At 41.2% G+C, this 72,089-nt stretch overlaps 2 protein-coding genes across 2 annotated transcripts; one reads left to right on the forward strand and one right to left on the reverse strand.

Moving 5' to 3' along the window:
* Positions 1–21,996: 21,996 nt before the first annotated feature.
* LOC120433998 lies at positions 21,997–29,102 on the reverse strand. Its single transcript, XM_039601342.1, has 5 exons — positions 28,868–29,102; positions 28,459–28,546; positions 27,918–28,374; positions 22,451–22,610; positions 21,997–22,253 (listed from the first exon to the last, which is right to left on the reverse strand). The coding sequence occupies exons 1-5, from the start codon at positions 29,100–29,102 to the stop codon at positions 22,114–22,116; spliced, it is 1,080 nt and encodes a 359-aa protein (XP_039457276.1). The 3' UTR covers positions 21,997–22,113.
* Positions 29,103–39,130: 10,028 nt separating this feature from the next.
* LOC120433999 (pyrin-like) lies at positions 39,131–40,015 on the forward strand. The gene has a single exon (XM_039601343.1). The coding sequence runs from the start codon at positions 39,131–39,133 to the stop codon at positions 40,013–40,015; it is 885 nt and encodes a 294-aa protein (XP_039457277.1).
* Positions 40,016–72,089: the final 32,074 nt, after the last annotated feature.

Below are 72,089 nucleotides of genomic sequence, written 5' to 3' on the forward strand. Positions count from 1 at the left end.
GCACCCAGACACTGAATCAGAGCAGCATCTGCCACAATGTGATGTATAACACTAATAGTCATGCATTTGCTTAATTAATGAGTTTTCAGTCTTCATTGTGACCAATTACAGTCAGTCTGTTTCCCTGTTCCTGCAAAGTTTTAGAAGCTATTTAATTTAAATTACTGTGCAGTGTAGCACAAATGGCAACCTCGCTCTGTGCAGCCGTATAATAGATCCTCTGTCACGGTTGCCGGCAGGTCAGTTCCCTCCAACCTCCCATTCTTCTTCTCTTCCTCCCCACAGGAGGTGTATTGTTGGGTTCAGTCAGCACAAACCGCAGCTTCCCTTTGATCCGACTCTGACTTGCACAGATTGAGTGATTCTTTTTTTCTGTATGTTATCACAATCTCAGCCTGATTCTGTCCCGCTGGGGGCAGTGATGAACACACTGCAGCGGGCCACACAGTGATGCAACACCCTCTGCTTGATCGCTGATGAGCCACACACAGCTGACACCGCAGGAAGCCGACCAATCAGTGTGACCTTGGCAGCAGCCATCCTGCTGACTGATTGTGATTCTTATGAAAAAGTCAAGATGTCAAAGCATACTGAAACCTTTTTTTTTTTTTCTTGGAGACAGTTACTGTTTCTCTGCGCCTACTCTGCTATCTATGGAAGTTTTCACACCTCTAAGTTCATTGACTCAGGCCTGAATCATTTGATGAGTTTGTCAACTGAGTTTTTTTTCTCTTTGCTTGTGTCTTTTTACGCAGAGAAATCTCCAAGTGAGCCAAAATGCTTCAAGACAAACCACAGGACATCCACATTCACTCGGCTTATTGGTCACATGTGTGGGGCAGGAGCAACAACAGCAAATATCAGGATTTAAATACAGAGATACAAAACGGAATAAATCAGCAGTCACGGCGTAGTCACAGAAACACAATTTTAATCAATGAGAATAAACCAGTTTTAAAAAAAATAAACTCTGAAATTTAACCTAACCTAAATTAAACCTAAAATAAAATCATGATTAAACCCACAAAGTAAACTAGGACTACCGCAGACTGCTAAAAGTGTCTAAATGTTTCATTTAAACACACACATTTTTTATCACTGTTACACAGTATTTAAATCCACTGTATCCACCGTCAGATATGAATGAAGCTCTCTGCTGCCCCTCTGGGAGTTGGCTCTGGAGTTGTTGCGTTATGATTTCACTGGAGCTCTTTTCTTTAATGTGTTTGTGGGCTCAGATGGTTGTAGTGGTGCTGTGGGATTTCACTCAGTTTTAATGTGTTCCCTGGCCCCTGTGGTTGTAATATTGCTGTGGGGATTTGAAGCAGGCCTGTGATATTTTAAAGGATTATTGAGTTTTTCTGTGAGTAAATGGACTCAGCTTAAACTGATGTTCATTTAGCAGACCTTCAGAGAATTCAGTTGCTTTTATTTAGATCTGCACAGACAGATGGCTGATTAATAATTATCTAAACAAATCGATCCCTCCGATCAATATAGGAGGATCAGAGGCAGGTGGTTTCTTAAGGTGGTTTAATAAGTGGCCTCCAGGGGCATTCTAAATTGCATGCTTCATATGCAAAAAAACAAAACAAAACATGGATTCAGATCATGCAGAAGTAAAAATCCATTCATATTTCAATACAAAAAACCTGAGGTAAATCTACTTAAAATGACTGACCAACACCATTGTGAATGTTTTCAAGGAAGTCGGGATCTTTATGCCTTTAAAACGGTTCCTTAAAAGAAAAAAAAAAAAACAGCTCTATGACCACTTCCATTCAGCCGCCATCTTCAACACAACTTTGGTGTGTAAAGATGGTGCCCAATAAGACAGAGTCAGTCTGCAATTAGTTTGTGTATGAATGAGGTCAAGCTGGCAGTCTGTGATAATACGGTGATTAACTCTTATGAACTTCTGTTTCAGTCTACATACACAGAACACAGAACAGACAACATACACCTGTCTGTCTGAGAGTGACTGCAGTCAGACCGCAATTGTTTGGAGACAGGTTGCCTCTCACCATGAGACCTGGTATCAGGGAGCCGCAAGCTCATCGTTTTGAAGGCCAGGTACTTGCTGTCAGTCACTGAATGGCGTCCTATTTTTAAGAAGCTTTGTGTTACATCCAGTCATGGTGGTTGGTGCTTGTTCCTCTTAGAACTGGAGTGTGCAGCTGTTACTGAAATGTATTGGTTTGCTCTGAGATGATTGGAAGGTCAAGAACAAGAACAAACCGATTCTCTGTGGGTCAAAGCACTCCATTCATGCATTTGCTTTAGCACTCCAATCTTTTCTTTTCTGTTCTTCCCACCAGCCTCATTAACTTTGTAGAATCAGATCTGGGTCTCTGCCTTCATCTCTGCTGTTGTTTGCCTGCCTGGGCCTTACCCTACCTGAACCCTGAGATTTAATACTGTACAAAATTTCATCATCTCCAGATAATATGATATGTTCTGTCATGTAGTCAGTATTCCTTACTATAATAAAACTTGTGAACATTTCTGGAGTGTCCTCCAGAAAAAATCAGTGTTTAAAAAAATAAAAAAAAAAAATTTCTGTACATATGTTTATGTATTTTAAGTGCAAATTAAAATCTGAATTAAATATGGCATGATGTCATTTTAATGTATGTAGAAAAGCGAAACTATATTTGATGTGAATGTGAATGTAAATGTACGTATCTATTATGATGCTCCTTGATGTAGGAGGGTATTTTTCAGCACTGCATCAGGTGTTTTTTTTCCCTTTAGACTGAGCAGCAGAAACATGATATGAAAATGTCAGCTTGGAGGGTCAAACATCACTTATTGATGGCAGTCCAATCAACACCTTGGCTGCAGCAAACATATAATCCCCCCCCACACACACACACACTTCTGGGTTGCATACCTGCATATGTGAGGTGAAGGCATGATGAAACCCCAACAGAAATGAAATCTCCTCCCAACAGTGAGCATGCTCTCTGCTCCATTTTAATGTGGTGAATCTGATTATAAAAGCCATATAAATCATGACTAGCAGGCTCCTTACTGTATGTTAACATGGAGGTCACATGTACAGTGCACTCACTGATCACACAGATTATCCACAACAGTAAAACTACCTGCCTAATATTATGTAGGTACCTCTCACTTGTATTGCCAAATCATCTCTGGCTTGTAGATTCAAGGCCTCTAAAGTTATCCTAAAGACAGCAAGTCATTGATTGGGTTGGAACCATTTTTTCAGTAATTATCAAGTAATTGAGGTTTCTCACATGATGTCACTTGCACTTTAACCATTTGCATGGCTAAAGAGTTGTCTCGTCTATTCAGTGCAATCACTGGTTGATAGGAAAAACGCATATTCTCCGATTGGTTGGCAGCAATTCCTTAAGGTTTATGGGTTTTGCGGGATGGTAGTGCAGCACCAAAATCTTCCAAGTGGTTGTATTTTTCCATGCAGACATGCTAACCTGCCCAGCGGTCATCCTATCAGAGTTGTGCCTCATTGCTGCAGCCAGCATGTTTCGAGGTGTGCCATTTTTAATTTGAAGGTGAATCTTCTCAATTTCAGGAAGCATCACACTTTTCACAGTTTTAGTGTGGTCTACTGGGGGTCAGTGACTGATCTGTAGGCCTCTGTGACTGAAGCCATAGCGATCATTTCCCCTGTGATTTCCAGTAACCTTCAACAACACATTTCTCCCTCATGACTCAGTAGGCCTAGTGATTACTGGTCACATGTCTGCAAATACACAATATGGCTGCCATTAAGCGCTTTATGATGTCTTCAGCAAAGTTTAGGTAGATGCTATGAGTTAAAGTAGCATCCACAGAAATCTCAGGAACCAAGAATCCCAGCTCAATTTCTTCTTTCTGTATTTTATCCTGATGTTCTGTAAATGAAGCACTCAGCTAGCCACATGATGGAAAAGCAAACGTGATCCTTCCGATCAGGGCATCTTCTTTAAATTCTTTACTAATTGCACCATGGTCATTCGGATCACTGACATACTGAGAACTCTCCACAAACCTACTCTGACCCAAATGTGTAACCATCGTGATTTAGCTGGTATTGCTCAGATCTTTAGCCTTTGGCCTTTTTTCTTCCTCAGCACATCAACATAAGAAGTGACTGTTCACTTCCTTGCTAATGTTTCCCAACCCCCTGACAGGTATCACTGGAATGAGTCAATCAATCTTATTGACTTTACCTGCCAGTGGTTTTAAGCTGTGGCTGATAGCTGTGTACTGACCACAAGGGAAAAAATCAGTAGCCATAGAAAAACAGAAGTCAAAGTGCTGTCATCAGCCTCACAAGAAGCATATTTTTGGTTATTTCTTTACTACATTGGTTAAAATATAGCTGGCCCACACTGAAACAGGCTGCACTGACCAGTCAAGTCTCTCCTGTGACTTATTAAATAAAGTTACTATTCAGCTTTCAAACTTCACTATGAAAAATGATGCCTGTGTTGTCTGGGTACAAAAATGAAGCTTTCTTTCATCTAGTCAGGTTAGAATAAACCTGGAGTAAACCTTCAACACACAGTTTTGAAAAACAGAGTGTAGTAGAAACTAATGTGGACTATCCTTTAGTCATGTTTATGTAACGGTCATGAATCACTTATGTGGACAGTGTGGGTGGCCGTTGTGTTAACTGGACCTCTGCATGACTGACAGCTCAGCGGCACACGCTTGATCAGTCAAGAGTCACTGTGTGTGTCTGTGTGTGTGTGTGTGTGTGTGTGTGTGTGTGTGTGTGTGTGTGTGTGTGTGTGTGTGTGTGTGTGTGTGTGTGTGTGTGCGTGTGTGTGTGTGTGCGTGTGTGTGTGTGTTGGCTTTCACAGTTTTTTGACAGACTGCTGAGTCTATTCCTGGATGATTAATACACCTGGAGAGAGAAATACACACACACACGCACGAGCATTAAAAAAATGGCCATATGGGCGTGTGTGTCAGGTATTGAGAAAAAAAGACTGGTGTGTGTGCACATGTGTCAGTGTGTGTAGTTGTTGCTGAACTCTCTCATGTTGAACCTGATGTGAATTGACACATGAAAATACCCACAATCCCCTAGGACAGGTCTCTGAGCTCTGTACTGAGCCGATTACCCGCTGCTGACACACACACAAACACACACACACACAGATTTTAGCACCTCCTTTCTGAAGAAATAAGAATGTTTTCTTGTTGGTCTGTCTGGTGAAAACAACAAACTGACAGTGCGGTCAGTGGAGGCCATGCCAGCAGGAGTGCGCACCCTAACACAAATACTTGTCTTTGAGAACACAATCACACAATGAAGCACACAAAAGAAAAAAAACATTATAAAAGTCAGAATGAATTGATCTGTTCTCATGCAAGTCTCTAAGATGCAAGTGGCGACTGGTGACCTGCAGGGCTGAAACAGAAATGCCACATTTCACAGTTCCTCTAACGGCCACTTGAGGGTTGGCTGTAATCTCACTTTCTGTTCAATTCCTAATTAATTTGACCATTTCCAAATTAAATATTCCTCAAATGTCACTGAAATGTCACAAATGTCAAAAGTCATTGAAGTCACGACAAATGAATAACACTGATTGACATATGAGGGTGTGGTCAATATGTTATGGGTTTTCCTAGCCCAGAATGTCCACTGGTGACCAACCGTCTGCTTGATGCACAAGAACCAAACTGTGCAGTCTTGTTTGAGAAGAGCATTTTGTTTAGACCAAATGTGTTAACCATTAGACCCTCCAAAGGAGCCTCTAAGTCTGGGTGATTTTTAAAAGAAAAGTTCCACACCAGGACTGAAACAGCTAGTGCCACGCTGCAAGTTGTTAAGCCTGAACAACATCATCAGAGAGGACGTCCAAATTTTGTTCAATTCAAGTCAGACGTTGTTATAGAATCATTTTCATTAAAACTCTGTCTACATACATAATCATATATATAACCACATATTGCTTTACATCTGATGATTGGTTATGAACAATGTGAGTAACCCTGAAATGTATTAATCACCCCTTCATATGTCATGATATCTGTCACTCCCATTGGTAATCACTTAAGTCACTTGCTTTCCAAATTCCTGTGACCTGCAATAAACTTTACCACACCAAAGACTGTGAAGCAGAGACGGCAGCTTTCTCAGTAATGACAGCAGACTGCCTGAATCTGGAAAAACATTACAGATTAATGAACGATTCATTGGTTGCAACATATTGAGAATGTAGTGTTTAATAAATTTTGCTGCATGTGGCCAGTAAACTAAAATAAGTTTGACACCCCATGAAATTAGAGGTGCACCTTGCTGACCAGGCTACACTAGTTAGCTACCATCAAAGTTTTACTGCAGTTATGGGACAAGGCTTACTATGTGAATTATCATGGTAACAGATCATCCAAGACATCTGTTTAGATTTGTTGCTTTTGTGTCTTTTTAAGTTGTTAAAAAAGTAAAAGCCTAAAGCAGGATTATCAAACTCCAGTCCTCTAGGGCCGGTTTCCTGAAACTTTTCAATGTGTCCCTGCTGCAACACACCTGAGTTAAATTAGTAGGTCATTAGCAAGACTCTATAGAACTTGACTGCATGCTGAGGAGGCAACCCCTAACCCTACCGAAGTAAATTTAAATGAATATAAGTTTTGGAAAACATAAAGGTACTCTTATTGCACCATGTTCATTCACTCATGAGCTGCTGCAACACAAATCAAAAGGCTGAAATACCACCTCAGCATGCATTTAAGTTCTTTAGAATCTTGTTAATGACATAATTTTCTTCATGTGTTTTGCACCAGGGACACGTGTTAAAGTTTCAAGACACTGGCCCTCAAGGACTGGAGTTTGACACCTGTGGTCTAAAGAAATGTAGAGTTCAGATATCAGCGGGTGACTTTGCACTGACCATGTTCTCTGTCCTAAAGATCAGGGCCCGTATCCCTAAAGAATCTTTGTGCAAAAAGTGGCTCCTAGCGGCCAAATTCTAAGAAAATTCTCAGAGTCATGACGTTTTCTTAGAATTTCCCTAAAAAAGTGACACGATAATCCCAGTTAATATAAAAGCTATTCCTCAAGATTCCTAGCGCTTAAAAGGGCTCCTAAGGCGAGATCTGCTAAGAGCAGGAAGAGGACTTTAGTGGCTTAGGAGTTCCCTAAGCAGCTGCACAAAATGGCCAACAGAAGAGGCAGGAGAGATACCTTTATGTTCGTTCACCAACTGGGCCAGCAACAAACCTTGCTCCTCAGTCCAGTTCGGCTTATAGTCCTTTTTTCTCCATTTTCTGTGTTTGTAGGATATTTGTTAACAAGCCTTTATAAATAGACCAGCCAGCAATCACAGACATTGATAAAAGCTGAGCCGTGTTACCCTCGTTAAGACCACACTGGACTTGTAATGTTGTGATTTCTACTTCATTAGGGACAGCCCCTTGAGATAGGCCATCTTGTTTTCAATGGGGTCCATATGGGAGTGAAAGTACAAAATATGCCAGCTAGGATATTGATATGAGCAAATAAGACACGAATCATTATTTGAACAGGGTGTAATGAGTTTAAGTTTTCACATATTTTAGATTCTAATGTTAGGCTATAACCCCTACAGCTTACTATTCATTTTCCAGATATTTTCTTGAATGTGAAATATTATTTGCAATTACAGTCAGCATAAGATTAGAGTGTATAATTATGTTTATTGATTTGAGGGTACATCCTTTGCTCATTCTCACCAAAAGCTCATTTCCATCAAACTTGTAGGATCAACCAATCACGGCTTTTGAAATGATGACTCATACCTAGCAACGGGGTCAACCACACCTCCTCACTAAGATAGGATTTTCCATCCATTCCTTGCTCAGAGTTCACTGAAAATGTTCTGGGATCACTTCTAAGCTAAAACTCCTGGCAAGGAATTTTTAGGTTAAGTTAGGAGCTCTCTGAGAGGATTCTCAGAATCTTTAGGGATACGGGCCCAGGTTTTCATACACTGGAGCAGCACTCAGATGACTCTCAGGTAGATTTGATCGACTCATCTCAGACTTGTTTAACTTATTCAACCTTCAGCCATTCTTCACCTGATAGAAACATGGCTCTTCCTGCAGTTTCCAGCAGATCATGCCTTCCTAAGCATCACTGTGATAGTGGGAAACATGGTATCAGAACTAAATGAAAGTGTCAGAAGTCAGATTGTTATTCTGAGTAAAGAGGACCTTTCTCAGCATGGCTAGACAGAAGGGTCCTGGGGGGGGCACTGTGTGGCAGTCTGAAACACTTTGTGAAAACTGGCTTAGTTGCATCCAAAGCACGATCAGGCAGGCCAAAAGTGAACAAACTATTGGAAGATCAATACATCAAGCACTGCTCACAAAGAGGCAGAAAAGCAACATAATCACAGATAAAGAATTTGGTAAATAAAAGAGGAAATCAGCAAAGGTCTGACTAGTAGTGTTCTCAGAGCATAAGAAGAGTCGTTAAACTACTTCTCAGGATAGGAAACAAGGAGAAACGCCTGCGTTGCGCTGAGACACACGAGCATTTTACAGTTTATCATGAACAAAAGTCCTACTTACCAATGTAAGGACACAAAAAGATATCACAGAGGTTGGACAGCACTCCATTATTCAGACATGCACCACCTCCTAGAGAAAGACTCATACTGCAGCAGGACCATGTGCTGAACACCTCAAAGCTTCGAAAGCCAAGGAGTTCTGACCTTTATGACTTTTAAAGTACCAACAACATGCTGGTGAGTTTTATTTACAAGGTTCACTCAAAGCAACATGCATGTGAGGGTGACCAATCACTGAGGTTAGAGAATTTAGTTCAGAAGGCTGATCTGCTGGAAGAGGACAGGGTGGGGGTTTTGAGCCAGAGCTGTGAGTAAAGTGAGCAGAGTTCATTTGAGCAGAAAAGGATGGACAGACAGGTTAGTATTGCAGATCAGTTTCAACAGGTTTGTTGTTGTTTTTTTCATCAGCGGATGCAGACCAGCTCAGAAATTCAAAGAAACGATTTGAGTGTTTTAACAGGTTAACTTGGCTTTAACAAGACAGAAGGTAAAAGGCAAACAATCAAAACACCAAGACCTTAGGTTGGCCGATTACCATGCTGATCAAAACGATCTGACAGAGAGTTGCGCCTCTAGCTGGTCCTTAAAAACCAATCACCAGATGGAAGACAAGTGCGCCAGGCGAGGAGTGGGAACCGAGACCACCACAGGGAAAAGAAATTCCAAGTCAGCCCAAAACTACAGCTAAGTGTGTCTGCAAGGAAAAAATAATGTTGGCTGATATATCAGATTTCTCAATCATCAAATATCTATAGTAGTCCTAAAAATTCTATATCGGTGGTATTTTAACTATTCAAATTTAAACAGTGTGAAGCCAATTTGCTAATGTGTGTCAGGCACAATGTCCTTTGGTGGTAGCATGCGACACAGTAGGTCGGAGCATTATTTAGATCAGTCCCAACACATGTTTCAAGTGTGACTTGTAAAAATGAAACCCATGGAGGTCTCTGTCATCACTGTCCATTATATTGATAAATAATGGAATTATTAATAAGTCCTCTTTTTATTATTTGATGCTTGAAAATCAGAAATATTCTGGAAGGGAAACTGTTTGGGACGATATCTGCAATAACATCAGAACAAACAACTGCATGTAGTAAGTCTTATTAAGGCCTGTGATATTAAATCAAATCATTCGGTATATCATCCTGTCAAAAAGTTGGGGAGGAGTTGAGAAGGTGAAGAGTGTTTTTGTTTTCCTTGAGTTTCTTGAGCAAACAAGAAAACCTACAGCAGAGTTTCAGAGTATTTATCTCAAGCAGACTGTGTCTTTCTCCTCCTCCTCCTCCTCATTCTGTTTTACAGAGACTGATGGATGGATGATGGATTACTGATAGAGGGATGGACAGATCAATAGAAGGAGGAGAGAGGGTGAAATTAGGCCACCCATCTGTTCAGACCCATCCATTTATCTGCTGGAAGTCCAATTTTTTCACCTGGACAGTGAGAAAGTAGCGACCGAGGAGGTAATCAGAGAAATGACAGAGCAGTAAATTTGCTGCTGGGTCACAGCGAAGAGACGAGTTAAAGAGAAACAAAAGAGGAAAGAAAAAGTTATTGAGGGGGAAAAATTGACTTAAATATTCAGTTTTCAAATTTTAAAACTTCATGACTTTTTATCCTCTCCTTAGCAACTTAAAACAAGAGCAAGAGATGCCATTACTGCCTCACAACTGCGAGGTCATGCACTCACTGTTTACTATCCTCAGCCTTAGCCCACCCCTGTGAAGTGGGAAGTTTCAGATAATCGCTGTTCGTGACTGCAGAAAGTGTGAAGTGTTAAAAACTGGCCTTTGGAACATCCCGGAAATCATGTGGTCATAAAGAAAAATAACAGACAAATAAAAAAAGCGGATAAAGAGACATAAATAGAGAAATAAAAGGTAGAGAAAAAGGTACAGAAGTAAAATGGAAGGAACCACTGACAAACACAAGGAAATGATTAAGTATTTGAAAGATGAAATATATGTAAAAAGAGATCTCTTAAAGAGATCGGGCTTGGCCTTACATTTGGACAAAAATTAATGCTTAAATAAATTAGTTTTATGTAAGTAGAATAGTTAGGAGTTCTGACTTTTTGAAATATGAAAGGAACAATGTAAATATGCACATCGGTGCCCTTTTATGGCCCTCGCAATGATCCACGTAGCTACCTGACATCTAATAATAAATCTCAGGAGTCTCATTTGAATGAATCACACCTGCAGGGACAAACTGGTTTTACTTTACTGATTCTGAGATGTAGAAAGGAGAAAAAGAAAGGAGATAAGGAACACTTTAAGGCATGATAAGGTGGTTAGATAGAAAGAAAAGAAAACAGAAAAACAAAAATAATCCAAGACAGGGGGAAGAAAAGAAGAAGTGCAGTGTGACAGTAAGGAAAAGAGGAATCACAGAGTAACAAAGGAAGAAAAGAGGCAGGTCAGAGAGACTGAAACCTGCACAGAGGATGGTTTATTTTGATGGACAGAGGTGCAGCACCCCCCAGTGGCTGCTGGGAGAGCTGCATGCATGTTAGGAATACACAGACACACACAACATTTTATTTTAAACTTTATATAAAGGCTCCACATCATTACACTGATGGAGTTAATACACAATATAATATTTCTCTCCTGCTTTCCTGATGAGAATAAATGAGTCCCTCACCGCAAATGAGAAGGTAATGAAATATTGAATAAATGATGTTTCCTCTCCACAGCCTCTGCCTCTACCAGTGTACGTGTGTGAGCGTGTGTGTTTAAATTTCTGTTTCTAAAGTGTGTTTAAAAGAGTCCTCTACATTTTCCAAAGGATTTTTGAATTTCAGTTCAGTTAGGAATTCCTTTGAAAAAATGATTTCCTGAGGCATAATGAAGGTCTGTGAGGCAGAAAAACTCTCCACCAATGAAATTTGGTTTTAGGCACAGACAGACACACACACTGATTAGACATTAGAGGGTTCAGTTTTAGGGTTCAGTGTCTAGGGCTCAACAATTAAGCTGAAGCAGACGTTCCAAAAGCTGCAGTTCACCTGATGTCCACTTGGGGCTGGCTGTGAAGGTCCAACTTCATAGCTCACTTTCATCTGGGTACAAAAATATAAAAACATTGGTTCTGGTCTCCAGTCTTTGGTAATAGTTTGGTCTTTATGACAGCCATGCTGTAACTACCAGTTAAAAATATACTGAGACAAAGTTATGACAGTCTTATGTGACAGATTGGTTTCTCTGGTAAGTGTGACTTTCACCCAAAGACACCCTGAAGAGCTCAAGTTCTGGTTTTTGGTGTTTTAGGTAAGTTTCTGTTGCATTAGAAAGTTATATATTGCTTTAGTAGATCAAAGTCCTCTTCGATAACACACCAGATAACAAATGACATCACTGCACAGAGTTGTTTTCACTCTAAAAAATCTGTAATCTTAGCCCTCTGTTACTCACTGCTGTCAGCAGTTAACAAAATAACTGTCATCAGATTTTTATCAGTTACATCCAAAATCCTGGAGACAAGTTTTACGATTCTGTATGTTTATGTTTTATACAAAATGTAATCGTTGCTTTCTCTAAGGTTTTATCTGCTGCATCTCTGTGGATGAATCAGCACTTAAAGCAGAGCAGCTTTCAGTCTGGACCAGAAACTAAAGTCATTAAATACATATTTCACTGTAAACCAAGCTGATGCCAGAGCAGAAAACCACAAAAAGACACATAATCAAAACTGAAATGAAAAACTGTGAAACGCTGAATTATTTTCTGTTTACCTCATTTCTCTTGATATATATATGTGTGTGTGTGTGTGTGTGTGTGTGTGTGTGTGTGTGTGTGTGTGTGTGTGTGTTGTCCTAAAAGTTTTAAGTGTAAAAACAGTATGAACCAAAGTTAGAGGCACACATCCCTGCTCGCACACAGCCAACGGCATTTATTACATTGACTGATCTGCCCGGTGATTGATGCTGACAGTCAGCAGGATGATCTGATTGGCCTAGAGGAAAGGAAATAAATGGCTTGATAGAAGATTTAAAAAAGGGATTGTTTTTCATTTTCATGTTATTTACAGCCCCTGTTTGTTTGCTTTTTACCACTAATGACTGCTTGCTGGACTGATCACATGCCCTGGATAAAATGAGGGGTGGGGCTGGCTGACAACCAATCATCAAACAAAGGAGACACAATCAGCTAATGAGGCAAAAAATGTCATCCAGTCACTTGCAGTAGGTTTGGCAGAGTTTAATTATAGGGAGGCTCTCTCTGTTTTTGTATTTATTTTCATGTCACCTGCCTGTCTCTGTAACGAGCCTCATTACTGGAAAATGTGCTGATTGGTCGAAACCCCAGTGGCCATGTGATTGGTCAGATTCTACTCAAAGATTTCTGCCAAGTGGAGAAATTTTATGAAAAAAAAAAATCTGACAATGTGGTGAATTCCTGAAGGAGCCAATTATATTCAGTCTGTCTCTTGCACACACACACACACTGCACATTTCTTTGCAAGGAAGATGAGGTGACGATTCACTTTAACAGCCTTGCAGCTAAAATTACTGAGTACACTGAATGTTTGCTTGAAGGCAATTAACAACAAACTATGTATTTACATATCACACATACATAAACATACAGTGTTTGCAGAATTAATTCATTAACAGCAGCAACAGAGTTTATACAGCCATATTTAACTGATTATAGTTAAATATGAATCCTGATTTCCACTGATGTTCCAATGTTGGTAATTTGATTTTTATAAATTGGTCACTCTCCAAAAAAATTACAGTCCTTGTTTAACATTTTTTTTTCTTTTGTTCACATTTTAAAATCACAGAACTAACCAACAGGCATCTTAATGTTTTTTTGTGCCGGAGGTATTTGGACTCACACTGCAGGGTTTTGCGGTACAATGGAAGGTAAGGAAGGAAGGTGACTTTGAAGTTCAAGGCCATGATTCTCAGAATAAAGTAGGTGGAGTGTCCACTTCAGGTTGGGGAGAAGTGGTTGCCCCAAGTAGATGAATGCAAATCTCAGGGCCTTGATGACGAATGTGTCTATGTTCTTACCATCACTGACCAAAGACTGAGGCTATCAACCAAAAAACACAAGATCATGCATATAGAAGAAAATATGCTCAAAGAGGCATGAACTCACCCTTAGTCAAGCCAACTTTATTTAAGAACAGCAATAAAAATAAAAATACATTAGTATAAAATGACAATACAATAATGTAAGTACAAGACAAATTAAATATGAGACACAAATAAAAACATGAGTGGAAACAATAGAATCAAAATGAAATCAACATGTAAAACTGTCTGGAAAGCCAAACAGAAGAGGTGGGTCTTAAGAGTGGATTTTAAAATGGCTGTTGATGAGGCCTGTATAAAGAGCAACAGCAACAAATTCTAGAATTCAGGCCTGTCTCCCAGACCCCACCCTCCGCTGTGCCCTTGGCACTTCCAGGAGCAGCTGGTCAGCTGAACCGGGAGGAGAGTGTAAGTGCAGCAGCTCAGAAAGGTAGGATATTGCAAAACCAAGGACTTAAAAATAAAAGAATTTTAAAATGAAATCTAAGACAGGCAAGCAGTGCAGTGAGGAGAAAACAGGAGTAATGTGGTCAAAGGAGCTTGGAAAGAAAAGCGTCTGGACTTCTTTAACTTTTCTTGAAATTCAATTCAGCTGAATTCAAGGAAACTTAAAGAAGTCCAGATGCCTTTTTTCCCAGCTCCGTAGACTACAATGACCTGGATGACTAAGAACCTTCCCAGATGGGAGTAACGTGGTTTCTCTTCTGTGTTCCAGTTAAAAGCTGTGAGGCACCGCTTTGCATCAGCTGAAAACAAGACAGGGAGAACTAGCAACAAATTCAGTTTCAATCTCAGATGAAAGAAGTGGGATTTCACCACTGCACTTACCTGGCCACACCAGTCTAGAATCGTTGCTCAATCCAAGTTTGTGACAATAGGACTTTCTACTATGTCAGAGGGCCAATGTTTGCAGGAGAAGATTCACTAGTGACACCAAGACCAAAGACAATTTCCTCTGTCTCCTTTTTAACCCTTTAAAGCCGGTCGGAGCGGGCACGCTCTGTTTTGCGTAACTATGTTTAAATCCCTGTAGAACCGGAACCGTGTAAGCTAGCGCAATAATTTTTTTTGCATATGAAACCGGAGGAGTTGTACTTACATCTTATGTTATCAGTAGTGATGGTGAGATGAAGCCTCGTGGTGAACTGAAGCTTTCCATCCAACTGGTCGACTCATGGTTTGAAGCATTGTGATGATTCATTTGCTCTACTGCGCCACCAAGTGGACGATTCAAGTGAAACAGGCTCAATGATTATAATGATGTGATGTGTAAACCTCTAAACTGAATAAATAAATTGTTTTCATGGTTATTTATCTTGAATATTGTCTCAGTATGTCTGATACGAAAGAGAAAGTGGAAACTATCAGGAGTTTTGGTATGATTGTGTAACTGTGTAATCATGCTTATGTACATCTGGATAATGCAGATAATGACAGAAACTAGAGTGTGGTGCTTCACTCTTTAATAAACTAAAAGACAGAAATCAGATTATAGGAATCTGTGGTGTTGTTTTTTTATATTATGGTACTTTTCATTTGTGATATTTATTACTGTGTGCATACTTTATTAGGAGAGATGAGATCAAAATGTTTCCAGATAGGGGAAAATCTTCTCTTCCTTGCTGGTTCCATCAAGTAGAAATGCTCAAGTAACTATGTAGCACGCACGTAATCCAATTCCACAACACAATGTGATGGGGGAATCAGCTGTGTTTTGCTGCCCATTTTATTTCGAATCTGTTAATATGTTAATATGTGATTATGATAACACCTGTAACACAAGTTTTAACGTAATGCCAACAGCTTCAATAAATGCTTTGATGAAATGATGATTGATGCAATGGTAATGATGATGGTTATGAATAGTAGCAGTAAAATATTTCCCTGATCTCCACAAAATCTTTTTGAGGACTTATTGGAGGACATCCACATTAGGTAATGTTCCCTCTTTCATAGTTTCAGATCAAAGTGAGCAGTTGTGTACTATAAACTGCACTCTGCAAGAAAGTAATGGTGGGCTGAGTAGTTTTCCATATGTGAAAAAATCATTTTCATTTGTAGAAATTTGTTTTCACTTTTGCTCAATGATGTCTGAAACTAAATTAAATTATAACAGAATGGAGTTGCAACCACTGCTTGCAGTTGAACACAAGGTGCAATTAAAGTCGTCAGCTTTTACCTCTGCTGGATAAACACTTGAAGTGTGATCGGCTTAACTAAATGTTTTCCACTGCAGCGTTTGTGAATATTAATGAGTGAAGAATGCTTGCAGTAAGATGTGACAGTTACATCATGTTCAGTTCAGCCTGCAGAGCATCACAGTGACACCGTCAGCAGCTGAAGTGACAGTGATTTATTACAGGGAAAGGTTTGTGAAAAGGTGCTTTGGATTTTCTTGTTGCAACTTTTCAAGGAAAATCAGGCTCCATTGTCCATTTTATTGAACCCTAGTGGCACACTGTTGCCCACAGCTTTATTGGTTTAGTAAGACTCCTCTCTCACGTCTTATTCACACCCTATGTTAGGATCTGATCTGTATGTCAATGCTAGTGCCCCAGGTTTTCCTGCTAGCACACCCATTGGGCGGAGTCACAGATTCTGGGCTTCAGTCATCGCACCTGTCTCCATTTCAACTGATCAAGCTTGCAGTACTTAAGGACTGACATTTAAGGCTCAAGTTCTTGCTCCTTGCTAGCTTGTTCTTTACTTTATGGTAGTGATCAGGGTTTCTGTTGTCTTTGCCTGCTGTATGTTAGATTCATAATTGTGCTTCTGTTTTCCAGGTAAACCTCTTATGAGCAATGACTAAAAAGAAAAACCCACCATGAGTTTACCACTTACTGAAACACACCTGGCTGCCTGCATCCCACCCCTCATTCCAATAGCTGCAAGAGACAAAGCAAGTAGGAACTCAAATCTTTTTCCTCATTTCCTTAAATCGACACACAATGCTCGCATGGACTAAATATTCTCTTCGGGAGAGATTCAGGACCTGCACCAGGCTACCTGACTTTGTTCGTCCTGCTTTTGATTAAACTGAAAGGTTGATTGTGTTTACCTGGACATAGTTTGCTTACCCACTGAAGACTGCATCCAGGTGAACAGAGTCAATTTTTGGGGAATTCCTTTGCCTGGTTTATTGAGCATGCATTGAGACATCTTGATTCCTCTGTGGTTTTACTAGTAATGACTGTAAATTGCCACAAGCCTGAGTTCTGCTTTTTAACCTTGATTCTTGTTACATCTGCTGACCTTTGACCTTTTCCAAATGTGTGCTGGCTGATTGACATTCTGATGCAAATGCATTTTGCTGCATGCAAACGTGCATATGATCAGTTTACATTTTCTTATTGCCATTTTGTAGGTAAATGGTGGTTAGCACTGTTGTGTCTCAGCAAGAAGGTTTAAATCCATCAACTGGCCATGTCTTTTCTGTGTGGTTTTTGCATGTTCTGTGTCTGCATGGGTTCTCCGGGTTCCTCCTACAGTCCAAAAACATGCAGTTAATAAGGTTAGGTTAACAGATTCTAAATGGGTGTGTGACTGGTTGTCTCTTTGTCAGCTCTAACACAGGCTTGCACACCTGCCCAGAGCGCACCCCATCTCAAGCTCTGTGGCAGCTGGGATGGGCTGTCTGCCAATCAACCTGAACTGGATAAGTGGAAGAGAATGAATGGATGAATATTGCCATGTTCCTTTTAATTTTCTCTTCGCAAGTGGGTTGGATCTTGTTTTTGTTTTTGTCGATGTACTTTGCCCCGATTCCTCTTAATTCTCTTGTGGGGGGGTCTTACAGTTCATCTTTTTTTTTTTTTAAATTTGAGCTCCATGTACCTGGTGTAAAAACCTTGTTTTTCAGAGCTGCTCATGAGTGAATGGTGGACACAGCATAAAAGCATCTATGGATTGTTTTCTAGCCAAGGAGCAGATCACTACCTTGACGCAGTGATGGTGATTATTTGACTTAATCCTCATCCATTTACACAAAATAGATGAGGATGCTCTGTGGCTGCTGAATGTGGAAATGAGTGCTTGTTGAACATGTCAGGTGTTTCCCAGTTTGCTGCCCAGTATCTTAGATCTAAGCTGCAATAAACAGTTGTAGCTGCTTGTGTCTAAATTTTATACTACCACATCATATTTTAGATTTCTGTTCAATGAAAAGATTTATTTTGTTCTGCTTGACAGACAAGCTTTTACCTGCTCTGACTCATATCCCGTGTCTCTGCTAATAATCAGCCACAAGTATGACCCAACAGAAAAGAAGTGGGCGGAAGCTATCGAGAGACTATTGATATGTTAATATCTTTCTGACAAACACACACATGCCTGCTGCAGTGTGACAGCAGCTGAATAGAAGATTTTCTTCTCTCTCAAACCTTTCATTGCAACACAGAACTGAAGACACTCATTAAAGATGCAGACAGGAGTAAGTTTTATAACACGATTATGTTTGATCTGTGTCCATTGTTACAATTGCGCTTCTGGCTATGCTTTCTTACTTTAGGTCATTTTTGTTGCAAACTTTCTGGTTTTGGCTGTGTAATTTTTTTTTTTTTCCTAAATTTAAGCTTAATTCTTTGTATTATTTTGTTTATTATTATTTTGTATTTTTAATGCTTATTTTCTGATTATATTGTTTTATGTATTTTAATATGAGAGGCCTTTAGAAACTGAGCTCAAAGGAGACAAGACTAGGTCCAAGCCAACATTTATATGTGGGGCCCATATGGTTTGGAAATGGGCTGAAAAATGGGCCCCATATAGAATTGTCCGCGGGTTCCGTAATGGCCCCATGTTAAATGCCCATATAGGTGTTATATTGGTAAAATCTAGGAACTAAATGGGCCCCAACTGGGCAACATACACAGAAACCCACCCAGGCCCCATCTTTCAAGTTTTTTGTGGGTACAACATGAGGAAAACATGAGCTAAAAAGTTGGAATGGCATTATCAGTGGGTTCTGTAGTTGCATCTTACTTCTTGTTTGAATTGGCTCATTTCTGGCACTGGGCGGGTAGAAAAACAGCCACAAAATCAATTTAACAGACGGCCAATATGGCTTCTGTGACACAAAGACACTAAATATATTAAAGCTGACTGCAAACAGAAACATCAAGAGGGACACGAAACACATTTTGTTCACATTTATTTTGTCCCACAACTGTGGGTTTAAGTAAGTGTATTCCAAGGAGTGTGAACTTATCCATCCATCCATCCATCCTCATCCGCTTTATCCGAAGTCGGGTCGCGGGGGCAGCAGCCTAAGCAGAGAAGCCCAGACCTCCCTCTCCCCAGCCACCTCCTCCAGCTCATCCGGGGGAACACCAAGGCGTTCCCAGGCCAGCCGAGAGATATAATCTCTCCAGCGCGTCCTGGGTCTGCCCTGGGCCTCCTCCCGGTGGGACATGCCCGAACACCTCACCCGGGAGGCGCCCAGGGGCATCCTTGTCAGATGCCGAACCACCTCAACTGGCTCCTTTCGATGTGGAGGAGCAGCGGCTCTACTCTGAGCCCCTCCCGGATGGCCAAACTTCTCACCCTATCTCTAAGGGAGAGGCCAGCCACCCTTCGGAGGAAGCTCATTTCTGCCGCTTGTATCCGCGATCTCGTTCTTTCGGTCACTACCCACAGCTCGTGGCCATAGGTGAGGGTCGGGACGAGATCGACCGGTAAATTGAGAGCTTCGCTTTTACACTCAGCTCCCTTTTCACCACGACGGACCAGTGCAGCGTCCGCATCACTGCAGCCGCAGCACCAATCCGTCTGTCGATCTCCGGCTCCCTTCTCCCATCACTCGCGAACAAGACCCCGAGATACTTAAACTCCTCCACTTGGGGCAGGAACTCATCCCGACCCGGAGTGGGCACTCCACCCTTTTTTCGGCTGAGAACCATGGCCTCAGATTTGGAGGTGCTGATCCTCATTCCGCTGCTTCACACTCGGCTGCGAACCGCTCTCCAGCGAGCTGGAGGCCCCCACCGATGAAGCCATCAGAACCACATCATCCGCAAAAAGCAGAGATGAGATTCTGAGGCCACCAAGTGAAAGCCCTCCGCCACTTGGCTGCGCCTAGAAATCCTGTCCATAAAAATTATGAACAGAATCGGTGATAAAGGGCAGTTTCTGGCGGAGCCCATCACCCACCGGAAACAAGTCCGACTTATTGCCGGCAATGCGAACCAAACTCTTACAACGGTTGTATAGGGATCGAATGGCCCATAGCAGTGGGCCAGACACCCCATACTCCCCGCAACACCTCCCACAGGACACCCGAGGGACACGGTCGAATGCCTTCTCCAAGTCCACAAAACACATGTAGACTGGTTGGGCAAACTCCCATGCACCCTCAAGTATCCTCGAGCTGGTCCAGTGTTCCGCGACCAGGGACGAAAACCGCATTGTTCCTCCTGTATCCGAGGTTCGACTAACGGACAAACTCTCCTTTCCAGCACCCTGGCATAGACTTTCCCAGGGAGGCTGAGGAGTGTGATCCCCTGTAGTTGGAACACACCCTCCGGTCTCCCTTCTTAAAGATGGGGACCACCACCCCGGTCTGCCAGTCCAGGGTACTGCCCTGATCTCCACGCAACATTGTAGAGGCGTGTCAACCAGGACAGCCCTACAACGCGTCCAGAGCCTTCAGGAACTCAGGGCGGACCTCATCAACACCAGGGCTCTGCCACCGAGGAGTTGTTTAACTGCCTCAGTGACCTCGACCCCAGAAATTGGCGGGTCATTCCCTCATCCCCAGACTCTGCTTCCTCCTCGGAAGGCGTGTCAGTGGGATTAAGGAGGTCCTCAGTATTCCTTCCACCGTCTGACAATTTTCTCAGTCGACGCCAGCAGCGCACCGCCAGCACTATACACAGTGCAGGTAGAGCACCGCTTTCCCCTCCTGAGACGCCTGACGGTTTGCCAGAATCTCTTCGAGGCAGTCCGAAAGTCTTTTTCCATGGCCTCCGAACTCCTCCCACACCCAAGTTTTTGCTTCAGCCACTGCCCGAGCCACATTCCGCTTGGCCTGTCGATACCTGTCAGCTGCCTCTGGAGTCCCACAGGCTAACCAAGCCCGATAGGACTCCTTCTTCAGCCTGGTGGCTCCCTTCACCTCTGGTGTCCACCATTTGGTTCGGGATTACCACCACGGCAGGCACCAACCACCTTGCGGCCGCAGCTCAATGCAGCAGCCGGCAATGGAGACGCTGAACATGGTCCATTCGGACTCAATGTCCCCAGTCTCCCTCGGAATGTTGTTGAAGCTCTGCCGGAGGTGTGCGTTGAAGATCTCGCGGACTGGGGCCTCTGCTAGACGTTCCCAGTACACCCTCACTCACGCGTTTAGGTGCACCGGGTCTGTCCAGCGTCCTCCCCGCCACCTGATCCAACTCACCACCAGGTGGTGATCAGTTGACAGCTCAGCCCCTCTCTTTACCCGAGTGTCCAGAACATATGGTCGCAGGTCTGGTGATACGATTACAAAATCGATCATCGACCTGCGGCCTAGAGCATCCTGGTGCCACGTGCACTTATGGACACTCTTATGTTCGAACAAGGTGTTCGTTATGGCCAAACTGTGATTTGCACAGAAGTCCAATAACAAAACACCACTCGGGTTCAGATCAGGGAGGCCGTTCCTCCCAATCACGCCCCTCCAGGTCTCGCTGTCGTTACCCACGTGAGCATTGAAGTCTCCCAGTAGGACAACAGAGTCTCCAGGTGGGGCACCTTCCAGCACCCCCCAGGGACTCTAAGAAGGCTGGGTACTCTGAACTGCCACTCGGCGCATAAGCGCAGATGACAGTCAGGACCCGTTCCCCGACCCTGAGGCGCAGGGAACAAACCCTCTCATCCACCGGGAAAAACCCCAGCGTATCGGCAGCAAGCCGGGGATATTAGAATACCCACCCCAGCCCGCCGCCTCTCACCAGGGGCAACTCCAGACTGAGACAGAGTCCAGCCCCTCTCCAGGAGACTAGTTCCAGAGCCCAAGCCATGCGTGAGGTGAGCCCGACTATATCTAGCCGGTACTTCTCAACCTCACGCACTAACTCAGGCTCCTTCCCCACCAGAGAGGTGACATTCCATGTCCCTATTGCCAGTCTTGGCAGCCGGGGATCGGTCCGCCAGGGCCTCCGCTCCTGGCCGCCGCCCGACACACATTGCACCCGACCCCTATGGCGCCTCCTGCGGGTGGTGGGCCTGCGGGAGGATGGGCCCATGTCTCCTCTTCGGGCTGTGCCCGGCCGGGCCCCATGGACTAAGGCCCGCCACCAGGCGCCGCCCTCGGGCACCCTCCCGGGCCTGGCTCCAGGGCGGGGCCCCGGTAACCCTATCCCGGGCAGGGTAAACTGTTCCCTCGATGTTCTTTTCATACGGGTCTTCTGAACGTGTGAACTTAAAAAACTAGAAATGTCAAACTACATTCAAATTGCTTAGAGTTGGAACTGTAGCAACATGGGAAAAAATAAGAAGGGAAACTCAGAACCTTGTCTTGAATCAGCAGGGGTGTCTGTTATGTTTTTTTTACAGAGCCGTTAGTCTATTTTGTTCCCTTGCAGCCCTCAGTCCTCCTCTGTCTCTAGCTCCAGTGAACCATTTGCAGAGAGCTTTCTCTGCTTCTTGCAGGTTGACTTTTGCTGTCAAAGAATTCTTCTTCAGTGCCTCTGCAAATGAAGAAGAAAAATGGGTAAGCCAAAGTAAAGTTAACCTTAGCTTACTTCCTTTGGTGATGATTTACAAAGAACAATGTTTATTTCACTTTCTTGCCTCAAATATATAAGATGGCACAATAACCAATCTCAGTTACACTTTCAAACACTTTATTAAAAAAGTTCAAGTGTCTCAAGTGAAACTAACTTACCATACACAACATTAAAGAGGCGCAAATCTCGGAACTTTTTCTTCCCATGTCGGCCAAGCAAGTTGTACTCCACGGCAAGCTTGGGTGATATGAGGAATTTCATCATTCTCCTTGTAGCATCATCTACACTTGTTCCCCCTATATCTGCTACCATGGCAACCTAAGGGGAACATACAAAAAGGACAGATTAGATACTGGCATCTGGGTAGGATGCCTCCCTGGTGAGCTGTTTTGGGCACATCCAACCAGGAAGAGACCTAGAGGAACACCCAGGACATGCTAGAGGGACTATGGGCGTTTATCAATATGCGTACTTGTGCGTACTTGCGTTCTCGTGTACTCGTGATACGTCATCAGTCGGAGACCAAGTACTGTTCCAATTCGAAGTACGCATCAAGCCGAGAACGCGAAAAAGTCCCGGATGTGTTCTCGATCCGCCTGTTTTATCGAGCATGCATCGGTGTGGACTTGGGACAGCTATATGTCCCAGAATGCATTTCGTCCAAAACTCAACAGCGGACTCCCGGCACATCGTTTCACCCCCCTCGCTCATGGACTTCTCACTACTCAGGTTAAAGAAACCCCAGCAGCTGTCTATAGTATTGAGTGTCCACTAGAATAGAAATAAAAGCGTTCTAACATCTCACCTGCTTGTTTTTATTAAGGTATGTACACGTATGTACATGTACACTATTTTTATTATTAGAGGTTTCACTAGTGCGGTTAAAAATGATATATAAGTCACTTAGATCACTTCTAAATGTTAATGTTTGGTTTATTTCAGTGTTTTATTTGTTCCTGAGTAAACCGGTTTGGCTGTGATTAAAGTTAAGCTTCATAACATGTTACTCACAGTTACATTAAGAGGGGACGGCAGTAAAAACTCCGGACCTGTGACATCATCATGTACGCTGGTGTTCCGACTGTACAAATCACGAGTCCGTGCTCGCGTGCATTTTGAGAATTGAGAAACGCCCACGAGTCCGTGCTCGCGTTCTCGGCGGATACGTACTCCCGTGCGTTCTCGGCGAGTACGTACTCACCGAGAAGCGAGTACGCATCTGCAGCGTACTTGGGCATTGATAAACGGCCTCTGGTTCTTGGCTGGCCTGGAAATGCCTTGGGATTCCGCTGGAGGAGCAGGGCCAAGTGACTGGAGAGAGCGAAGTCTGGGCCTCTCTACTTAGTACCGGATTGGGTCGCAGGGGGGAGCAGCCTAAGCTTAAGATAATGGACCAGGAATGGAGGATAAATGGACGCTTTACATATTACTTAATGTTAATTGTGTGGTGATAAAAAAATATATATATATATATATATATATATATATATATATATATATATATACACATATATATATATATATATATATATATATATATATATATATATATATATATATATATATATATATATATATATATATATATATATATATATATATATATATATATATATATATATATATATATATATATATATATATATATATATATACATATATATATATATATATATATATATATATATACATATATATATATATATATATATATATATATATATATATATATATATATATATATATATAAAAAATATGGTAGTAACACAAGCTAAACTGTTAAAAACTGAATTGAAGTTCCTTAATAGGGCTGGGTATGTCACTGATTTCTAGAGTCGATTCGATTCCGATTCACAAGGTCCCGAATCGATTCAATTCGGGGAAATTTTGTCTCAGACAGTCAGAAATACTATAAGTCTGATCACGTATAAGTACATTTCCATATTTTTATATCTATAAAGGAAAGCTGACACTTGCGAGACTTTATCAAAGGTGTAAGCATCACAGCAGATGCCTTTGTATCAAAGTAACTGAGGATAAAACACAGAAAAACATGAAGCCGATTTTCTGGCCTGGGATTTTATAGCAGATGACCTTAAAAATATTCTGCAGTAGATCAAAAACGAAAGAAAACCATTAATCAACATCTGAACATTACCTGATGCTGCTGAAGTGAAGCAGAGCAAAGTTACAGAGGTTTTATTAGAGACACAGCTAAGCGTTTTGCAATTTTGCATAATTTTAAAAAGTTTAAATTTGTTCAGCAGGCCTATTGAAAGGCAGAAAGGCTTTCTCTTCGTAAGTGAAAGGGGAAAAAAAAGCGACAGCACTGTAAATGCAGAAAACACTGATTTTTAGATGGGAAACTGTTCTTGAAGTACACTGAGAGAGAGTGAGAGAGAGACAGCGAGCTCTGCGTGAAGTGTGATTTTACCATGGTGGAAAACCACCATGGTGGAAAACCAAAACAGCAAAAGTAAGAGGGAATTCATGATGATGTTTACGTGAAGCGAAATTTTCAGTGTAGTTTGGATCTTCTTTTGCTGCTGGTTCAGTCAATATTGTTTGGAGAGAGATAAAACCTGCAGCTTCAGACTCTAGCACAAAAAACACAAAGTGCCATCGGCTGAGAAAGGCCACATCTCACTGATTCTGATCCGTCGGCGGGTCCGCGCTTTGTGTTTACATCTTTGTGCAGAATGCGTGTGCCTGCTCTCATTTACTTTCTCCAAACTAAAATAGGTTTTTTGATAAATCTATAATCAAAACCCAAAATATTTTGTTTTAGCTGTAAAAGTGTCATAAAATCAGCTGTGAGTGTGTGTGTTTTTGTCCCTTTTTTCAGGATTACTTCTACTTTCCACATCTGGTAGTTTTTTTTCTCTACTGTATACTATAAGAGTGTAATCAGGGATTAATAACAGAAAAGGGCAAAAAACAAACTTGAAATTTTACCGTTTTTTTTTCACTGAAAAAGGCACTCATAATGTACATGAATAAAAGATTTAGAATAGGCAATTTGAATTATTAATTGTAAAACAGAACAAAAACAATTTTGTGACCTTTGGCCCTGTGGTTTGTTTTTGGGCATCTCTTCTAAATAAGTCCAGGCGTGTTGGGCCCCTGGTAGAGCTCTGGTTGGAAGAGACGGGTTGGAAAAACCTGTCATCGGCGACGGGTTGGGGGCTAAAGGGTTAAAATAAATAGGAACTGGCCAGAATTTGCATAAACTATCATAGCAGAACAAAAATAAGAAATCTATCCGTTATCAAAATCAGAATCAAATGCTTCATTAGAATAAAAAAATGTAACTTTCTGGAAGGTATGTTAGTCCAATAATCACACTGGTATGATAACTCCAACTTTAATTGTCTGCCTTCTTTCGTTCATACACACAAGAAGAAAACTGCTCCTCCCAGAAACTCTACGTCCCCTTCCCACCCGTGCGTAGCCATGTCCCCCTTCACTGGACACTTGCGCAGTGGGACAGATACATCTTAACAATCTCCCCTTTTTCTTTTAAGGAAAGGAAAACAGATTAGAACAATTTCCTTTTTCTCTTTTTGAACAATATAACAGCTAAACATAATATAACACTCCAAACTAGTGTTTAAAAGAAACATTTTTATGAGTGTTAATTTTTATTTTTTGTCATTAGTCCTTTCAGCTTTCTAGCTGCCATTGCCCTTCTCTCAGGGCTCTTAGCAGTCCAAGTGCTGATGTTCCCACTTTTGTCAGGCAGTTAGCAAGCTGCTCTTTGGTAGATGTCCATATGATGTGCTGAATAGTCCCTGTGTGCATAAGTTCTTTGATGCCTCTTCTCACTTACAGATTTTGTGGACTTGACAGCATCAAGAAGGGAATGGTTGTCTGTTACACAGACGATTGGCAAGATGTTGTGTGTACCATCACCAGTGGTGAGCTCAGAATAGAGTGCAGCCAGAAAAACAGCACTGTCGATCCCATCTGCAAGGGCCAAAGTCTCTCCTGCTAGTGTACTCCGTACCACCCTCCTGATCCGTTTTGACTGCCAAAATATGGGCGAAAACTTTCCTCCTTCTCCCATCAACATGATAAAATGTCCACCTTGTGTGTCTCCGTCTGAGAGGTTGCCCAAAGAGGAATCACTAAACACCACTAATTTGAGGGATTTGCTTTCACCCAAGAACTGAAACCTCAGGGTAACCTCCTGTGATTTAAGTTTTCTGATCAGTTTGTTTGTGCAGTGCATTGTCTGAATGGTAGCATGTTTTGTGCTTGATGCCAGGATGGAAATGTCACACATGATGTCGGGTCTGCTCTGTCTTGCTACCCACAGTATCTGTCCAATCTTGGATTTTAACATGTCCATCTCTGTATCTGTTAAAGGAGCCTCACACTGTGGTGCCCTGGTGGGATCAATAGGAATAGGCTGTAGGTTTTTTATGTACGTATCATGTTGTAGTTGTATTTCATTCTGAAGAGAGTGAACCTCCATCCCAATGTAGTTAAAGCTGTTATGTTCTTCTCGTCCAACTTGAAAAGCAGCTTTCAGTTTGGGGATGACTAATGTGGAGAACATGTCTGAACCACCCCACATAAAGTCATCTACATGACATGCAAGTACTCCTGTCACTTTACAGAGATCGTCTAGCCAGTAGAAGACAGCCAGATCAACTTTTGACACTGTGCCCCCCAGCTTCTGCATGGTTTCTTTCACCTTGTTGTACCAGAATAATGAAGCATCTGCCAGGCCATAAACACATTTGTTCAACTTCCATATAGTTCCTTTGCCCTGTGCTTCTTCAGGTGGTCGAATGTACACGTCTCGGGTTAAATCTTTACCTTGCAGAAAAGCTGTTTTAATGTCCATGGAGTTCAGTTTCCATTGATTTTGACATATTACTGCTATGATCTTCAGGGACTCGGAGGAACATGTTGGTGAGTCTTTGGAAAGTTCTTGAGTGTTTATTTCTTCAAAGCCTCTTGCAACCAGTCTAGCTTTGGGTACAATGCCCCCTGGTGTTTCCTTGAGTGTGCATATCCACCTTGTTGATATACATTTCTGACCTTTATCTTTCTCCACTTCAAACACATTGTTTCTTTTCCAGTTATCAAGTTCAGTTTGTTTGGCTTGTGAGAAGATGTCTTCCTTCACCACTAATATTTCATCTCTGTTTTTATCTGTGCATGACTTGGCATCTTCAGATAGTGTCACTTGAAGGTTGTTTACTTGCTCCACATTAATGGAACCCATGGATCCATTAATGTACACACAAGAAGAAAACTGCTCCTCCCAGAAACTCTACGTCCCCTTCCCACCCGCGCGTAGCCATGCCCCCCTTCACTGGACACTTGCGCAGTGGGACAGATACATCTTAACAGGTAAACATGTGGTATAAAAGTAACATCTCAGAAAAAAAACCCATCATAGCAACAGAAAAACATGGTAGCAGATGTGATGGTCTCTGGCCTGCTTTGCTGCCTCAGGACCAGTAAGACTTGATGTGTTAAATGAAACCAATTATGCTGTATACCAAAAAAAATCATGAAGGAGAATGTCTTTCAGAAAATATATCAAAGAATGTTTTCTGACTACTGTATAAAGAACAGTGGCAAGCAGAATGGGGAGGAAAAAAAACTTACTACAGCAGACATGAGACTGGAGTCCTCCAGTTTTCCATTAAGGGCCTCAACATCGTCTTGGGTTTTAAGAGGTAAAACAACCCCTTCAGGGACCTCCGTAACTGAACCATTTTTCTGCTTCAGCAAGGCATTTAACATCTTGCTATGAACCAGTTGAGTCTCCTTCACTTCCTCTAAAATGGCAAGTACTTTCGAGAACATGGGTTCACAAGTGGGGCTGGCGGCACTCCGGGCAGCGGGGCTGGCGGCACTCCGGGCAGAGGGGCTGGCGGCACTCCGGGCAGAGGGGCTGGCGGCACTCCGGGCAGCGGGGCTGGCGGCTACACTATTGTTTTTTCCAGAGGGTCGCTTAAGGAGTTGTTCTGGAGGCGTGGGTGGAAGTTCTTCATCTGAATCAGAAGGCTCACTTGATTCAGTGTGGCTGCTCAGTTGATTCTTCATCAGTTTAACACTGGGCCTAGAAAGGTTAAGCACAGAACATTTATGACACTGTTTCAGAAGGAAATAAACTTCATCTTGTTTGTATGCTAGTACCACTTACTTTCTTTTTCTTATGCCATTCTCATTGTCCGTCAAGTCTGATGAATACTCTGCTTGATGCAACTTTGCCCTGGCATTTGCATAAGTTGCTATAACATAAATTGTACAGAATACAACATGTAAGATACAATGTAAAGAAGAAATAAATCTGCAAAAACAATGACAATGAAAAAATGGTTTCCAGTAGAATAGAATAGAATAATCTTTTAATTGTCCCACAAGGGGAAATTTGGTTGTAACAGCAGCCAGAAAGACACATATACAAACAAACAGTACACAGGACACAGAACAGAAACATACAATAATACAGTAATACAGGGCCTTACATTTTCAAAAGCCTCCAAGTAAAAAAAAAAAAAAAATGTTCATGTATAAACTTTTAAAGAAAAGGAAATACAGATGTAGTGTACAAATAAAGTCAAACTTATCTGCATTTCCCATGACATGGACATTGCAGAGTATCCAGTTGCTGGTTGGTGGTGTTCCTTCCTTTACAGCCTTTGTCACATTCACCAATGAGGCAGGAGGCCACCAGCATAATTTTCTCTCTGCGTCATGGAACCACTCTGATGGCTGCAAGAAGGTAGACATCGTTCCATCAGAGTCAACTTCATCCACAAACTCGACCACACTGAATGAAGACATCCTGTAAACGCCATTAAGTTACATGCTGTGTAGCTGAGGCAAAGCTACAAATGCATTACGAAAAGGTAACAAAATAATTGGTTTTGTAAATTTAGTTACAGGAGCACTAGCAAGATGACCTGACAGTTTTGACAACAAATGTACACCCAAAGATGTTGAATCAATAGGGTAGTTAAAAAACGCTGTTCCAGTCTCAAACAGTTCATACAAAACATGTATTTCTCTGATGAACAGCACAATGTTCCGCACAACTGCAACTTTGCCTTCAAGATCAAAACAATTTGTTCTATTGGAGGTGGAGATTATTTGATTTCCATGTCTGTACATCTTGTACTGAAAAGAATGATGGACAAATAATTCAGTCATCATAGGTCCAGATGTATGTGGCTGTGTGAGTACACCCTCTGCCATTTTGAATGACCTGTGATCATACAATTGCTTTTCACAAACTCGTCTGACAATTTGCTGTACAGGATCCTGTGGTCTTCTCACCATCTTTTTTAACTGTCCCAAATAATTCTCAAATGGAAAACATGAAACCAAATCCAGAGGGCCATACTTTTTAGCATCATCTGCTAGGTGCAAAAGACTGTGTGTATTGTTAACTAAGAATTTAGTCCCATAAATCTTAGCAAAGTTGGCAACAAAGCATCTTAATAAATTTTTTGCATAATAACAGTACTCTTTACACAAAACCAGGAAGTTCTTGTACTGTGGATTGCACAGTTTCTGGAAAAGCACAACTGGTCCAGTATACAACAAAAATTGTCTTAATTCTGTAGCTTTCCATTGTCTGTACTCCATTAGGGACCGTGACTTTCTGGAAAACGTGCGTGGCAGACTTTGCCTACACTGTTTTAAGTGATCAGAAATGGCAGACAGAGTAGAAGTAGGAACCCGACACTGCAATGGTCCCTTAATCCACAGGGCAAGTAATCTACGTACAATACCCAAGCAAATTAAATGCATATAGTCTAAGGGAAAGGCTGAAACCATGCCAATGCCTAGCTCTTGAAGAGGTGATTTGGAGTTGTGGTGATCTTCATCTAACATTTCTTCAAACTGAGAATCTGATCTGAGACTTGAATCCATATCTGGAAAAATAACTTTCCCATCAACATAAACACCATACTGTGTACAGCGCTCACAAGAACTGTAGCCACCATGACCTTTGATGCATTTTAAATAAGCTCTAGCTGGGGTGTCACAGATAAAAGCATCTGGAAGGGGTACATTGAAGTGTTTTCCATTGAAAACAATACCAGTTTTTGTGACCTTTTTTACATCTTCTATAAAATCATGCATGTAGTCGTTCACCGACTCAGGTTTGCAGGGACCAGCATATATACCTATCATGAAAACATTTGCTTGTGGCAGTTCAACTATCTTACCTAAAATAGGCCACAGTTGCATATTAGAGCTCTTAAAGAGAGGCAAACCATCAACATTCACACAAATGGTTAATGTATCAGTTTTCAGTTCATGTTGATTTATCATTTTCAGTTCTGACAATACTGTACTTTCAAGACCAAAATAGTAGTAACTTCCCCTGCCAATCTGTTTCACTTCACAGTCTTTTAATGTACTGAGCAAAGTTCTGGGATCCTTTGGCAAATCTAGACCAAGCTCCAAAAGTATGGTTAAGAGCTCTGACAACACAGAATGAGACACATTTCGGTTTGCTGCCCATTCAGCAAGTTTCCTCTTAGCATCAGAGTTTGACTCCACATCAGGAAAGTCACAGTTTTGTTCTTCATCCGCTTCACTTTTTTTGGACTTAGCCAAAAAAAAACCCTGCAAGTTACAAGTACGAATTTTGACCCTATTTTTCTTCCTTTCATCTGATTGGTCAATGTCATGTCAATCACAAATGTAACAATCCAATCAGAGAACAGATGGGTTTGGCTGTCGGGGGGGCGCTTTTTTGAACTGCAGGTCCTTGAAGGGTAATACAGTTTGAAGCAGGAGACTGAAAGTTAGTGCTGAAAGTTAGGGGACCTAGCTGCTATTGGATATTTATATAGAGATCCTCCTGCACTTTCAGCACTAACTTTCAGTCTCCTGCTTCAAACTGTATTACCCTTCAAGGACCTGCAGTTCAAAAAAGTGCCCCTCCGACAGCCAACCCCATCTGTTCTCTGATTGGATTGTTACATTTGTGATTGACATGACATTGACCAATCAGATGAAAGGAAGAAAAATAGGGTCAAAATTCGTAATTGTAACATGCGGGATTTTTTTTTTGGCTAAGTCCACACACAAATCTTTTTTACACACACACAAATCTTTTTTACACACACACAAATCTTTTTCACACACACAAATTCTTTTTACACATACAAATCCTGATTTACAAGTCCAAAATATTTATGACCACATTTTGAGCCCATACAGTGCAGCTAAAACAAAAAATCTGCAGTGATTTACATTTGTTGAATGATCAATTTTGTAAAATAACAGTCTATTTTTGTGTGCACAGCTTATAAAACTGTACTGTAAGGCATGCTCTGATTGCATGCTAAAGTGATTACCTCACTTTGCCCCATATGGGGCACACATAGACATGTTTTTAGGTTCTGACTTGCATTTGCCCATGTGTAACCCATATAGTTTGACCAGGTGGGCCCCATCCGTGTCATCAGTGCTAAAGAAATATATTGATTACCTCACTTTGCCCCATATGGGGCCCACATAGACATGTTTTCAGGGTCTGACTTGCATTTGCCCATGTGTAACCCATACAGTTTGACCAGGTGGGCCCCACCTGTGTCATCGATACTAAAACATATATTGATTACCTCACTTTGCCCCACCTGGGGCACACAACAACAGTCTATCCTTAAATGACTGTGTTAGCCAATGTCTATCCTAGGTGGAAAACCCAAGTGGGCCCTACGTGTGTTTCCCATTTTGGACCAAGTTAAGTGTTTCCCATGTTTGACCCAGCAAGGACCTACTATATGTTTCCACTTGGTTTTGCCCATATGATTTTGATGTGAGAAACCCAAGTGGGTCCCATATATACTAAACAATCCTGAGCCCACATAAAATAGAAGCCCATATTAACTTAACATAACCCATATGGGGCCCACATAGACATGTTTTTAGGTTCTGACTTGCATTTGCCCATGTGTAACCCATATAGTTTGACCAGGTGGGCCCCACCTGTGTCATCCATACTAAAACATATATTGATTACCTCACTTTGCCCCACCTGGGGCACACAACAACAGCCTATCCTTAAATGACTGTGTTAGCCCATGTCTATCCTAGGTGGAAAACCCAAGTGGGTCCTACGTGTGTTTCCCATTTTGGACCAAGTTAAGTGTTTCCCATGTTTGACCCAGCTAGGACCTACTAAAAGTGCCCACTTGGGATTGCCCATATGGGTTTAATGTGAAAAACCCAAGTAGGCCCCATACAAAAAGCCCAGTTTGAGCCCATGCCCACATGATACCCATCCAGCCCGAGGAAAAACCAGGTGGGGCCCATACATACATGTTGGCTGGGGTTAAGGGTGACAGGTTGCCCTGGCAACAGACCTCAGAAAGGGGAAGTTATTGCAAGCCGCATCGGAAATTTGGCACAAAGAAAAGAGGAACTTGTACCATATAATGATCGAGTGATTGACCGAGTGATCGACCGATCCACCGAGTGATCACGTGAGTGATCCACCGACTGATCTATCGAATGATCCACCGAGTGATCCACCGAGTGATCGACTGAGTGATCGACCGCGTGATCGACTGAATGATCAACCGAGTGATCGAGTGAGTGATCGACTGAATAATCCACCGAGTGATCGACCGCATGATCGAGTGATCGCATGAGTGATCCACCGAGTGATCGCATGAGTGATCCACCGAGTGATCGACCACGTGATCGAGTGATCGACCGAGTGATCACATGAGTGATCGCATGGTTGATCGACCGCATGATCGCGTCAGTGATCAACCTAGTGATCCATCGAATGATCCACCGAGTGATCGAGTGATCCACCCAGTGATCGAGTGATCACTGGGTAGACTGTATGATCCACCGAGTGATCGAGTGAGTGATCCATCGAGTGGTGAACACAGTGATCTATCGAATGATCCACCGAGTGATCAACCGAGTGATCCATCGAATGATCCACCCAGTGATCGAGTGATCGACTGAATGATCCACCGAGTGATCGAGTGAGTGATCGACCGTGTGATCGAGTGATCGACCGCGTGATCCACCGATCCACCGAGTGATCATGTGAGTGATCCACCGACTGATCCATCGAATGATCCACCGAGTGATCGACCGAGTGCTTGCGTGAGTGATCAAGTGATCGCGTGAGTGATCCACCGAGTGATCGACTGAGTGATCGACCGCGCAATCGAGTGATCCACCGCTTGATTGAGTGATTCACTAAGTGATCGCGTGAGTAATGGTAAATAGCCTGTATTTATATAGCGCTTTACTAGTCCCTAAGGACCCCAAAGCGCTTTACATATCCATCACACACACATTCATCACACACTGGTGATGGCAAGCTACATTGTAACCACAGCCACCCTGGGGCGCACTGACAGAGGCGAGGCTGCCGGACACTGGCGCCACCGGGCCCTCTGACCACCACCAGTAGGCAACGGGTGAAGTGTCTTGCCCAAGGACACAACGACCGAGACTGTCCAAGCCGGGGCTCGAACTGGCAACCTTCTGATTACAAGGCGAACTCCCAACTCTTGAGCCACGATCGCCGATCACCGCGTGATCAAGTGATCGCGTGAGTGATCCACCGAGTGATCGAGTGAGTTAGTCAGTGATCGAGTGAGTGATTGAGTGAGTGAACGAGTGATCGATCGATCAGGAACCTGAATAAGTCAACTGTGTTGCCTTGCAGTGCACAAAACCTTACGATTTCTTAACAATTTGTGCTTTTTTATGGTCATTTACACTAATGTTATAACAATATAAATGATCCACTCTTCATCTTCTGTGTCAAACCCTGTGCAGCACAGCGAACGGCTGTGGCTGATCCCTTAAACAAGTTACCATTCAGTCTTTCCTTTCGTCTTTTGCTTTGTGTTGTATTGGTAGAGAAGATGATGTCACCCACTTCATTTAATTGTGGGAAGATCAAGAATAACATTTGATTGTATACAACTGTACTTTTTAGGCTTCAGTCTGGTATTTCTGTTGCCTTTACATTGTTTACTTCAAACCTCACCCTAAAGTGAGAAATTTATTTCAGTCTTTACTTTTGTATTTGTCGGATTAGTTTGAAGTAGTTTTAGACTTGCAATTTCTTTTCGGTCTTTCACTCACTCTTACAACTTAGTCTGATCTTTATTTGTTTGGGGTCTTGAGTTGACAAGATAAAGTGTGTGTGTGTCACTTTCTAGTTAATGTAAGACCAGTTTTTTTCTTCTCCTTAATGTTTCAGTGTGTTTGAAATTTTTTGATTTGTAAAGACTTAAGCAATATTGTACAAAAGTTTTATCTCTTGAGACTGCTTTACTTAAGGGCACAGAGGCAGGTCATTTCCAACCTGCAGCTGTGGTGATAGAGTCAAACATGTTACCATAGTTACTCCAGAGCAAGTGTCTGTCATTCATTTCTCTCTTGTTAGTGTCAGTTCAGGCTTCTGAGCCTGACAGGATTATAAGCTGACATGAAACGCACACAGAATATGACACTGAGGAAAAACGGAACTGAAGGCTGCAGAGTCACAGTACAAATCAGATGATATTTACCCCAGAGCACAAACGAAAACACACTCAAACACAACTGTCAAACACACAAGCAGACACGGATAGTGATGCATACACAGATCAGTAACTCTGAAGATTTGTGTCTGAATTTGGGGATTTAGCAGCAAAGTAAATGTGCATGAAGCCTTCACAGACTTAATAAACCTTTAACTAGGTTAATAAAGGTTTACACGGCTAAATATTCGGGTTTCTTTGGGTGAAATTGAGCTGTAGAAGAGTCTCAGCAAGCGTCCCATTCATTTCTTTTTTAGGCCATTCTCCTTCAGAAAGAAGGGCCAATTGTGACTGAACATTCAATGCATACTGCTCATGAAGGAGTTTTCACTGATACAACAAAGCTCTTTTTATTTTTTTTTCTTCGTATTATCTAAGAGAACACTTTTTTTGATGCCCTGGTGACATTGTATTCCTGTCAAGTAAGAACTTAGGTCCTTTGATTTAGCTTTATTCACTTGATATTTCTAGATTTTCCTTAATTTTATTAAATGTACAAAAGCAGGATTTACTTGTTTAGTCTTGTGATGAATTTTGTTTATTGCAAGACTACATCAGCATATAGTACTAGTTTTAACTGAGCATTCAACTATTTTATAGAACAATAAAATTCTGGTCCATAGAAAGCAATCAAATCATCATTTACCATTTCTTCTTGGTTTCAATCAATGTTCTCCAAAATCTTTAAGGTCAGAGGGCTTAATTTAAAACAATATCCTATCAGGTGGACAACAAAAGTTTTCTGGTTGGAGACTGGAGATTCTCCAATTTGAGTCTGTCTGCATATCACATAGCAGTTTCTTCCCTGAGTGTGCTGAATGATTTTAGCTCAGGTCGAGCTCTCTCAGATGAGAGGGGTTTTCCTTCAGAGCTGAAGAAACAGTTGATTTTACAACAGCAATGCTTGGTGTCTAAAAAGGTACGTACAACCAGGAATGATCAGCACCTTTTTTTTGTTTGTGTATTTTATTAAACTGTGACCCCCATATTGAGCAAGCCTCCTGGCAACAAGTGCAAATAAACAGAAGATGAGCGCAGTCATATCTTTTTTTATTATATTACAGCAACATTCATGAAAAAATTTCCTGAATGTTGCGCTGAGGTAGGTAGGTGATACGTGTCAAAGTAACATCTTCATGGAGGGCAGAACCCAAAGTTTCCCAGCAAAACATTGGTGAAACCATCATACTGTCTTCACCAGTGTTCCCCAGGTAAGCAACACACACCTGGCCATTCACATGATGGAGGCTACACATGACACAGCAAACCAGGCCTCCCTCTTGCATTGTTCCCTGGTCCATTACCAGTGCTTTCATGCCCATTGTTGGCGCTTTCAGAGCAGGACAGGGGTCAGCATGGGCACCCTGACTGGTCTGCTGCTCTGCAGCACTATACATAACAAATCGTGATGTGCATTCTGAAATCTTTCTGTCAGAACCGGCATTACATTTTTCAGTACTTTGAACTACAGTAGCTTGTTTGTTGGATCTGAACACACATGCAAGCGTTCACTCCCAACGTGTCGCTGGTTTATCACTGCTTGGTCATGGAAATCCAGCTCTGCAGTTACTGTTGCCAGTGGTGATTTTTACACACTGTGGGGTGCTGTGGCTGAATCACTGTGGTTCCTAACAGGTTTCATTTTGCAAGAACAACATTTACAGTTGATTATGGTATGTCACAAACTGAGCTGCTACAGTAGTGCCATTCTACTACAGTAAAACCCACAAATTCAGTGAGCTTGTTAGGGCAGCCCTTTTTTTTGCAGATGATTGCAAAGGCTTACTGCATGGCTGGGTGCTTGATTTTATACACCTATGTTAACTGGTAAAGTAATATTAAGTTGTTTTTTTAAGTAATATAGTATTTTCAGTTACATTTGTTCAAACTTCCAAATTTTAAATTAAAATATTACATTGCAGTTGTATTGTAATGCAATGCATGACTTTTGTGCATAAAATATGGATAGCTTGAAGTTTGAAGAAACCAACAATGACAAACATTTTACTTGTTTTTAATACTTTGTCTCATGAAGAATTTCTTGCACAAAGAGATGTTGTTTTTTCAGAGGTTTGTTTTCTTAAGTCAATGCAACACACGCACACACTTTGTCAGCTTTCACTATTTTCTCTACATCGCTTGAGGAACCAACCAGTTTTCTCATCATTTCCATCTAGCACATGTTTCCATTTTTCTCATCAGCAGATCAGTGTGAACAACTCCAGAGTGGGACAAACCACCCTGCAGTTGCAGTGTGTTCAGTATTTTAGTCTTAAAACATCTTTCTTAAAACTTTTCCTTTTGGTTTATTTCTCTATGTTGGGCTATTTCACATTAATCTGTCCCATGCAGGCAAACTGGAATGTGCAAATGTAGTATACTAATTTCTATATTTACTATGCATTGAATTAAAAACTTTCAAAATGAGTCATGTCAGGAAAAGCAGCAGTGGCAAAGTTTTTGGGGCACTGGGATGTTGGGGATTAGGGGTTGGTGTCTGTGAAGGATGGCTGAGCAGCAAGGGCAGAAATAACATGGTTTTCAAGAGCTTGCCAGTCCCCCTTTTTTTTCTTTTTTTTCACTGCAGGGGATTGGTATGTGATATTCAAACTCATGTACAAAATACTCTTATAAGACTTAAAGTATTGTTGCTACATCTTTAATCAAATTATGGCTAATTTGGTGCTGGAGGTTGTTTGATGTCTTATGTTCTTATTAGTAAACATGATTGACTAAAACAGATAGTTTCTCATTGCCATTGCCGGCAAAAAGAGAAACTTAAAATTATTAAACGTCACCTCAAATCAACAACTAGACAGTTGAAACTTGAAAGTTAGGTGTTCCAGCATGACAATGATTCCAAATGCACATCACATCAAAACTGGTTTTAGAATGGATAACGTAAGCTAACAATGAGCTTCTGTAATGGCCTTCTCAATGTCCTAACCTTATTAAAAATTTGTGGGCTACACTTAAAAGTGACTCCACAAAAATGGTATGGAACAAATGATCATATGTCAGTCATGTGTGGACACAGATCACAGATTTCACCAGGTAGTTCCTCTGAAAGAAGTATATGAAGCAAAAAAAACAAAAAAAAACCACAACTTGGGAGAACAGAGGCTATAATTCAGCACATGATCCAAGAGAGACAAAGAAAAGTCCAGGGCCCGTATCCCTAAAGAATCTTTGTGCAAAAAGTGGCTCCTAGCGGCCAAATTCTAAGAAAATTCTCAGAGTCATGACGTTTTCTTAGAATTTCCCCTAAAAGTGACACGATAATCCCAGTTAATATAAAAGCTATTCCTCAAGATTCCTAGCGCTTAAAAGGGCTCCTAAGGCGAGATCTGCTAAGAGCAGGGAAGAGGACTTTTAGTGGCTTAGGAGTTCCCCTAAGCAGCTGCACAAAATGGCCAACAGAAGAGGCAGGAGAGATACCTTTATGTTCGTTCACCAACTGGGCCAGCAACAAACCTTGCTCCTCAGTCCAGTTCGGCTTATGCAGTCCTTTTTTCTCCATTTTCTGTGTTTGTAGGATATTTGTTAACAAGCCTTTATAAATAGACCAGCCAGCAATCACAGACATTGATAAAAGCTGAGCCGTGTTACCCTCGTTAAGACCACACTGGACTTGTAATGTTGTGATTTCTACTTCATTAGGGACAGCCCCTTGAGATAGGCCATCTTGTTTTCAATGGAGTCCATATGGGAGTGAAAGTACAAAATATGCCAGCTAGGATATTGATATGAGCAAATAAGACACGAATCATTATTTGAACAGGGTGTAATGAGTTTAAGTTTTCACATATTTTAGATTCTAATGTTAGGCTATAACCCCTACAGCTTACTATTCATTTTCCAGATATTTTCTTGAATGTGAAATATTATTTGCAATTACAGTCAGCATAAGATTAGAGTGTATAATTATGTTTATTGATTTGAGGGTACATCCTTTGCTCATTCTCACCAAAAGCTCATTTCCATCAAACTTGTAGGATCAACCAATCACGGCTTTTGAAATGATGACTCATACCTAGCAACGGGGTCAACCACACCTCCTCACTAAGATAGGATTTTCCATCCATTCCTTGCTCAGAGTTCACTGAAAATGTTCTGGGATCACTTCTAAGCTAAAACTCCTGGCAAGGAATTTTTAGGTTAAGTTAGGAGCTCTCTGAGAGGATTCTCAGAATCTTTAGGGATACGGGCCCAGGAGCTCAAACAATCCTTGAAGGTCAGCACAGAAGCTGCAGACAGAGAGACAGCAAATGGTGTTCGGGTCTAATTGAGATGACTGAAAAGAATCAGAAAAGGACAGAGAAACAGATCAAAGTTTATATCAAAGAGCTGGAGCAGGAGGTCTTTGAGCTGACGAGGAGACGTGCTGAGATGGAGGAAATCTCACGCTCTAAAGACCGTCTTCGTTTCCTCCAGAGCTTCCCGTCCCTGAATGCTGCTCCACCCACCAAAGACTGGACAGATGTCAGCATCCATCCAGCAATATACCAGGGAATCACAAGGACGGCTTTAGTGAAAGCTGTGGATGAGCTGACAGAGACCATCAAAAATGAGATGAAGATGATACGGGACGCCCAGTTCAACAACCTTCGACAGAATGCAGTGGATGTTACTTTGGATCCTGATACGGCACATCCTGCTCTCATCCTGTCCAATGATGGGAAGCAAGTTCATTGTGGGGATGAACGGAAGAAACTGCCAGACAGATCAAAAAGATTTGAACCTGCAATTAATGTTTTAGGGACACAAGGCTTCTCCTGTGGAAGACTTTACTATGATGTCCAGGTTAAAGGAAAGACTGTGTGGACTTTAGGAGTGGCCAAAGGGTCGGTCAATAGGAAGGGAGAAATTAAACTAAACCCAGAGAACGGCTACTGGACTATATGTCTGAGGAACAGAAATGAGTACTTTGCACTTGCTGCCCATCCTGTCCCTCTCTCTGTGAATGATCCCCCAGAGAAGGTGAGAGTTTTTGTGGATTATGAGGAGGGTTTGGTTTCCTTTTATGATGTAAATGCTGCAGTTCTTCTTTACTCATATACTGGCCAAACCTTCAATGAGAAACTTTATCCATTTTTCAGACCTGGTACTAGTGACAGTGGCACAAACACTGCTCCTCTAATCATCACTCCCTTCAAACAACAAAGACTGGACTAAACCTTTTTTAGAACTAGTATATTTTGGTGTTTGGTTGTAATTTTGTTTTGAGTTGGTAGTTCTCGAGGGTATACTCTTGGTTTAGGTGTAAAGGAGGCTCACTAAAATCAAAGTTTCATTGAAAGGAGCAGGTATTCAAGTGGCATAAATGCAATTTTTGGTAGCACTTGATGATACAGCTGTTTTCTCTAGTTTGCAGGAATTATAACTGGTGAAAACATGGATTAATTAATAGTTTTACCCATTAGTGTGACCTGCCACTGACTCTTATGTGGTAATGTAAAGTTGTATCTCAACAACGTTCCAGTCTTTCAGAGAGTTGAAATTGTAGCTCACAGTGAATGATGAAAAACCCTGACACACATGAAAGGTGATTTTACAGCACCTTTGGTTCCATCACTGTGTTCTTGTAGTGTAGTGCTGACTTTGTCTTTTTAGTCAAAGAAAATTGCTGCCTGAAAGCTGGTGTCTCACTCTGATGTTGTTTTTGTTGTTGTTGTTTTTCCAGGTTATTACTATACAGACAAATCAATCATGTTTTTGTGTGTTTGACAGGTGGGAAATCATTTTTTCCCCCTTTCAAAACTCTTTTTCAAAAATGGTAAAAAAAATTTTATTGTGAAGTACTATGCAATTTTGTTTGCTCGTTTGTTTGGTTTTTTTGTGCTACATGAAGAATTTCTTTTATACTGTCATTAACCCTTTCTGTGACAGTATTGGAAGTTAAAAGGTTTTTTGTCCCATTTAAATTTATATATCCCCAAATCACAATAACAACCACCTCAAGACACTTTACATTTTAAGGTAAAGACTACTGTAATGGAGAGAAACCCCCAGCAATCAAGTGGACCCCTGCAAGCAACTTGCCGACACTGGGAAGGAAGAACTCAATTTTAAAAATAAGAATCTTCTGGTAGAACAAGGCTCAAGGGGGGGATAGCTATCTGATTTCATAGGTTTGGGGTGAGGGGACAGATTTATGTTACGCTCTTTAGCAAATATTCACTCTAGAAGTGAGCATTTGTCCACACTAAGTACACACTCAGAGTAAACTGACCTGTTTCACTACGAGCTTGGCTGGAACCCAAGGCTATGATGGGTGTGTCGAAACTGATGCGACTTTAGTTTTAACGTTTTTACCTGGAAGACAAGGAGGAAATGGCTTAGGGTGGAATCATACATGTTGACAGATGTTGGCTGCGTATTGCTGTTAGATATTTCAGTAATGACTTCATCACCGGTTCGTTACTGAAACGAACTTGTTTCGTGACAGTTGTGTGTTTAAAGAGGGCATTGTCACTCTGATTTGTAACATTCTACTGAATATTGCATTCACAGGATTTATTCAGATATAAATTATTCTACAGTCTTTATCATTACATAAGACAATGATATCTGCCTGCAGTGCAGCTATATGCAAAATAATGCTGTTCAAATATCATTTACTCACACTTTATTATTACGTTACACTTACACTGATGCTCTAAACACTGACATGCACATTCATCTTTGATTCACCAACTCTACCAAGCTTATTTTGTTCATAAGACTCTGTGCCAACTAGTAAGAATTGTTACATCTGAGTTCTTACTTTTAACCTCTCCTTATACAGATTTTGTGGCAGTTCAGTGTATTTTGTGCAGCGTTGTGTCACTTCAAGTATTTCATTTTGTCATTCTTCATCTCTTTATTATTCCTTTGTATACATTTTGTTTAGGTTTTGTGTCTTTCTGACCTTTTAAGTAAAATCCAGGAGCCTATGTGGGGGTAACTTTTTCTGTAAACAAAATCATTGTTTTGATATGGGCCACTACACTTTCTTACAGCCACTTTATCACACAAAAATAAATATACTGATTTAGCCTTGTAACATCGAGCAGGTCATGAGTGAACCACTGAGTTTGAGGTTAGAGCTGCAATTCAGCCAGATTGTTTAAAAAAAAAAAAAAGCATGGAATTGGAAACTTGAAATATGCTACCTTTCAAATTACCAGTACCAATTTCCAGAGTACAGTGCCGTGAAAAGAAATGTGCTCAGGCTAAACTGACTTGTTTCACTCCATGCTTGAATGGATCACAAGATTATGATGGGCATGCCTAAATTAATTTAACTCCATAAGACTCCATTTTTACTTTTTATGATAGCTGGAAAAGAGCAGCAGCAAAGGCCCTGAGTGTATTCAAACCCAGACTCCAGTAATAGCTGTTAGGAATAAAAGAAATATTTTTAATGTGTATCTGCTCATGATATTGTTTTATGTACTTTAATAATGAAGGCTTGTAGAGCAAGGCCACCTTTGACTCACAAATAAGTGCTCAGCCAGACTGAAAAACAGGAAGTTTTAGTGCACAGGCATATTAATAGATATAGACAGAAAAAAGAGGAACTTTCCATATAAGCAATGTTCAAGCCTGTGTGACATGTGAAGTACTGAAATAACACCATATAAGACACAGCTGATGATTCTAATGTTAGAGAGCTCTTGCAACTGGCGTTTGAGCTGTGCAGGGTTCTCTCTCTCTGGAAGATGATTGAATAAAAAGAAATATAACTGTTTTAACACACTATGAGTCGGTTTTCTCTGTTTTGTCATGGGGAAAAAAGGATCGGGTTTAATATTTGGTGTTTCTGCCCGGTTCGTCATGCAACAGAGAGAACAAATGTGGCCGAAGGTTGGATCTGATACGAGGCGAACAGGAGACCGGTCTAAAAAGATTTAAAAAGGTAAGCACAAACCTGTTCAATAAGCAAATTTGTGCAAATTGGCTCAGTAGTGGTAAAACTGAATTCTTGAGAATAAAGTAAAACGTCGAAGTAATGAAAGTGAAACTTTGAGTAGTGTTGCATTCAAGGTCGACTCGTAAGAAGCAGTACTGAGCTAAAAGTAACATGAGATGTTAAGAATAAGAGAATATAAGAGTTTATTGGTCAGTTTATGGTTTAATAAGTGTCAAACCCACGGGATTGGAGAATCCCCTCCCTCTTTGAGACGTCAAAGAGGACCCTCGGCGCAGGGATACTGCAGGTGGCACCTGCCAAGAGTTGTGGGCTTGGTTTTAAAACAGCTAATGATCAGAGGATTATTTTGAGAGACACTTATTTGGAGGAAAAAAAAAGAGTAATTTCGGACGAGGAAGTCCGACAGAAAACACCTGGTGTTGTCAGGATGTTTAAGTGACAGAGAATTTCAGAAAATCGAGTCAGAAATGGTTTTGTGGCTCTTGGTAAACTGATTTTGAAGGAAAATCAATGTTTATTGTGCTGAAGTAACAGATCCGGCGCGGTCTGATGGGAAGAATCAGCTGTACAATTCTGAGTGTGCAGCTTTGTTGATATTAACAGATCCGGCGTGGTCTGAGGAAAAGAAATAAATCGGTGAGTGGTTGATATATTTACATGAATTTTGGTGGATCCGGTGAGGTCCAGAAAAATAATCAATGGGGACTGTGTTGGTTTGGATGTTGATAAATGATCCAGGAAGAATTGCCCTGGGTCTGTGTCTCTGTGTGTGTGTTGCTCAGTAACAACATGCGCAGTTAAAAATTGGGCGCTGTCTACTTCCGATGAGTTCGATGAAAAGGACACCTTGAGCTGGACAAGGTGTTGAACTGACTCAGGATTTCAGAGAATCGAGTCAGCTGTGATCTTGAGTTCTAATGGTAAATTGATTTTAAAGGAAAATCAATGTTTACCATGTTGAAGTAATTCTGATGATATTACTAGATGTGCTGTGATACAAATGAAGAATAAGTTGTGTACATGTGGACACACAATTGTGTTGAGATTGATGGATCGGCTGCGGTCGATCTGATAAGTTAATACTGGGTGCACTGAGACAAGAAACTGGGTTTAAATCTTCACTGGTGGCAGTGATGTACATGTGCTGAAGATTACTGGACCCAGCGAGGTCCATATGATGAAGTTCTTGGGCAGATAAATGACAGAAACAGTTTCTGAATTTTGAGGAGAATTCTGAAGCACTGAGGTTGAATTTTCTCTGTGCTTGGTGCGCTGTGTGGACTTATATCAGAGTTATAAGTCCAAAGGTTATGACCTGGAGGTCATTCATTGTGTTTAAAGAAGAACAGGAATTAGAAAAGAATATTTAATGTCATATTTTGTGTAAATTGAGGAAAACTCACCACATATGTTCACCTTTTTTTCGTTTGAAGGGACACCGACATTAACACACACACACACACACACACACACACACAGTTCTTGGGTGTGAGTTACTTCCTCTTTTAATTTTAAACTGTGACACATGTGTTCATTGAACTAGAACTTCAGCAGTAAATGAGACAGGATTTAGATTAGGTCTAGTTCTGGTAAAGTAAAAGATTAGGTTCAAAGTTTTATGCCCTGGAGGCCAAGAGTCGTGTGTAGAGAAGAACATGACTTAGAAACGGACATTTAAGGTCACATTTCGTCTAAGATGGGGAGAATTGTCCCATATGTGTTTATTTCTCTTCTCTTTTAAGAGGACATACGCACTTAACTGGGTGTTGTCTACTTCCTCTTTCTGATTTTAAAAAGCATGTTTGATAAAATACTCGTAGGAAAACGTATTTTGAGTGATTCTAAGTGTGTGAATGTTGTGAGTACTCGATTTGAATGATTCTGTGTGATTTGTACAAAATAATAAATAAGTAATAATAACACAATGTGGGTTCATAACAGAGTGCGTGAACAGAGGAAGTCTGAGAGAGAAGTGTGTGCGTAGGCAAACTGCAGAGTGTGTGCGTCAAACAGGAAGTCAGATTATAGCTTGTGAGCTGGTGAGAGACGTTGCAACATGAAAACAGAGGAATTAGAGACTGAATGCCTTAAGAAAAAGTAATAAAAAATGATATTAATTACATGTCTTAGTGTGTCAATACAGGTGGACTCTCCTCAACCTGAAAACATGAGAACAGCGGCAAAAGGATAGATTAACAGAATTGGGATGAAAACAGGCCAGTCTTTGGCTAAAATTTTACAGCTTGACCTCTCACTTTGTCCCGATCCTGAGAAGAAGCTCAAAGGACAGTTAATCTCCTGATGAAGACAGACAGAACATCGTGGACTTGAAGAATTAACAGCAGGCAAAAGACAGTGCAACTGAACACTGACGACTCCAGAAGCAGTATGAAAGAAAGCACGTGATGAAAACATGCACGGTGAGCTGCAGACTGGTAAGAACAGTGTGACATGACTGTTTGAAGGCACTGAATGTGATATTTTGCCAGGCTAAGACTTAACCTAAAAGGAAAAGACTGAAAAGAAACAGAGGAGCAGAAAATCTGAGTGGCGCTGTGCTTTCAAGGCCACACAGGACACTGTAAAGGGGCACAGGGGCCGGTCAGAGGTCAAGCCCGGACGAGTTTGAATGCGAGAGTACAGGATATAATTGGATTGAAAATGGAAGCTAAATCATGGAGGTTTAGGATTGTCCACCAAATCAAAAAAGAAAAGAAAAGAGAAAGACCGAGGAAAATAAATACATGAACTAACAATTACATGAATGAATAGAAAACACACATACACAAATTGTTACGTGTGAAATTATTTTTGGAAAGAATCAGAAGTGAGATAGTTTGAATGCAGAGTTGAGTGAAAAGATGCGTGAATTAAACCTGATTATAAAATACATAAAGAATGCAATGAAGAAAGCAGCTTACACTCCATAACATGACCACATATCATGAAAGCAAGGAAGAACACGCTTACACTTATACACTTATACATGACATATATTGGTATTTTTGACCGGAAAGAGGGAGAAACAGGTCGTTTAAGTACTGATGATAATAATGAAAATGTCTCAGTTTTGTTATCTGTAGGTGGAAGCAGACCTGGATCAATTTTCCACATGCAGCGCTGGGAAGAAAGTTATAGGTTAACATTATTAGAAACATTCAGGCCAAGTTTTTGGTTGAAGTGTTTACAGCGCCATGTGTCCCTGAACCTCACAAGCAAGCTCTAACTCCTGGCTGAAGACAAGGAATGCAGCTCCAAAGAGCAATAACATGGACGAGAAAAAGAAATCTAAGCTAAAAAAGGCTCTTTGCCCAAAAATCAAACTTGCAGCGTAACATCTCACAGTCCAGGTCCACACTGGGGATGCTGCCCGAGAAGAATTCATCTCTGAGTGGCAGCCGCTCATCTGGTCTCAATGTCAACTCTCCTGATGTTGAGAAATGCAAATTGGGACACAAACGAACCGGCAGCTCTGACAGGAAGGTCTCTTTGAGTCCTTTCTCACTGATGGGCCGCTCGAAGCAGAGCAACAGTGACCTGAACAACCTGTGCATTAACGGCAGCCAGGTGTACACAGAGGAGACCGAACCCAAGAGTGGATTCGGTCTCGGAAAGAGAACTGCCTTTTCTGGACTGTTGAAGTGAGAGAGGACAGCGGAGCAGGAGGTGAGAACACAGAGGAATACTGTTAATGTGGGGAATCAAAATTTGGGTTAGCAAATTTGGGAAAGAGAAAACTGACTGTTTAAGTGGAAAATTGTGAAGGAGTCTGAAACACCGCCAAAAGAAACATACAAAATTACACACACAAACAGAAAATGCATTAACCTTAGAATTACAAGAGAGCACATGAAGACTAGACAGCATGTTGAGCGTGTGAGTCTGATTATCATCCTGTCCAAATTGCTTAGTGTGTAGTAGTTTTTAGAAAAGAAACTTAGAATTCAGTGATGATGGTGTGCAAGTTCTGTGGTTGTTAACAAGATTTTCTGTGTATTGAGCAGGTGAAATTATGTCAGTTGACCTCAGAGTCTCAGGATGCTGAAGAACCTGAGGCAACTGAAATATGTTGTGGGGAAAATGAACAGATGGAGTGATTTAAGTCTGATTTCAGACTATTTAAGTATTAGTCAAGCCAGAAGTAAGGCAAAACTTTTGTGGCCCTGAAGTTCTAATCCCAACAACATATGGATAGATTAATAAGCAAAATGTTCTGTGTTTAAGATTTTTGAGGTTGTTGTTGTAGTGATGGGTTGCTTCTGTCGGTTAGGTTTGTGTTGTTTTCTTATTTTAATAGAGGGAGTTTTATTAACCCTTGAAGACCTACCATAGAACCAAGTCCGCCAGAGCTTATATTATATTTTTACATGCTGTAGTGCCATTTTTGGGAGCATTTCAAGTTGCTATACATCAATACAACCATTATAGCCCAAATTTTAATAATATGTATGCATTAAGTGCATAATAATTACATAAATTGCAAAAAAGTGCAATAAACCACAAAAAAATTGAAAATCGTTTTTGGTTTTTTAACATATATTTCTAGTTAGAGAAATTTAAGAGGCTTGTTCCTCAAAACTGTAAATACAAAAAAGTTATACAAAATAGTTTCCCACCACAGGAAATTTATTTTGAGTGTCTTCATAGTTTTATTTTTCAGATACACCAATTTTTATATACTGCAGGGAAAACGAAAATAAATATTATAGTGCAAATTTGCAAAAAAAAACAGCATGTGCATCAAAATAAACTATTTCCAGCAGTGCAATTCGAGTTCTAAGCATCCCAGAAACGACACAGAAAGTCATAAAGTCAAAGATAACTTTTAAAAGCACCAGTATAGGCTCATGAGGCCCTGATAGTAAAAAAACTACATTTCTGCGAAAATGATGTCACTTCTGGTTTGGGGCAGGTAATGGTGGACATGCAAAAGTTCGCACTGACGTCTATTCCAACGTAGGAAGTGTTATGAACAGCTGATCGGATCGGCAAAGCGTGTTTCTGGAATATTATGTTTTTGTTACTGCAAGCACTTTTTATGCAGTTTTTGCAAAGCTATATGTGGAAGGAAACCGTGACCTAGGGCAAGCTGATGGCATTAGATGTAAGTACAACTCCTCTGGTTTCATATGCAAAAAAAAATATTGCTCTAGCTTACGTGGTTGCAGAGCTACCGGGATTTAAAAATAGTTACGCAAAACAGAGCGTGCCCGTTCCGACCGGTTTTAAAGGGTTAAACATGGACATGTCTAAGGGGGCCCATTATTTTTGTAACAGTGCACTTAGAGAAACCAGGCAGGTAATTTTGTTTTGTGTTTTGATGAGCTAATAATCAGCTCTCCTTTTTCTCATTTTTGTTATAAGCAGGCCTGGAAGAGTGAATAATAGCGCTGTAAAAAATTTCCGGGAGGACAAACATAAGGTGACCTTTTCCAGATTACAACTGGCAGAGGAAAGGGCTACCTGTGGGGACCTGATCAGATTGTGAGTCCCTGTCTAAAAGGATTGCAGCGAGCCAATCCAGTCCAAAAGCATAAAGAATTATTTTCCTAGAAAACAAAATAAAACAAATGAATGAGCTCATGTTGCTGAGAGTGAAGACTGATTATTTGCGAGGGAGTCTCCACTATCAGCAATACCAGGTGTGAATGCGTGTGAATGAATGTGTGTAAATGGAGGGTGACGAGGACCGACTGGACACTGAGATAAAGACTGGACTAAGGTTAAACACATGACTGATAACTGTTGTGTTTTAAGTTTCCTTTCTTATAACACAGATTGGATCATAAGTGAGGAAAACTCAGTATGAAATGTGAAGTTGAGGCTAACATACAGGTTTTGTTTCTAGGAAGTTCCAAGGATGCAGGCTGTCGATGGAGCCAAGAAAAGATTTGACATGATGATTAAATTGATTTAATTCCTTAAACACAGGTTTGCAGGGCCGGAGCAGATATACCGGAGAGGAGGATTGCTGAGGTGTGAAATGATATGACTAACCTTTTTCTTTAATTTCCTAAGCTCGAGTGAAGGATTTTGAGTTTGTAACACATAAGATGTGTTACAAAAGGGGGGATTTAAAGGATTTAAGGTTTAATTTGAAATGGGTTTTAGGATTACTTGATGACGTTTGGGGTTTTTGATGATTTAGGTATGGTAAAACTGAGGCAGAAATTGTTATTTTCATGTTCTTTTTGATTTCTAGAATAAGAGGTTATAATTTAGGCTTACACATACAGATATGTCAAAGGAAAATCGTGTATATGTGATCAGCTACATGAAATGTATTCTTTTAGGATCACTAAGCAAATGTCTACGTGACTTTTCACCTAATAACTTTTGTGACGATAAACTTATTTACCAACTAGCAGCTTCCTCTTTTCTAGAACATACAGACTTAGAAAAGGGGAACCTCAGCTACGGTGTGATTTAAAGAAATCCTCTGTCAAGATATTACATAGATTTATTTCTAGGGTCTATTTCTAGACCGAACGGAACCAACCAGAGAAAGGAGAAGAACAGAGCACAAAGACACCTAGTTGTTTACATTGCAAAGAAGATCAAAAGCTTGTTAGACACAGGTTATAATGGGAGCATAAAACTAATGAGAGGGACTTTACGAATAGCTGCAGGATTTTTATGTTATGTAAATTGCCCAAACACAGTGTTCAGACTGGATATGCGCTACCCGTTAAAGGGGGCGAAGAAATCAGGCCTAAGTTTTAAAGATGAAACGGGTTAACTCTATAGAGGATGTTTCCAAAGGTTGAGAAGACAATGTAGGACCTTTTACCAGGAAAAAGCTAATTGTATCTTTTACACTTTACAGTGTACACTGAGGGAAGTCAGGAATAGTTTTAAACTAGGATTTAAAAAAATTAAAGTGGGTGAAAAGGGGGTGTAGCAAGTAGATTTATGGTGTTAGGGCTCTTTTTCAAAAAATGTTAAAAAAAATTTTTATTGTGAAGTACTATGCAAATTTGTTTGCTCGTTTGTTTGGTTTTTTTGTGCTACATGAAGAATTTCTTTTATACTGCCATTAACCCTTTCTGTGACAGTATTGGAAGTTAAAAGGTTTTTTGTCCCATTTAAATTTATATATCCCCAAATCACAATAACAACCACCTCAAGACACTTTACATTTTAAGGTAAAGACTACTGTAATGGAGAGAAACCCCCAGCAATCAAGTGGACCCCTGCAAGCAACTTGCCAACACTGGGAAGGAAGAACTCAATTTTAAAAATAAGAATCTTCTGGTAGAACAAGGCTCAAGGGGGGGATAGCTATCTGATTTCATAGGTTTGGGGTGAGGGGACAGATTTATGTTACGCTCTTTAGCAAATATTCACTCTAGAAGTGAGTATTTGTCAACACTAAGTACACACTCAGAGTAAACTGACCTGTTTCACTACGAGCTTGGCTGGAACCCAAGGCTATGATGGGTGTGTCGAAACTGATGCGACTTTAGTTTTAACGTTTTTACCTGGAGGACAAGGAGGAAATGGCTTAGGGTGGAATCATACATGTTGACAGATGTTGGCTGCGTATTGCTGTTAGATATTTCAGTAATGACTTCATCACCGGTTCGTTACTGAAACGAACTTGTTTCGTGACAGTTGTGTGTTTAAAGAGGGCATTGTCACTCTGATTTGTAACATTCTACTGAATATTAACCACAACCCCCCCCCCCCAAAAAAAATAACCATACATATTACAAAAGAATCTAAAATAATAGGTTACAATTAATTACTTTCTTGCATTCACAGGATTTATCCAGATATAAATTATTCTACAGTCTTTATCATTACATAAGACAATGATATCTGCCTGCAGTGCAGCTATATGCAAAATAATGCTGTTCAAATATCATTTACTCACACTACACTGATGCTCTAAACACTGACATGCATATTCATCTTTGATTCACCAACTCTACCAAGCTTATTTTGTTCATAAGACTCTGTGCCAACTAGTAAGAGTCACTAATGGATTTATATTAATACACCACATAACAGTGGATGGATATGTGTACAGTAAATATTTGATATTTACACCTGTAATGTTGGTTTGTCTCATTTTGGTCATTTTCTGTTGATTTTTTTGCCCTTTTCTTTTCATCATGGTCCTCTTTATTGTTTTATATAAAAGTCTGGAATTGTTATATCTGAGTTCTTACTTTTAACCTCTCCTTATACAGATTTTGTGGCAGTTCAGTGTATTTTGTGCAGCGTTGTGTCACTTCAAGTATTTCATTTTGTCATTCTTCATCTCTTTATTATTCCTTTGTATACATTTTGTTTAGGTTTTGTGTCTTTCTGACCTTTTAAGTAAAATCCAGGAGCCTATGTGGGGGTAACTTTTTCTGTAAACAAAATCATTGTTTTGATATGGGCCACTACACTTTCTTACAGCCACTTTATCACACAAAAATAAATATACTGATTTAGCCTTGTAACATCGAGCAGGTCATGAGTGAACCACTGAGTTTGAGGTTAGAGCTGCAAAAGCATGGAATTGGAAACTTGAAATATGCTACCTTTCAAATTACCAGTACCAATTTCCAGAGTACAGTGCTGTGAAAAGAAATGTGCTCAGGCTAAACTGACTTGTTTCACTCCATGCTTGAATGGATCACAAGATTATGATGGGCATGCCTAAATTAATATAACTCCATAAGACTCCATTTTTACTTTTTTAGTTTTTATGATAGCTGGAAAAGAGCAGCAGCAAAGGCCCTGAGTGTATTCAAACACAGACTCCAGTAATAGCCTTACAGTGTATAGGCTATCTGCTCAACTCCACTTGAATTGCATAAAACACTCATGTCTCAGTTTCTCATCCTTGTTGCATTGTTTTTACATCATGCAGTGGTGCACAGAGTAGTTAGGACTGATGACTCAAGGCATTAAGGTTCCTGGTTTGAATCCCAGATAGGGCCTCCCCATGTCTATGTCGGTTTCCTCCAGAATCTCATGCTTTCTCCAGATATGCATGAGAACATAGTGCTAACCACAGTGCTGCCCATTAATTGTATGTATTGTATAATAAATGAAATTGGTAATCATCAATGGTTCAATCATCAGTATCTGTACCATTAAAATCAAATTCAAATTTTATTGGTCACAATTCAATCATACACAGTACGACATGCCGTGAAATGCTTATTGGTGTGTGAATCCCGACCATTAAAAATACAAGAATAAACTGAAATTAAAAATCAAGTATAAAATTAAAATAAAAAATCTAAGTTAAAAAGGTGTGCAAATCAGCAATGTGCAGATTGACAGTGAATAGTCAAAATAAGTAGTTGATGTGTATTATTGAAGTAAATGATTTTTTGATTAAGTGCATGTGCAGTGATGTGTAGAGATATGTAAAGAGTCCAGTCCTGCACCTGGTTCAGGGCCTGAATAGCCTGGGGGAAGAAACTCCTCATTCTCTCTGTGTTGGCCTTAAGTTAGCAGACACATTTCCCTGACCTCAACAGTGAGAAGAGTCCATTGTTGGGATGAGAGAGGTCTTTCATAATCTTCCTGGCTTTGGTACTGCACCGCTTAATGTAAATAGACTGCAGGGCAGGAGGCTCTGAGCAAATGATATGTTCAGCAAAGCCCACCACTCTTTGGAGAGCTCATCTGTCCTGCGTGGTGCTGTTCCCATACCAGGTGCAGATATTTCCTGTCAGGATGCTCTGGATGGAGCATGAGTAGGGATGGGTATCGTTTAGGTTTTATCCGATACCAGTACCAAACCGGTACTTTTGAAATGGTGCCGGTGCTTAAACGGTGCTCGAACCGGTGCTCGAACCGGTGCTTAAAGAATGGAGAACACAAAATTGGTCCAAAAACCTCTCATGTTCAGCTGTTTTTTTGTAAAAAGATAACAATGTTAGCCTCTTCTGCAGCTATAGGGGATTTAGGGCATCACTCTTGGCTGGAAGCAGTGCTTAATCAATGGAAAAAACACAAACTTTGTCCAAAAACCTCTTATGTTTAGCTGTTTTCCACTTTTTCTTTGGTCATTTTAGCCTTTTTGGCCAGGCCAGGGTGAAGGGAGTATCTGCCATCAAACAGGAAGACAGCCGCATGTAACTACGACGGTGTTTGCTAGTTCACCTTACATGCATTAATTTAATAACATGGTTAGCCTACTTAACAAAAATTACACACGGACAACATGAAGCTACTCACGCAGAGAAGAATGGCTGCTGCTGCCATCATCATCCGTCATCATTTCTGCTACACTGGCAGGGCTAGGGGCCAGGACTCTCCTCTTCGGGTTTTTGGGGGATGTTGCTAACTCCGGTAGTGATGTGTCGGTCGCGAACGAAACGGCTCTTAGAACCGCATCTTTGAAGTGAACGACGTGAGCCGGCTCCTTATTGGGAGCCGTGGGGTTTTTTTTTTCCCTTTCTTTCTCTCACTCTCTCTCTCTCGCACTTTTTTTCCGCTTCACTCCGCACACGAGCCTTGTGCTTTGCGCTGGGAAGAGGGGGGAGGGGCGGTAGGTACACTCGCAGTAGCACAGGAACAAAGCGGGACGGAGAGAGAGAGAAAGAGAGCCAGGGACAACAACGTCACATTAGAAAGATATAGTAATCATCCACAACTATTTTCAGTTGCGGATGATAAAGAATTCAGAAAGTTTATTCATGCAGGCCCATATGACAGAGAATGTGCATCTTCTTTTTGTTTTCATGTTTTAATTTATATTTAATTGTGTTGTGGTTTGCAGTGTTTTGTGTTGTTTCACTTTAAATTTGTTTAAAAGGAAAGCTGAAAATTTAAATAGTTAAAAGTTGAAATGTAAATAGCTGTTTTTTTTATTATATGATTTATTTATTACATTTTATGTTCAGTGAATAAATAAAATTATATTTACGCCCCTAGAGACAAAGCATGTACAAACTCCAAAACACGTACAAACCCCGAAGCACGTAAAAAAAAACCCCGAAACATGTAAAAATTCCGAAGCATGTACAAAACACAACAGAAGTGCTCCAGGATGCTAGGGGCAGTGTTGAGCTTTTGTTACCTAGTGGCTACACAAGCCAGGAAGTACCAACGACCAGATTTGGTGTGTGGTAGTAACAGGTAAATTAACATTTTTTTAAATTATTGGAATATATATGAGTGCTTGTGTATAAATACACAAACCATACACATATGCTTTCAATTGTGTAATTTAAGTGATCTAGGTAGCTCAGTTTTGGAAGTTCATCTAACACTAGAAATGTGTTTTGAAGTTTGTACGTGCTTTGTCTCTAGGGGCCACCATATATATTTATATATAAACATATACAGGGAGTGCAGAATTATTAGGCAAATGAGTATTTTGTCCACATCATCCTCTTCATGCATGTTGTCTTACTCCAAGCTGTATAGGCTCGAAAGCCTACTACCAATTAAGCATATTAGGTGATGTGCATCTCTGTAATGAGAAGGGTGTGGTCTAATGACATCAACACCCTATATCAGGTGTGCATAATTATTAGGCAACTTCCTTTCCTTTGGCAAAATGGGTCAAAAGAAGGACTTGACAGGCTCAGAAAAGTCAAAATAGTGAGATATCTTGCAGAGGGATGCAGCAGTCTTAAAATTGCAAAGCTTCCGAGCGTGATCATCGAACAATCAAGCGTTCATTCAAAATAGTCAACAGGGTCGCAAGAAGCGTGTGGAAAAACCAAGGCGCAAAATAACTGCCCATGAACTGAGAAAAGTCAAGCGTGCAGCTGCCAAGATGCCACTTGCCACCGGTTTGGCCATATTTCAGAGCTGCAACATCACTGAGTGTCCAAAAGCACAAGGTGTGCAATACTCAGAGACATGGCCAAGGTAAGAAAGGCTGAAAGAGCGACCACCACTGAACAAGACACACAAGCTGAAACGTCATGGGCCAAGAAATATCTCAAGACTGATTTTTCTAAGGTTTTATGGACTGATGAAATGAGAGTGAGTCTTGATGGGCCAGATGGATGGGCCCGTGGCTGGATTGGTAAAGGGCAGAGAGCTTCAGTCCGACTCAGACGCCAGCAAGGTGGAGGTGGAGTACTGGTTTGGGCTGGTATCATCAAAGATGAGCTTGTGGGGCCTTTTCGGGTTGAGGATAGAGTCAAGCTCAACTCCCAGTCCTACTGCCAGTTTCTGGAAGACACCTTCTTCAAGCAGTGGTACAGGAAGAAGTCTGCATCCTTCAAGAAAACATGATTTTCATGCAGGACAATGCTCCATCACACGCGTCCAAGTACTCCACAGCGTGGCTGGCAAGAAAGGGTATCAAAGAAGAAAAACTAATGACATGGCCTCCTTGTTCACCTGATCTGAACCCCATTGAGAACCTGTGGTCCATCATCAAATGTGAGATTTACAAGGAGGGAAAACAGTACACCTCTCTGAACAGTGTCTGGGAGGCTGTGGTTGCTGCTGCACGCAATGTTGATGGTGAACAGATCAAAACACTGACAGAATCCATGGATGGCAGGCTTTTGAGTGTCCTTGCAAAGAAAGGTGGCTATATTGGTCGCTGATTTGTTTTTGTTTTGTTTTTGAATGTCAGAAATGTATATTTGTGAATGTGGAGATGTTATATTGGTTTCACTGGTAAAAATAAATAATTGAAATGGGTATTGAAGCGAGATCGATCAACTGCAGACCAGACAACAAACGACGGAGGCTCCAGAAAAGTGCAATCAAATGATGAGTTTATTGACACCGGAGAACAACCATCAGCATATGGCTTATTTGCTCTGACACAAATACACTGGGTTCTGGTTTTATAGCATAGAGCACAGGTGTCGAACTCCAGGCCTCGAGGGCCGGTGTCCTGCAGGTTTTGGATGTGACCTTGATCCAACACAGCTGATTCAAATGGCTAAATTACCTCCTCAACATGTCTTGTAGTTCTCCAGAGGCCTGGTAATGAACTACTCATTTGATTCAGGTGTGTTCACCCAGGGTGTTATCTAAAACCTGCAGGACACTGGCCCTCGAGGCCTGGACTTCGACACCCCTGGCATAGAGGATCACGCCCCCACATACACGTCAATACAGGTCAAAAATACATTGTGTACAGTCATTGTTTACAGACAAGGGTACATTTGGTACATCTCTAATAACTATAAACAGACATATAACTTCTCTTTTTGATAACACTTGCCTTTTAAGGTAATAAACTTCAAGCTTCAGGGTCTCTAAGGGCTAATAATGGACCCTCGTCACCAATCACTAAGTAGACAGAATTGGCGCAGGTCTCAAACAAAAGCAGAAGACACTTGGGCCTTCGCTCAGGCCTGCTACTAGATTTATGTGTATTGTAAGCATGCATGCAATTAACCTGCTATGTTCTCATCTTCCCTCAACATGTATCACCTGGACACTCTCACCAGTGAAGCTTAAAACCCTCTTGGATGGAACATCAACTCTAAACAAGCACAGATATGCAATGTGTATAAAATGAACTCTACCTGTGAATAGAATGAATGTGATGACAAACATATTCAATGCAATATGAACCCTGTAAACAATATTACTGATAAAATAATACTGTAAAACATGTTATTAATCCATTTATCATAAGGCAGAGTATATGGCAGCAATAAAAGAATCTCTAAATCCCAACAGTATATATTTGTTTTTTGTTAAGTTGCCTAATAATTATGCACAGTAATAGTCACCTGCACACACAGATATCCCCCTAAAATAGCTAAAACTAAAAACAAACTAAAAACTACTTCCAAAAACATTCAGCTTTGATATTAATGAGTTTTTTGGGTTCATTGAGAACATGGTTGTTGTTCAATAATAAAATTATTCCTCAAAAATACAACTTGCCTAATAATTCTGCACTCCCTGTATAAATAAAACCACCTTTTTTTTGCATTATTATTAACAACAATATAAAATTATGCACAAAAGGAATTACTAAATTAATTAAAGCAACAAAACAACCTGAAGAGCCGGTTGGGAGCCAAAAGAGCCGGCTCCTTTTAGTGAGCCGAGCCGAAAGAGCCGGTTCTCTAAAAAGAGCCGGAAATCCCATCACTAAACTCCGGGTCCGATAACAGGCACCACACCTACAGTAGATGTGCTGGTGTGAGGTCTCGCAGCAAGCTATCAAATACGGCGCATTTCTTGGCTTTTAACAAAATGCTATACGTCGCCAGGTGTTTCATCAGATTTGAGGAGTTACCTCGTTTGCACAGTATCACCTTAAAGCACTTGTTACAGGCTGCTCAGTTTACATCTTTTGCTGTGAAGTACAGCCAGACTTTGACCGCTTCGCCTTGGGCATTTTTAATCTGTAGCTCTGCTCTAAAAGAACGTACGTACCTGGGCCCGCCTACTACGCTTGCAAAGGTAAAATGATTGGCTAGAATCCAAAGTGTATGACATCTCAGGAAAAAAAAAGCACCAAAATAAAGCACCGAAATGTGCGCTGCTTTTCGGTCTAGTTACTACCGTTTATGTCAGAACCGGTACCGGTACCCATCGCTAAGCATGAGTAGAAGTTCTTGAGCACCTTCATAAGTAGATGGAAGTCTTCAAGTCTTTTGAGGAAGAAGAGACGCTGCTGGGCTTTCTTCACCAGTGTTAAGAGATTTTTTAGGATTTTGGGATTTTTATTATGTTATGCTTAAAAGTACGTTTCATTATCTAAATGTGTTTGCTCTTTTCAGTATTCAGCTTAAACTCTGCAACTCTGTGCAGACTCCTAAATGGGGAAGTTACACCGGAAGCCTGCAGTTCTATTTTCTCTCTTCCTGTATGTGCTCTCTGAATAAAGACTCTTTCTTTTTACTGCAGGGGTGCGAGTCTCCCTGAGTCTCACCCGTGTACACGTTAAACCTGTCTGAGCGTTTTTATTCTGACCTGGGTTGCAATACAGGAAAACTCCTGACATTTCTTGGTCCTTCGAGCCAGATGGGACACAGCACTTTTGTGTGACCCCACAGGAAAGCCTCATCGAGTCCTGCCGTCGTGAGAAGCCCGCGCTGAAGTCTGTCGACAGCTCCTGTCCAGGTACAGGATAAAGTCCAGAGACGTGAATTCGGGTTCTGGCCGGCGTTCTTATAAGTGGTCCACAGCGGTGGGGGTCGATGAGGCAGACCTGAGAGACCGGCAGTGAATCAGCAACCAGGTGAATATTAACACTCAGACACCTCGCGTAAAACGTTTAGGCTTGCCCAGAGGGGCTGGTAGCATTTTAAAATAAAATAGAGCTCGTCTGGGACTGGTAGCTCCCCCGTAGTGGGTAAAGGTAGCGCGCGTATAAAAGTACTGTTTTGTTTTTGTATTGTTTTATTTTTGTTGGTGGAATAAGTTGATTTTACAGCACAATAAGGAGGCTGAACCATTCCACTATTTTGTTTGCTGTTGGCCACCCAAGTACTGGTGAAAAGAGAGAAACAGGTCGTGTTTTATCACATAAAGATGACACCGCTTTCAAGAATAGCTTGAAAGTAGAAGGCCGTGTCAACTACCTCTCGATTCTCGTGCCAGAGAAGGTGCCGCAGTTGTGTAGTTGTAAAGTGTTAGAATTAAGAGGATTAAAATGGGTAACTCACTGCTGACGAGCAGTGGTTAGAAAAGAAATGTCCAGGTGCCGGACAAATTAGTGCATATAGATGGAGAAATCCAAAGAAAACCTAAATGTCCCACGTGGGAGGGAAAATGCATTGACTAAATTATAAGAAACCCTCCAAGCAGAAATAAATACTGAAAAGGAAGCTAAAAAGAAAACAAAGAGTACACAAGAGTTGTAATATTTTAAAGCATGGAAAGTGGAATGAAGTGGAATAAACAGAAGGTTAAATTAAGGTTAACTTAAATTAAAGCAGAGCTTATCTGCGATAAGCATGATAATAGGAGATAATAGGAAGGTTAACAACCTGTAAACTGGTATTAACAATGAAACATAGTTGGCATGACGACCATGCCTAGAATGAATAGAATGCATGAAACCAGATAATTCACACGAAAATATATCAAATAAAAAGAGAGATGCATAAGGTATATTAAGGTTGTGTCATTGTTCAGCCAAGGAAAAGGAAATGTCTCCAGCTTGGGAAGGTGTGAAGCTGCAGATTCACACAGACCTGTGATGGATACATAATAAAATATAAACTAATATACTATTGTATATTAGTAGTAAAGTAGTAAAGTAGTGTATTGTAATATACTCTTGCTGTTATAAAAAAGGAAAAACAATACAATGATAACATTAATAATGACATAAGAAGAGGCACCTCAGTCAGTTATGATATGAGGTGAATGATTGTTAAAAGTAGTCTAAATCAAGCTTAAGGTTTGCTCAAACTCAGTACAATGATATATGAGATGAAGAAAATAAGGAATTAACTACGCTAGTCAGGTGCATAGAGACACTTGACCTGCTTGTAAACCTGTCATCTTAGATGAGACTTTGTTAAGATGAAGACCTATACTAACAACCAATGAGCCAAGCCCTGTATACAAAAGCTACAGGATTGAGAAGCTGAATTAAATAAATATGTGGACACTACCAAGCTAATGAGGAGCGGTGACGCGCATGGAGATGCTGCTTTTGCTCACTACAATTGTATAAATAGAGTTTGAATTCATTACTGTGGATGTACAGTGAGTGACCTCTATATATCTTGAAAAGCATGTCTGAAATACTCGTATGGAAGCATATTTTGAGTAATTTTGACTGTGTGAATGCTGTGAGTAGTAGGTTTTGAGTGATTGGGTGTGATCTGCACAAAATTATAAAAAATAAGTAATAATAACACTACAAAGGTTCATAGTAGAGTGAGGGAACGAGTGGAAGTTTGAGAGAAAAGGCAGTGTGTGTGATGATGCCTGATGTCTGAAAGGGCTCTATTTAGAAGTGTCTGCAGAAACAGGAAATATGTGTGCCTGTGGTGTGTCAAGACAGCCCACAGAGAGAAACAGAACTCTAAGAATATGAAGCGAATAAATGTTTTAGGAAAAGTAATGATAATGTATTAATTGTATTAATTGTACACTTGCAATGAAGAAAGCAGCTTACACTCAATTAATATGAACGCAAAGCCTTGATGCCATAGGCAATTCGTTTTGTTTTTGTTTGTTTGCTTAGTAAGTTTGGAAAACAAATTTGTGATCATACTTGTGGATCACAGTGACACATAATGATTTGGGCATATGATTTGCTGATGCCTAGTTTTAGAGCTGTGAGCTATGAGCTTACACTGTCACACATCAGAATTGCTGTATGCTGTATCACGCGCTGACCTTCACAGCACCCCACAGGCTGGTGTCGTTGATATCTTTGTAGATATCAACAAAGTAGCCTTTGGGCGGAACTGTAGGTTATGCGGTAACCACAGTAGACACAATTTTAGAAGCAAAAGCACTAACTTCTCTCACTCTGCACAGAGTGCAGAACTCACAGCTGTCATACGTGCCTCAACCCAACTGCAACATGGAAATCTTTTGAAGGCACTGTTGGAAGTGTTTATATTGCCAAAACAGTTAGCATTTTGTTCAGAGGTCACTGAAGGCAATAACTTCGCAGACCAAAGCCGCAAAAGCAGCAGCACAACAAACTATAGACACATTAATGTGTGACTCCTCAATGCAAATACCACTTGATGTGCTTATGAATGAACGAAAAGCCGCACCAACTACAGAACAAAGGCACTTCATGTGTCATACCTTGTTTGAAGAACATGGTATCAAAAATGGTAACCGCTTCAATTCATGCTTACATCACCCTATCACAGAATGAAGAAGGTGATAATGAGATAGACACTTGGATATAACATACTCACGAAACCCACTGTTTTATGATGTCTTGGCTAAAAATGTTTACAAGTGGCCATAGACTGATACAATAAGCTATGAACTGTACATATACATATGTACAACAGGAGAGAATGTTAAGAGATTTTTTAGGATTTTGGGATTTTTATTATGTTATGCTTAAAAGTACGTTTCATTATCTAAATGTGTTTGCTCTTTTCAGTATTCAGCTTAAACTCTGCAACTCTGTGCAGACTCCTAAATGGGGAAGTTACACAGGAAGCCTGCAGTTCTATTTTCTCTCTTCCTGTATGTGCTCTCTGAATAAAGACTCTTTCTTTTTACTGCAGGGGTGCGAGTCTCCCTGAGTCTCACCCGTGTACACGTTTAACCTGTCTGAGCGTTTTTATTCTGACCTGGGTTGCAATACAGGAAAACTCCTGACAACCAGTGTTAACATGAGAGGACCATGACGGGTCCTGTGTGATGTGAACTCCCAGGAATCTGAAATCATCTATTCTCTCCACTGGTGTGCCACTGATGTATAATGGCTTATATCCCCTGCTTTGTGCTGAAGTCAAGACAAGGTTATTTTCTTGGCACCAGTTCTCCAGGTTCTCCAGGTTCAATTCAATTCAGTTCAATTTTATTTATATAGCGCCAAATCACAACAAAAGTCGCTTCAAGGCGTTTCATAGGTACAGAGAAAAACCCAACAATCATATGACCCCCTATGAGCAAGCACTTTGGCGACAGTGGGAAGGAAAAGCTCCCTTTTAACAGGAAGAAACCTCCGGCAGAACCAGGTTCAGGGAGGGGCGGCCATCTGCTGCTACCGGTTGGGGTGAGAGAAGGAAAACAGGATGAAAGACATGCTCTGCAAGAGAGACAGAGATTAATAACAGTTATGATTCAATGCAGAGAGGTCTATTAACCTCTTAAGCCCCACGCCCCCGGTACCGGGGGCAAAAAGGAGGAGATCACGTTTAATCGGTTATAACGCCGGTTGAGAAATATAAGTCCAGACATGTGTGGTATCCATAGAAACCTCAGAATCTCAGCTAAAATGTCATATAAACCATTTCTACAACCACCAAACACACCGAAAACAAGCCGCGATTAAACGAGCAGTTACGTAAATGTGCAGAAGTCCGCTAAACACACAAAACCGAACCAGAAATTCTTCAGACTTCATGTAACCGGTTAAAGATAGGCTGGTTAGCTTCCAGGGCTATCACTGACTCCACACACCAAGTTTCACCACGATCAAACCAAAATTCACTGAATTAGCCGCAAAAGAAGACCGCAAAAACACACAGCGGCGCAAATGCGCTAAGACAGAAATTGGCTTACCGTCCCGATTTCCTCCGTTATTTTCGCTGGTAGCCGGTAGCCACGTGATTGCCGGTAGTTACCATGCCAACCTAGCCACATCAGAGCCATTTTCCGATAACAACCTCCATTTTAGACCCACCTACAGACACGTGACTGGACAGACGCCACATGCAATAAATTTGGACACACGTGGGTTTTGGCATTACAACGTCTGATTGGTTGAAGTGACGTGAACATGGCATCGTTACTTTGAATCTATTGGCTAAAACGATTAAAAAGAGGTGTCAATCATGCAAATTGACCAAAAGAAACCAAAGTTAAATAATTTCCTAACTGTACATTCCAAGAAACACAACTTCTATTTAAATTTCTATTTTGGAATCTCTATTAAATCACCCGCTCACCCTGATTCTTATTTCTGCTTGCTGCTGTAGGCTGCACCTCTCATCCGTTTCACCTGATCCAGGGATTGGAGGAAGCTACAACTCATTGCGTGTTGAATATGTTTAAATGCCAAGTGGTGAAAATGTCAGCAGCAGTACAAGCATATACACGTATGCATTTACTTTCTGTAAATGCAAAAATGCTATGCAAATGAACTTGTTAACTGCCTCAGGGCTTTAAACAGTGAGTAGAGGTAACACGCATATACTATGTGTGTGTGTGTGTGTGTGTATGCAGGTGCCCAGATTTATGTGCTCAGATTTATGCGTACAAAAAAAAAAGCATTGAAGGAGTCTCCATTTGTATGTTTGTGTGTGTGGGAAAGTGTGTGTTTGTGCCCCGTCATCTGCACTTGGAGCAGCCGTTCGCAGGGGATAGTTGTGGATGATTACTATATCTTTCTAATGTGACGTTGTTGTCCCTGGCTCTCTTTCTCTCTCTCCCTCCCGCTCTGTTCCTGTGCTACTGCAAGTGTAACTAGCGCCTCTCCCCCCTCCCCCAGCGCAAAACACAAGGCTCGCATGCGGAGTGAAGCGGAAAAAAAGTGCGAGCGAGAGGGTGAGAGAAAGGAAAAAAAAACAAAACCCACGGCTCCCAATAAGGAGCCGGCTCACATCATTCACGTCAAAGATCCGGCTCTAAGAGCCATTTCGTTCGCGACCGACCCATCACTAATGTCTATTGCAGCATAACTAAGGGAGGATTCAGGGTCACCTGGTCCAGCCCTAACTATATGCTTTAGCAAAAAGGAAAGTTTTAAGCCTAATCTTGAAAGTAGAGATAGTGTCTGTCTCCCGAATCCAAACTGGAAGCTGGTTCCACAGAAGAGGGGCCTGAAAACTGAAGGCTCTCCCTCCCATTCTACTTTTAAATACTCTAGGAACAACAAATAAGCCTGCAGTGCGAGAGCAAAGTGCTCTAATAGGGTGATATGGTACTACAAGGTCATTAAGATAAGATGGGGCCTGATTATTTAAGACCTTGTATGTGAGAAGCAGGATTTTGAATTCAATTCTGGATTTAACAGGAAGCCAATGAAGGGAAGCCAAAACAGGAGAAATATGCTCTGTCTTTCTACTCCCTGTCAGTACTCTTACTGCAGCATTTTGGATTAGCTGAAGGCTTTTCAGCGAGTTTTTAGGACATCCTGATAATAATGAATTACAGTAGTCCAGCCTGGAAGTAATAAATGTATGAACTAGTTTTTCAGCTTCACTAAGAGACAGGATATTTCTAACTTTAGAGATGTTGCGCAAATGGAAGAAAGCAGTCTTACTTATTTGTTTAATATGTGCGTTGAAGGACATGTCCTGGTCAAAAATGACTCCAAGGTTCCTCACAGTATTACTGGAGGCCAAGGTAATGCCATCCAGAGTTAGAATCTGGTTAGATACCATATTTCTAAGATTTTCAGGGCCGAGTACAATAACCTCAGTTTTATCTGAATTAAGAAGCAGAAGGTTAGCGGCCATCCAGGTCTTTATGTCTTTAAGACATTCCTGCAGTTTTACTAATTGGTGTGTGTTACCTGGCTTCATGGATAGATAGAGCTGCGTGTCATCTGCATAGCAGTGAAAATTTATGCTATGTCTTCTAATGATGCTGCCTAAGGGAAGCATGTATAATGTAAAAAGAATTGGTCCTAGCACCGAACCCTGTGAAACACCATAACTGACGTTAGTGTGTGAAGAGGACTCTCCATTTACATGTACAAATTGGAGTCTATTAGATAGATATGATACAAACCACTGCAGTGCAGTACCTGTAATACCTACAGCATGTTCTAATCATTCTAATAGGATATTATGGTCAACAGTATCGAACGCTGCACTAAGGTCTAGCAGGACAAGCACAGATATGAGTCCACTGTCAGAAGATCATTTGTAACCTTCACTAAAGCTGTTTCTGTGCTGTGATGAGCTCTGAAACCTGACTGAAACTCTTCAAATAAGCCATTCCTCTGCAGATGATCTGTTAGCTGTTTGACAACTACTCTTTCAAGAATTTGTGATATGAAAGGAAGGTTGGAGATTGGCCTATAAGACAGCTGGGTCTAGAGATGGCTTTTTGAGTAAAGGTTTAACTACAGCCACCTTGAAGGCCTGTGGTACATAGCCGATTATTAGAGATAGTGTCAGGTTTTATATTGTTGATTGTCATTTATGCTTAGAAATATCTACTCATATATGCTTAGAGTTTTATAATCAATGTCATGTATGGTAGAGGTTTGATCCTTAATAGTCTGCAAAGGCATTGTGTGCATTCCAGAGTGTTCTGGCATTCACACCCACATCTTGGGAGCATGGGAGAGGGCATACTGTCTCTTATTGTTTTATGGTAGGATAAACGTATCTATGTCTGTTTTAGTCTAAGTGCCTTTTGTTTAGATGAACTGCTGGACTTCCAGACCAGCAGGTTTAGGGAAGTCTTTATGGGGTCACACTCAACCCCAAAGTTCAATACTTTCTACTGTGTAGTTGAATTGTCTTGAACGTTCCAGCGAATAGGTTTAAGCTACAAACCTATCAGATAGGTTGATCATATTTAAGATTGAAGAATTAATTAATGGCAGGACTTCTTTGAGCAGTTTTGTAGGAATGGGGTCTAAAAGACACGATGATGGTTTGGAGGAAGTAATTATTGAAGTTAACTCAGAAAGATCAATTGGAGAAAAAGAGTCTAACTTAACATCAATGGTACTAAAAGTAGCTGTAGTTAATATTACATCTGTGGGATCATTATTGGTAATTTTTTCTCTAATGATAAGAATTTTATTTGTGAAGAAGTTCATGAAGTCATTACTAGTTAACGTTAAAGGGATGGTTGGCTCAAAAGAGCTCTGACTTTTTGTCAGCCTGGCTACAGTGCTGAAGAGAAACCTGGGGTTCTTATTTTCTTCTATCAGTGACAAATAGTAAGATGTTCTGGCTTTGCGGAGGGCTTTCTTATAAAGAAACAAACTATTTCTCCAGGCTAAATGATTATCTTCTAAATTTGTGACACGCCATTTCCTCTCCAGCTTACGAGTTATCTGTTTTAATTCCTGACCTAGGATCCTGACCTTCTCGATGTTATCAGAGATCAGGTCCACCAACACAGTCACCTGTCATGGTCCTGAGTCTGACGACTCACTGTTTTGTGTTTTCTTATAATATTCTATGTTCTTGTTTATTCTGGTTATGTCTTTCGTTAAGATTTGCCATTTGTTAGGTTTCTGTTCTGTGCCTGCCCTGGTCCCATTTCTCTGTGTTCCCTCTGTCTGTCCATGATATCATAGTGTCTGCTCGGGCAGCGAACTTGACAATGGAGGTGTTGCCTGACATGGCCACACAGTCCTAGGTGTACAGTGAGTACAGCAGGGGGCTTAAAACACAGACCTGTGGTGCTCCAGTGCTAAATGAGATAGAGGGAGAGACATGTTTCCCACCCTCACTGTTTGGGGTCTGTCTGTGAGAAAGCTGACGATCCACTGACACAGTGATGAGCTGAGTCCTAGATCCTTCAACTTGGTGAAAAGATTTTAGGGGATTTTTGTGTTGAATGCAGAATCGAACCTAACATAGTTTCCCGTGCCGGAGTCCAAATGGCTCAGGGAACCACTGCTTGAGCCAGGATGAGTGAAGATCTCTGTGAACACCGGTGCTAGCTGGTCAGCGCAGGCCCTCAGGACCTGACTTGAGTCTGGACCTGCTGCCTTCCTGGAGTTCACTTTCCTAAAAGCTTTCCTCATGGTGTGCTCTGTAATGATTAGAGCTTGTCTTCACTGGTGCACTCCGTGTACACAAAGTTAACTTTGCAGCTGTTTGTTGCGGTGTTACATGCTACAGTGTTGAAGCGATCATAAAACATAGCTTGTCAGCCAGTGAAGCATCAGCATTCATCATTGCAGAGGCTGGTTGTTTATAGTCCGTTATTGTCCGCAGTCCCTTCCATAGGCTCTTAGAGTCACACTGTTGTAGCTGTGACTCTAGTTTTTCCCCATAGCTCCGCTTTGCCTTTTTTACCACTCTGCGCACCTTGCACCTTGAATTGGTCCATGTTACCGGAGGCCCTGTTTTGTAGGCGGCAGTGCGCAGTCTCAGAGCCATGGTTGTGTGCTCAACAGTGAAGATATTTAACAATAAAGCTAAAATGTCTGCTTTATTTTGGCACCAGAGGAAAAGTCTAGGTATCAATAAATTCCAAGCAGCCCATCAAACACGTCAATTCCACAGCCAAAATGTTCTCTTCAGTCTGTCTGGTTGACTGACATAGAATTAATCTGGCAGACATTCATGGTACTCAGAGAATAGTAATAGTACAACCCCTTTAATCACACTGAATCCTCTGTGGGGTTCTTTAAAACTTAGAACAAGACTTTGCTCATGTCCATCTTGTGAGTCGCCTCTTTTGGAGAGGCTTTTAAAGAGTATAAGAAGATTTTCCTCTGGTTTCAGGTAAATCCAGGTTGTTTTTCTTTCTGTTGCCTTTGGTTTCAGATAAAAGTAGAGAATCAGCATTGTGTTTCACTAAATGAGGTTTCAATTACAGAGAGAAGGATGAGTGTATCAGTGATGTTGTAACTGTCGTTCATTTCTCCAGCTTCATTAACTTCCTGTTTCTGAACCTTGTCTCTCATCTCCTTTCACATTGTCAGTTTAAATGAGCTGCCAATCAGGCAGCTGGAGCCCCAGAGCCACAATTACTCTGACATTAATACCTCAACATACAAGACAGCAGTTTTAAAAACACTTTTAGTGCTGTCAGTTTACTTTAGTGCAAGCATAAGCTGAAAACCCCAAATACCACACTTGATAGAGTGAAATGAAGTACTGGAATCTTAATTTTAACCTTGATACAACCAAAACAAAAAACATACTAAAGTTTGATGTGGCAGCTTGTATCATATATAAGATAACACATACGACTGTGTTAGAAGGTATATACAGAATGCACACTGTAACATTGCAAACACTAAAATCTCTGACCTCTACTTGCAATGTATGAAAAGCAAAACCTTCATGGTCCTGCAGAGTCTTCTCATGGACAAGCTGGAATTAAACATTTATTTGTGTCACGGAACTGGGTATGGGACCCAATGTGGTTTTTGATTAGTTATATTTGGATTTGTGGGTTTTCATGGTTTTGATTCTCATTATTGTTTTCTGCTTATGTTATATTCTTAGCTCTAGTTCTTAGGTTTCTGTTACCTTGCCTTCCCCGTGTTCCATGTTTCATATTTAGTTACTCTTGTCTCTGTGCTTCATGCTCGCACTGTCTTAACTGTCAGCCATGCCTCCTGGTCAAGTCTGCATCTCCATGCCTGTCTTCTATTTCCTGTTTTACTCATTTACTTGTTTAACTTACTGATAGTCTTATCTCCTGTGTTCAGTGTTTTGAGTTTGCTTTTGGTAAGTTTATCATATGGATAATTTTCCCAACAAATAAAGCTGCTGCTTCAAGTTTATGTTTCTGTGTATGGGTCCTGCACTTGGGTCCTTTATCCTGTCTGCCACACAGCCACACATTACTATTAGTCCTCTGTATGCACCATCACCCACTCAAGCTCCACAGCAGTCTCCAAAAGGACAGTTAAATCAGCTCTGTGATGTGATGCTTAATTCATAAATGTTGGAGTCAAATTGTTGAATGTTGTCATTGTGTTTCTTAAATTTGTAAAGTCTTAGTTCAAGCAGCAGGATCAAAGCCATTCCTTTGATCCTGACCACCTCTCCAGCCAATTTGGTGCTGGGGGAGGCTGACGTGGGTTTTATTGTAGATACATTCTATCTGAAAGATCTGTTTCTTGAGTTGTAAGCTTCCTGCTTTTACAACCCTTTTGGTGAGCAGGAGGTCACACAAACGCACCCCCATGACACACACACACACACACACACACACACACATTCTCACACACTCACTCAAACACACAACCACACACACATTCTTGCACACGTGCACACACACACACACACATAGTGCCTTGTCTTAGAACCATTGGGGCAGTGGTTCCCAAACTTTTTTTGCTGGGCCCCCCTTGTTTAACAAGAAAAATGTTCGCGCCCCCCCCACCCCAGTACAGTGCACGCCACAGACGCACTCCGCACAAACACATCCTTCAACCACACCACCCATATTTTGCTCCATTTCGGTTTATTTCACACCTCAAACATTTATTAAACAATTAAGCAAATACAAATAATCTGCAATAAATTACAGGTAGTAAGAAAATAAACTACCAACTCTTTTACGCTCAGTCCGCACCTACACGGGTATTTTTGAACGCGCAGCTGTTTCGGGCACATGTAAACGGGCGATCGAATCACCGAGAACGGAGATTTTTAAAACTCCTTTTTTTTTGCGTTTACGTGTGGACAAGGAATACAGAGTTTGTCACGCAATGTCAAAGGTATGTGCCTTTTTCACATCACACTGTGCGCCACGTTATTGTTTACATGAGATGAATTGCAGAATGGCAGATAGAGACAAAATACTGTTACTGTTAATCTGACTATCTGCAGGTTTTACAGGCTTACATATACAGGCCATTACTGTCCCTGCATTTAGAAAGGCAGAGGCATCACGGTGTAATTATTTTACATGTAGTTGTTTTTTTTCCTGTGTAATAATGTTCAACATTGCTATCAATACATTTTCAAAAACCCTCTACAAAATGGGTTCAAAAACATAAACAACTGTGGGATACTGTTTGTCCGTGATTTGAACAGCCCAGCGCTGCTCCCGATGCAGGGAAAACTAATTCTGCAGGGAGACCTACCTCAGCACTTGTGCAGGTGAAGCCAAAGGGAAGATATGCTTCACCATATTTTCTAGTCTTTCGCTTAGAATGAAGTTGGTTTGGAAACATCTTCAGCGATGCTTCATCTCCTGCTTTGCGTTTGTGTGGGCGCCCCGTGCTAGCAGTGTCCAAGCATTGTTTTTGGTTTTTTTCCCTTTTCATGCCGCGCCCCCCCTAGGGGGCGGGCCCCACACTTTGGGAACCACTGCATTGGGGGGTTTTACGGTGGGAGGTGCTTGTGTGGTGCTGTGATGTGTATTGTAACTGTCATGTCAATAAATAGCTGCGAGGACAGCTACTCTTTGAAGGATTTGGGCTAGAGACAGGTGATGAGCATTATGCTCCACTGCCTGGTTCTGACCAAAGCTCTCCCTCGTTAGCGAGTTAAAGACCGGTTGAAGATGTTCTGTCTTCTTTTCTGTTCTTCATGAGGAATAAGTCTCTAAACTAGCGGGGCCTGTGGAAACACAGACTCAACAATAAAACTTCAACTTCCTTTAACCCCCTATAAGATGACTATGTTGCCTTTACAGTCTCCCTAATGGCACGAATGTAACCTCCAACCAGGAACCCATACAACCTCTTCAAGGCCCCTGAAACCACATTTAAATCTAAATTTTCTTTAGTAAGCTCTAACACTCGTTTAAGAAATCTTAGTTTCGTCAGAATCATTACAACTTTTACAAAAGCTGCTTATACAAGTTCTTCTGTGACTTCTAAACCTAAATGACAACAGATTCCCTAAGATCACTACAACTTCCAAGCGTCGGATGCTGCTCTTGCGGCGACCAGCAGATTGTCTCTGTCTCTGTCTATCAGTGTCAGTGTTTTAACTTATTTTACTTCATTCTTGAGTTATGTTTTTAATTTTTGAGCCTGAGGAAATCCTACAGCATCGGCTTGTGCTTTGTGGAACTTCTTTTAACAAAGATGGGGTTTTTATTTCGCATGGTTTTATTGGCAATCCTGACGGTTGTTTGGAGTCATTGCTACTCATAAACAATTACATACTCACGGGAGTTTCTTCTGGATCTTCGGTGGAGAGGCCCGTCTCTGGATTCTTTTCACCCTCCAGTGTTTTCCAGCTCTGGATTATCCGGTAACCACAGGGACACTTTTGTTTTTAACAGAGTCAAAGCAAGGAAGCGGGGTAAGAAGGGAGGCCTACGTCAGCGATTGAGGAAGCAAATACGATACAATCGTATTCCTTTACCATCAATAATCCTGGCTAATGTGGAGTCTCTGAGGAGTAAATTGGATGAACTGCATTTGAATGTCGCACATTTACGTGACTACAGGGATACATGTCTAATGGCATTCACAGAGACTTGGCTCAGGGATTCTGACCTTGATTCTTCTTCTTCTATTCTTTTCTTGTCAGCTCTCAGTGAAGGCGGTCGCACTTTTCTCCTCTCCTGCCCTTATCTTCCCTGCTTAGCTTCTTGTGTCCTTGTCTTGTCTGTGTTTTATTGCTTTCCCTGGAACACTCTCTCACAGTCTGTGTCTAAAACCTAAAAGAGAATTATGGATTTGATCAACTGGTCTCTGAACGCTATTGACACCATCTTCTCAACGAGAAGTCTGGGCTCGGGAGAGCCCGAGTGCCCTGGAGGGACTTTCCCTGCCGGATACACGATGGACGGGTGGCAGAACTGGAGGGTCGTGTGCCTGGCGGGACTGTCGATCGAGGACGCTGAAGATATCTACCTATTCGGAACCATGGTAACAGGGTTCTTGCTGATCGGAGCTGGCTTGGCCCTGGCTTATCGGAAAATTGAGAGAGCGGAGCCGGCTGTCCAAATCCCCACAAGGCTGCCCGCTGGGATTGAAATGATTGGACGAGGTGCGAGTTCTCAGAAAGGGCTCACTGAAAGCAGCAGCATGGTTAAGAGCTTGAGGCGCTTACGACTGCAGTGAATGCTCAAACTAACACCTCTGAGCGTATGTTGGATTACATCAGGAACGAATCCACCGAAACAACAACTCAGGGAGGAAGCTGGACTACATCTCGGATCAGTTGGCTGCGGTCGTGAGGTCTCAGGATCTGCTCTGTGAGCAACAGAGTGACAAGATCTCGGGATCGATGGCTAATAACATCTTGGGAAACTCGATGCTATATAAAAAGGAGATTGAGAGACCTGTGTCGGAGTGCTAAAAACAGCCTGAAATTCTTATGAGTTGTTTGCAAAAGAAACATCACCATCATTATATCGGCTACCCTTCCGCGCCAGCTGCGGGCTCAAGGCTGGAGCCGATCAAAACAATCCCTGATAACGACTATGTTGTGACTGTTCCTTCCCATCCCATGCAAGGCCACCTGAGTTGGCTGGAAGACTGTTTACTTAGCCTGGCAGGGCGAAGGACAGTGTCTCAGCTTGACTCTGGACATACACACACGTACACATACACTGATATGCACACACTGATTCCCCTCCCTTCCAAACGCCTTCGATGCTTGTGCCCTACCGGTGAAGATGGTAGTCGACTGGACCAGCGCAGGCATGCTGCAGGACCGAAGCGCTGTCTACACCGCTCTCTCTCACCCTTTCCCCGCCCCGTTGCTTGTCTTGTGTTTCTATGGTGTATTGATAGTCATGTGCTTTTTGTGCTGAGGTGTTTTTTTTCTGTTATCAAACTGTTCTCCCACTAGGAGCTCAGTCTGAGTGGAGTTTTCTTTCTCTCTCTCTCTCCTCATGTCACATACTTTCGTTGTTTTTCTTCCTATCAGCCTACCTTCTGGCATGTCTCCCCAATGTGATGTTTGTGTAATGTTGGTCAGAAGGTTCCTTTGTAAGTGCGCATGCGCCATTAGCGTGCTGCCTGCTGTAACCCTAATTTCCCTCGGGATTAATAAAGTATATTGATTGATTGATTGATTGATTGATTCTTCTCTGGAATTAAAGGGCTTCGGGTTTCCCATACGTTTGGATCGAGACCCCGGAGCTACCCAGAAATCTCAAGGAGGAGGGGTGTGTTTGTATATAAATCAGAAATGGTGTAAAAATGTTACCGTTCGT

Source organism: Oreochromis aureus, linkage group 17, assembly GCF_013358895.1.
Source record: "Oreochromis aureus strain Israel breed Guangdong linkage group 17, ZZ_aureus, whole genome shotgun sequence".
Taxonomy (NCBI): domain Eukaryota; kingdom Metazoa; phylum Chordata; class Actinopteri; order Cichliformes; family Cichlidae; genus Oreochromis; species Oreochromis aureus.

What these genes read in the sequence shown, in the direction of transcription:
- LOC120433998 (XM_039601342.1), bottom strand. Translation starts at nt 29,102, where the DNA reads ATGTCTTCATTCAGTGTGGTCGAGTTTGTGGATGAAGTTGACTCTGAT. An exon ending in AATGGCATAAGAAAAAGAAA is followed by an intron (nt 28,375 to 28,458) that starts GTAAGTGGTACT and finishes TAACCTTTCTAG; the next exon opens with GCCCAGTGTTAAACTGATGA. An exon ending in CCTCTTTAATGTTGTGTATG is followed by an intron (nt 22,254 to 22,450) that starts GTAAGTTAGTTT and finishes CTTCATTTGCAG; the next exon opens with AGGCACTGAAGAAGAATTCT.
- LOC120433999 (XM_039601343.1), top strand. Translation starts at nt 39,131, where the DNA reads ATGACTGAAAAGAATCAGAAAAGGACAGAGAAACAGATCAAAGTTTAT.